Raw genomic sequence first — 72,089 nt, 5'->3', positions numbered from 1 at the left:
CACATTCGTGGGCAGCAGTGCCAATACAGTCCAACATCCCCCCTGCACACAGGGACACTCAGCTGCAAAGTTGTGGGGCAGGATGAAGGAAGGAGGGAACATCATCTTTGTCCCTCTGCTACCTCCTCCAGTCTTTCAACAGGACCAGGCTCTCTCACAGCCCAAAGCACTCTTGGTACCTGACCCATGATATCAGCTCCTCCTCAGACACAAACACCTATCCACAACCTCCTGAAGCCAACGAGGGTCTTCAGCAGGCTTGGATCCAGCACTGAATCCACATGATGGAGCCTTTCTAGGTTATTTCAAAATGCACTGGGCTTTGTTTTCAAGCTCCCTTTAAAACTATGCAGTTACAACCTACACCTGGCACTACCTGATCTCATGGAGCTGGGTGCTGGAGGTGAGGCAGTCACCGGCCTAACAATGGGACACTAAACATAAAATTGAATATAAGATGGAATAACACAATAAAAATTCTGTAAACCCACATTACTGAACTAGTGCAGTCCCCTGTGGAGCACTGCTGGATTCATTGATGTGTAGTACGTGGCTGGGTGACCACACAGTCGCTTTCTTTCATCTGATGCTCCTTTGAGCCTCTCTACTCTCAACTCAGCAACATCCTTAAACAGCACTTACAAAAGCCAAAAACCCCTTAGTCCTGAGCCTCTGAATCAAGTTTTCCAGTGGGTTCAAAAGCTTCAGAATAAGACAGATACACACTGCTAAACCAATGGACAAGCCAAGCAACAAAACATGAGTTTCAATGGCTTGTGCAACTAATGACTACATATATCAGAATTTCCTGTGCAACAAAGGCATTTTGCTATTATTTCTTATAGTTAACAAATCCAAGTACTAAAGGGATACAAAAGAAATTACATCTGACATAATAGTTAATTAAAAACCACCTATGAGACAACTTTAGAAAATTCCAGAGGGGGAATGATGTTTCAAAATGTAATGTCGGATCTGAAGAAGTCAAAAAGAGCTTTATCTTTGGCTTCATCAGGCTCTGGATCAGACCCTTAAAATAGTTCTGGAAATGCTCCAGAAGACTTATTTCAGCTACATTTAAGCTCTGTGCTTTGCAGCTATTCAGTAATTTTCTCTGTTAGTGTTAAACTGTCCAGGGAACTTTTCTGCTCGTAAACAAATCTTCCATCTCCCTTCTGTCGCTTTTACATCGACACTGCATCACTGACTTCAATAAACAGTCTCCTGATTCACCCTGTTATGAGACACTGAGCAGAATTAGGCACCAGAGATGTGTCTAAAAGCCTTGGTTTCAGGTTCTGAACATCACTTAGACTAATTAATAAAAGAAAACCACAGCCCAGAATATTTCAATGTTTTTGGATCACAGCCTCATACACAGGCACTTGCTTTGCTCCCAGGAGTCTACAACCATCATTTTGGGGAGTTTTTTTAGTATTGTTATTATTATTTTGAGGGTCTTTTATGCCATTCTCCATAGCTGTGCAAAAATCAGCGACCTGTGACCCAGTGCAGTGTTCCCAGGTTCTTTCTGGCCTGTCCTAAGAAGCAGCTAAAAAGCTTTACTGGGTTCTGACTATTGAGCACACAACACTCAGAGCAGGACCTGCCAGCCAGCCCTCAAGTTTCACCAGGCAGGGAAAACCCCAAGAAACTTTTAATCAAAAGAACAATTTTCCCCAGAGGTAACAGCACTTGAGGAGCAGAACTGTGTTTCACAACTGGCAGAAAAAGCAAGTTGTTCAAGCCAGGGCATCTGTACACCTTGCAGGTGCTTGCTCAGACACCGTGTGGATGCAACAAAACTTTTGGGAGTTGTCAAGTTGAGCAACTTCATAGAGAAGCAAACTCAGCATCACTCAGGCAAAATTTCCACCGAGCACAAGGGAACCCAAGAAACCAGGGACTTTCTTAGGAAAGTTTCTACCCCAATTTCATCCTCCCATGAAGGATCCAGAGTCTCAATTCAAAGCTGCCTGAATCCAGCAGGAGCATGATGGACCTACAAGAAATTTGTTCTAGAAGCACTCAAGTACTTCTCAGATAAAGTACTACTACAGAAGTGTCATAAAATGGAGGGACAAGGGAAAAAAGCACAGAAAGGATTAATTTTGTCTTTATCTTCCCTTATTCATATGATAATTCCTTTTTTAAAATTATTCCTTGTAGCTATGACGTATGGTTTCATAACAACTATTTACTTTTCTCCCTTTATCTAACAGCTGTCTGCTGAGAAAGATGGAAAAATAAACCAAACATGTTAAAACCAAAAGAAACTATTCATATGCCATGTATAATTGCAGGCTATATTTAAGTCTTTGTACATTATCGTTCAAATTATATTTAGTTTCAACAGGAGGGGGAAAAAAAAAATCCCCCTTACTTTCTAAAATTAGCAACAGAATTTGTATATTGTTTTCCAAATCCAACTGCTTTTCCCCAGAAACTTTTGCCAGGGAATAATTAATATCTGGAGACAGGGAATCTGCCTAGATCAGATGTATTTTGACATTGGCCCACTAACGGTCACCTAGAGCGAAAACCGGGGGAAGTCCTCGGGGAAAGGGCTGTGTAAATCTGGATTAGCTCTGCTGAAGTCGAACAAATCGATCTGGATTTACGCCGGCAGAGCCGAGGAGAGGACTCATCCCTCCGTTTGATGGACGCGGGGAAGGGAAGGGCTGCGAGGAGCTCGGCAAAGCCGGGGAGTTCCGCCGGAGGGGCGATTCCCGAGGGAGCCGGGGCTCTCCGCGGAGCGGCTGAACGGGAACCACGCTCGCACCGAGCCCGATCAGACCTCTCGACGTGAGACGCTGTTGAAAAGAGATACGGGGAGGGGAAAAAAAACCCCAAAATAACTTAAAAATTGTTAAGATACTTGCAGTGCTTTGCAGACCGTCTCGCTGCAGACACGGCTGGCAGAGCCTTTGCCCCGCCGGCAGCTGCGGGACACAGCGCGGTGCCGGAGGCTGGGGATCGGGATGGGGAGCGGGATCGGGATGGGGAGCGGGATCGGGATGGGGAGCGGGATGGGGAGCGGGATGGGCAGAAGGATGGGGATCGGGCTGGGGATGAGGCTGGGGATCGGGATGGGGATCGGGATGGGGAGAGGGATGAGGATCGGGCTGGGGATGGGGATGGGGATCGAGCTGGGGAGCGGGATGGGCAGAGGGATGGGGATCGGGCTGGGGATGAGGCTGGGGATCGAGGTGGGGATCGGGCTGAGGATGAGGCTGGGGATCGGGCTGGGGATCGGGCTGGGGATGAAGCTGGGGATCGAGCTGGGGATCGGGCTGGGGACGCAGAGGCGGCGATGTGCTCGGCCCCGGGGAGGGAGAGAGGGCGGCCGCGTCACGTCGCGCTGGCTGGACTAATATGGGGAGCAGCGACAGCCAGAAATCCGTCCGGAAGGAAAGGACAACCTCTGTAACACGAGAGCGAAACGGGGAACAGGAACACACCCGAGGGGGTTTTGGAGGGTTTAGGGCTTCCGAGAGGATGGCACTGCCGGCTGCATCCGGGGGGACAGGCACAGGAGCAAGTTTAGGGCAGGAGCGTCCCTTCCCCACAGCACTCAGCTCTATTAAACGCGGCATAATTACCCTGTTATAATCAGGCAGGTATTTTAAAGAGGCTTTAGTGTGATTTTATAATTGTGCATTATGTAACGTGCTACCAACGTGTCAGGCCTCAGACAACACCAAGTGCCTGTCTGCAGGTCAGGCTGTAACACTTTAATGATGCTCCTTTCTCCTCTCCCCTAAAGCCTCCTGCTAACACTGCTCTGCCTAAACCTCTGCCCACTTCTGGTGGCTGCCTCACAGGTTAAAACAAAAACCTCATGACAGAGTTGCTCCTCTTTTTGAGCTTTACACCATGGGAAGGGAGCCTTTTTTTTTCTTTTTCATCACTTTAAAGTTCATTTCCCAGGGGGAGTGCCTGACCTTGCAGCAGGGATGCTCCTCAGAGGACCGGAATGGGCTGGCATTGGGGCACAAAATCTGATCTGGCTCCTACAGGGGGAATTTTTACTCACTGGAAATAACCAGAAGTGATCCCTCTGTGCTGTCATGTTTTGGTTTCCCAGGACCAAGGTTCTGATAAACCTGAAACAAAGCTTGTAAGACCCAATGTGCTTCAAGGCAGCTGGGAGCACCAGTGGCGTATTCAGCCTCTAACAGAACTGTTCTTTTTAGGTGGTATAAGTGACCATTTCATTATGATAAGGAAAAGAAACATAGAAAAATCACTTTAGAACTAATGCAGTCTTTAAGAATGGATTTTGGCTTAAAAAGTTAGTCTCTAATCTATCTTCAGCTAATGGGTCTTAAAAAGGAATTGCCCATAGACAAGTATTTCTATGACTTTGTATCACACAGGTTTTGTTTTGTTTTCTCTAAAGACTTAAAATCAACAGGGAAAAAAACTCAGCCACAACTTCCACCTCCCAAAACCCCTTGGAAACCCTAAAATCTGGATTTGTGTTGACAATCAACCTTCAATTGCCATGAATACTGAAAAAGACTCATTTCTTCCAACACACCTTAATTGTGCCCATAGTCTTCATTCAATCACCTAACTTTTATACACTTGCAAATCAAATTAGTTAAACCTTCTTAGATATTCTATACTAGAGTTGGATTATAATTGATAAAGTACAAGTTGCAGATATCTTTCAAACAATTACTTGAAAGCAGAGCAGTTTTAGCACCTTAGGAATCCAGCAAGATTTAAAAAGAATCTACAACCTGTTGGCAGGGCTCTCAGCACTGCAGTGAAAAGCTAAAGTTTAGCAAACTGGGAAAACTCAATTCAAGCTAAGAGATGAAATAAATAATCCAGTAAAGTATGGACTTATTTTTTCCATGACATAAAAGAAAGCATCTGGTTTTATAATTAAATAAAAAAGGATAAAGAGAAAACTTGAAGCTTAATAGAATTTTTAATTTTTTCTACATGTTTTGGTACACCAGTATTATTTGATGTGTCAAATCTCTACATTCAAAAAGCTCTTGCAATATGATGATAAAAATAAAACTCAGGCCATTCTTGTTATGCAGTACAGTGATTAACAAAGGCTTTGTTCAACACAAAGAGCAGTGAGGCATGTTTCTGCCATGGAAGATAAGGGATCTTTTGACACCAATGAAAACTTTGCACTTTAATGATTCACAAGGTGATCTCCTGGTGGGAGGCCAAGCTACACCTCCTCAAAGGTGGGAGTGTGAGAAGAGAGGGAATTTTTGTGGTTCTTTTGCTGACTTTCATGGGAATTTTCCTCTGTGAACTCTGTCTGATTAGAAACCTGAAAAGGAGAGGCACAAACAGTGGTCGTGACAGCTGGTACAGCATGAATTTAACAAAATCACTGTCCTGAGCCAGCTGAGGGACTGGGACAGGGAATAACTTTAATAAATGCGTTCTTATTCTTCTCCCAAGCTGAAATCTGGGATCTCACTCACTACAAATGGACAGCCTGGAGCTGGTAACACCAGCTCCAGAATTATTGGGAAATAGATAAGGAAATACAATTCTAAGGGAAAGAAGATACATTTGCAAAGGTGAAGATATCGCCTGCAGCTGCATGGAAAGGAAGACATTGTGTATATAACAAATCAAAAGGATCCTACACAAAAAAGTTTCTGAACTACCTGGATCTCTTCAGTGACACAAAAACTGCCAGAAGGAGAGAGGAGTTAGGGACATTCCAGTTCTGGAAAAGTTTTCTTTTCCTCATTATTAGTAACTCTAATTACTTTGAAAGAAGAGCAATGAGATAAATCCTGTAGAGCCAGAAATGTGACCTGATTTCCGTCCTGATTTAGAAACTGTCACTCTGCAAGAGAAACCCAAAGAGACTGAGCCAGGTCAAAGTGGGCTCCTCAGTTTGGTCTGCAGAGTAAATAATAAACCAAGATCAATAGAAATATAACCAGGGTTTCCTTTGGGTAGGTGTTCATAAGGATGATCCCATTTAAAGGATAAATAAACACATGTTTATCTGGACTGGTTGCAATCATCCATTGCACCATGGAACAGATATTCACTACAAGCAAGCAGAAATATACCCAACAGACTTCACACATTTTGCTCCAGGTTAGGTGGTGAAACGGAGAAGCAATGACAGAACTCCAGTGATAAATTGCTTTATACCATGTTTAAAGGCCCTACATCAAGACAATGTGTAAACACAAAACTGACATTTAAGTGGATATTTAAGGTGATGCTGCTTCTATGTTACCAAAGTTCTGTTTAAGAGAACTGAGAAATTACTTTTTGTCACCTTTTAACAATCAGGTCTATAATTTTCTAGAGTAAATCTTGAGCACCATCAGAGACAACTTACGAGGTAGAAATTTTCAGGAAGAACTGAGCACCCACCCTCTGAAAACAACAGGTCCCTTCTATGTTTTTCAAGTTGAGCTTTCAAAAACTAAGGCACTAAAGGTGATAATAAGTTGATAATAAGTTCATTCTGAAAAGCAGGACTAGGATTTCTGAATGACCACCAACATGTTTTAATATACAACCCAAAATGTTCTTTATTCCTATACATGCACAAAGGATTCCTTCAAGACACCAAAGAGAGAAAGGTAATGAGAAGTTAAACCAATCCCTATTTAACATCATAAATAGGATATTTAAAGAAACTAAAAGTAGCTGTATTTCATTAATCTCCCAGTCAGGATGACATTTCCTATCAGTAAATTTTTAAACATAATTTTGACAACGCATTTAAATCAAGAACACAGCAACTACTCAACCTTTTCCTGTAACATGTAAAGGTCTTGGCAGGTGGGAGCTGGTGCCACAGGTGTTAGTCCATCACAGCAAGAACCGAGGCCACTTTCTGGTTCAAGCCAGGAATAAAATGCTCTCAACTCTGTTGCAGTTTTAAAGTCTGTACCCATGAGCCGTCATTCAGAGTCACAAAGTCTCGTGGTCTACATACCCCCTTCATGGTCAAGGTATTTAGGCTACATACCCAATGATGCAACTGAATACCTTTGTGACCTCTGACGAATGATTGAGGGCATGAAACAGGATCCGTTCCCTGCCACACTGTACAGAGCCCTGGCATGCTTTAAATCTGCAGGGCTCCTTGCAGCACAAACCACTTCTGTGTGAGAACTCCGGCTTTAGAAGCTGACCCTTGGTGCTTGTAAAACCCTCAGAGCCTCAGACAGAAGAGCAAAGCTGCACTATGGATGATTCAGAGTGAGCGGCAAGAACTGAGAAAAACCATGTTACAACATCCAACTCCAATCATGAGCAAGTTCAGTAAAACATTAATCTGTGATTATTTCTGGCAGTACTGTGATCTGCCCCCTACCAAAGTTACATAAACTCCACTACTCAAGGCTGAGACCTTTTGGCACATTAATCTAAAAATACCACAACTTCCATTGCTTACGTGTTGAGACATTTGCCCCAAAAACACACGACATTTTTTATTGAGGACCCTCTGTCTCTGAAAGTCTCTGTCAACCACATTTTCCACTTAAAAAAAGACTATACCAGAATGAAAAAATATTAACAAAACTGGTGGATCCAGTTGTATCGTTCCCATCCTATCTTGACTCTGGGCTCCCTTCAATGTTTTCGGAACCAGGATTCTCATCAAGACAATGCACCCGAAGCAGCAGAAGCGACACTTCCAAAACCACCACTTCCTTGGTCCATCAGAGCAAGAGGGTTTCACTCCTCACTGCCTCACAGCTCTGACCTTTCCAATTCTCTGCCACCATAAGCTTATAGGATCTGCTGGATCCATCTGCGTCTCCACCTGGTCTGCTTCCCCACGCCAAAAGGACGGATCAAACATACGTGTCTGAAAACACATCCCTGCTTTTTCTTCATACAACCCGGGGGGGAACTCCTTGCTGGTTTAAGATGACAGGAAGTCTCCAAGAACACTTCTGCCAAACCCCAAAATCCTGGGAAATTACAGCAAAATGAACTTCAGCACCTTGGACAGGACACACAGACAGAAAATCGCCAAAATCGGCTCATTGGTCCCGAAAATGCTGTGCCTGGACATGACCCCCTAGGACACATCTGTGGGCCTGCTTATTTTTAGTATTGACAAATCCTCTTTGAATCACTGTGTTTATTCCACCATCCGCCCTGTGTTTTGGGAAGAGCTGCTCGCCAGGCCAGCGGTGGGAGAAATCGGGGCCACCAACTCCAGATCCAAGGCTTGTCTGCAGGAGCAGCCACTGCCCCACTTGTGACTGGAAAAGCTTGGCTCAAGCACTCACAAGGCTCAGCTCACCCTTTGCATGGCAAAATGAGACCTGTTGCCATAGATGTGCCTGGCTTGTGTATTTCTTTGCTTTTTAGAAGCTCGTCTCCACCTCCTCCACCCAAATCTCCAAGAAAAATAAAACGGAAAGGTCTGATTTATTCCCATTGCAGCCACACTTTGATTGCATAAGTTTTGCTTTAATTTAGCTTTCATTCTCTCTCACAGTGCTCCCAGTGTGTCACTGTTCCCCTCAGGGTTGCCTCAATAAAATCATGATCACCTTGCTGAAGCACAGCAGAGCTCTCCCCAATTTGCTTTTATTTACATGAGCCAAGTCAAGTTTTTAATTTGTGCAGGTAAAAACTCCCAATTTTTTAAGCAAAGGTGTTCTACAAACAGCTTTGACATGCTCAGTGCCATTCAGAAACACACTTAAAATATGTCAGATCTTACAACAAGTAATACCAGTAACACCCTTGCCATACAGAAGAACAATTCGTTTCCCCTGCCACCACAGTAATAACCATTCCAGCTCATTTCTTCCCTTCAACACCTGCCACTAGATTTCCACTCCAACACATCTGACACCACATAACATCAACTGAACAACCGCAGAGTATTTTCTGTGTTCTTCCCGGCACTTCTGGGTGCGGGGGCAAGATGGAAACTAAAACGGTTCTCTGCCAGAATTACCTTTAAAGAGCAATACACATCTATATCTATAAGATTTTATATCCTCTGCTTCCACAGCCCAGCGAAAGCTTTGCTGTGCCAACTTCCCTCTGCTCCAGCCCCGCTCCCTCTCTGCTCGGACGGGACGGTCGCGGTGCCGGGGAGGGAAACTTTGGGGAAGGGAAAACCCCGGCACTACTCATTCCTCCTCCGCGACACGCTCTGAACCGGGCATCCTTTCCGCTCCTTTCTTCCCCGTTATTTTTTTTTTTTTTTCTTTTATTACCATTTTATTAACAAGCAAACAAAATAAAAAGAGAAAAACTTACATTGGTTTATTTAATTTTTCCTGCTAAACCAAGAGTCCCAGAGCCACTTCATTGTATCCACAGAGTTTTAGTCCGCGAGCGGTGCCGTCCCGCGGGGAGGAAGGGCCGGGCTGCCGTGCGCGGAGCGCGCTGCCCGCCCGCCGCCGAGCGCGCATGGCTCGGAGCCGCCGCGCCGTCTGTGCGGCTGCCGCGGCAGCGGAGCGGAGCCAGCGCAGCCCCGGCCGGGCGGGCGGGCGGCGGGGGGGAGCGGGGAGGGATGGAGGGAGGGATAGAGGGAGGGATGGAGGGATGGATGGAGGGAGGGATGGAGGCGCCGCCCGCCCCGCCGAGCGCAGGAGGGGCGGCCCCGCAGCGCCCCCTGCCGCCGGTGGGAGCGGGGGAGGAGAGCGGGGAGCGCGGCCCGGGAAATCCGGAGAGGAAGGAGAAATGATGGAAGAGAAATGGTGGGGAGGAAGGGAGGAAGGATGAGAAGGGCTGAGAAGAGGAGGAGGATGAAAAAGGCACCGTGAAACGGGACGATGCACTGCTAAAATCATAGACTTGTTTAGTTTGGCAACAGGAAGCACGGTGAGTGGAGCAGTATTATCATAAACTCGTTTAGTTTGGAAAATACCTCCAAGATGATCAAGTCAAACTCTTAAACCGGAGTAGCCAAGTCCATCGCTAAGCCCCGTCCCCAAGTGCCACGTCTGCCATGCTCTGGGGAGCAAGGTGGGATGGATGTGACTGGGGAGAAAGGTGGGAAAGGGGAAGGAGAGAGGGTGAAGCTGCAGTGGAAGCTGGGGGTTGTCACAGGGGCCTTGGAGAGAGGGTTTAATCAGGGCTGAGGACAGAGGAGAGGCACTGGCAGCAGGACACAGCAAGGGGTTCCTCAGCACACAGAGGGAGGAGGAAGGTGTGAACAGTGCCAAAGCTGGACCCTCTGATCACCCCCAACCAAACCCCACTGCTCCTGCAGCTGCCTGACCCAGAGCCTCTGGCCTTAAGGAACAGATCCCTGGATCGTGGTTACAGGACAGAAATTCTGATGAGTGAGAACAGCAACTTTTACCCAAAACAAGCTACCCAGAAGTGACTGGGAAGATCATAGATGGATAGACATAGGTGAAGAGAGGAGTGGTAAGGATTTCCCAGCCATGTGAAGTATCCAGGGTAGTAAAAGGGAAAGAAACTTCTGAAAAACTGAAAAAAAACCCCTCAAGTTACTGAGATAAAACAGCAAACAGGGGAGGCTGGCATTGCTTTACTGACTCAGTGATGTGTTGGGAAGTGTCTGCTGCCAGTCTGGAAAGAGAGTGTGGAGCTGTAACAAACACTCAGCTGAAAGCAGCTCAGGAAAAGGTGGTGGGAAAAGAGCAGATCATTGAGGAAAAACCTGAGGGGCTGCAGTGGCTCTGGGAAGGAAGCTGTTGACTCAGGAAGAGTGGACAACTGAGGAAGAGCAGGTGTCTGCTCAAGGACAAGCTCATGCTCAAGGGAATTATCAACTGGGTGAATAAAAAGGTGCAAAGATTCTGGAAATGCAGGAAATGATGGAGTGTATCATTGGGAAGAGCTGGGTGAGGAAGGGGGGAGAAGGAGCTGAGAAGAGGACGTCAGGGACTGGAAAAAGATTACAAACAAAGGGAGAGGGAGGGAAATGAAGACCAACAAAGGCAGAAAAAGACAGACCTGGGGAACAGAGCCTGTGAACCCTTAGAGAAGTACAGAGAGATGTGAAAGGCAGAAGACAAATCCTCAAATTTAACCTCTCAACATGAGGCTGAAGAGTGGCTGCTCAAAGGGAAGCAGGTTCTCATGAGGACCTGAAGAGATTATGGAGGGGGCACATCTTTAACCCCATAAATGCAAATGGAAAGTCCTTGGCATCTCAGCCATTGTGCCAACACATCTCTGCAGGACATCTCTAAATTACAAAAGCAACAATCATCTTTTCAGTGATTTTTAGTGGATTTCCAACATCATTTTAAAGTTCAATCAAAAAAAGAATTCACACCAGAGTGAAAAATCTGTGCAAGGATGGCTGCTGGGGTCAGCCTGCTCATCCCAGAAGCTGAGCTCTGCTGGAAATCCTCCTCACTGGGATGATGATCCCACCCTATCAGTGCTCTCTGCACCCAAAAACACCTCCAGTTCTTGGGGAACTGAAACAGCATTCTTGGAGGGGGATACTCAGACTTTCAGAAACTCCTATCATGGAACCATGACATCAAAGAATGGCATTTCTTGCCCCAAACAGCTAAAAAATACTATGATGAGGTAGTTAGGCTTATACAGAGAGAAGACGTGAACCTACTGCTTCTTCCTATGAAGAAGGAATAAATTTAATGGTAGGACTCAATGATCTTGGAGGTCTTTTCTAGCTTCAATGGCTTTATGATCCATAGGCTGCAGCACAGGGCCCTGTGCTGATGCCACAAGAGGTGCTGATGTGTATTTTGGGGCTGAACAAGGGAATTTTTATTTTATATAATGTATACTATTATATATTAAAATATTTTTTTGTATTCACTTCCATCCCATTCTTAATCCAGTCACAGTTTATGAATGAAGGTCCTCTGTCCTTCCTTCAGAACCACAAGAGCAGTGATCTCGAGCTGATGAGCCAGCAGCATCTCAGAGTCACAGATTCAGTAGCACAGCCAGGGAAAGGCCACAAAATTTCACTTAATATCCCATCCACTGGGCCTGAATAATTTCTTCTCTTTCTTTTGCAGTCCATAAGAGTATTCTTCTGTGAATTTTTAAGTCTGCATTTTTTGCAGAGGGAGGAAACACTGTTAAAACCTTGTTGAAGCACCAGGATGACCCATCTGTTTCATGTGTCTTTACAAATACAGAAATTACTCATAATACTAGAAAATCCTCAATCCTGTGATAATGAAGTCAGCTCAGTCTGAACTCAGCTTAGAGAAAAAAACAGCAATATTTACAAAGAAAATAAATCAGATTAATAAAAGGTAGGAAGAAGTACAAGAGAACAAAAACTACTTTTTAAAGTTTTTCCATGCCAGGAGCAGGACTGATATGGTTCTCTCATTTTCTACCTCCCAAAAAAAAAAGAAACTCTTCCCCCACTTTTCAAGCATTTATGTGCTATTTTGGTTCTTTTTTAATTGCCTCTCCTCAGAAGACACAGAAATGTAACCCAGGAGCACACAATGAAAAGCAGCATCTCCAAATCCCACAGCAAGAGGGGAACACCCTTGGCACAGGAGACCTCATAATGCAAACACTAATCATGAAGGAGCCATGCTAATTGGAACCCCATAGACAGGTTGATCAGAGAGAGAAAAATTGATTAAACCTGTGCTGCCAAGCCAAAATCCTCCTCTCTGCAAGAAGCAGTCAGGTAATGCTGGCTTTCTGAATGCCTGAAAAAGTTTGGGGAAGTCAGCTGAAACCTAATAAATGTGTGTGTCAGGTGGGAGTAAGCACCAGCAGTAAAAAACAAATACTATGGGAGATCAGTTGGTGTCGCCTTTATCTTCGCTTCTCTCCAAAAAATAGCTTTTCCTTCACAAAGTGAGCATTCTTAAAGGGGTTGTAGATAGCAGTGCTGGTTGCAAAGATGCATTTGTTCTCCCAAAGATGCTCATAAAGCCTTTCTTTTAGCCCATAGCCCTACACATTTGTCACAGCCTTTTTAAGGAAAAGAGTCTGAAAAATATGCAGTTCTTGAAAGCCTGAGTTTGGGGAAAAGTTTTAGTTTAAAAGAGATTCTGTATTTTTTTTTTCCTTGAAAAAAGCAAGCAAGCAAAAAAAAAAAAGTTTAGAAGTGTTTTTTTTCTTGCACAGCTCAACTTGGCAAAAAAGAAAAGGAAGTATTTTCCTTTGCAATTTGAAAGGTTCCTCCATGCCCTCCCACCTTGCTAGCACTCAGTGGAGTGCTTTTGCTTTCCACAGACCTTGACTTTTTATAAACCCTTTTACTACCTGGGATAAGTGCTGTGAGAAGCTCCTTTAGCTGCAACGGGGCCGTCGCACACAAAATTCAGTTTAGCCAACACTTCCCTCTACTGGGAGAGAAAAATACTGTCATTTGTTTTAATTCCCTTTGAAATAAAGGGAGAGACCAGGGTAACAAGGGGCTTTCCTGCCCAAAGCTGGGAGATTTGGGGGCAAGTGGGACGAAGAACGAGCAATACATTGTTCTTTTATTAACCAGGCAAAAGAGGTTTGGACACCCCGTATTGATTCCCCTTCAAGGAGGACACCCACAAATTCCCTCCACTGATGGTTTTCCCAGCCTCACTGAGAGGGAATAAACAAACCAGCAGGGCTGGGATCCCCCCCAGCCCCACCACACCATGCTAAGGAATAAACAAGGCCAATAATAAGGAATAAACAAGGCCAAGCCGCTATGCCCTGCGTGGATCCCACGCGGAATCACATCAGGGATGATGCTGAAACTTCATTGTATAACACAGCCTGGGATCTGGGCTTGTTCCTCTCTCTGTAATGAGAGCCCTGAGTCCTCCTCATCCCCCCCACTTCAATTCCAATAAGCAAAGAGACCCTGACACAAACCCAGCTGCTGTGTCAGGATACATCTGTATCAGTCTTCAGCTTCTGTCTTTTAATTAAGTGTATCATCCTCACGGAGCAGCTCTCATCAAGCATCCACGGGGAAATCCTGTAACGCCTGGATAAATTGCTACATTTGTTCAATCAGACTCAAAGATATAACCCTAAAGTGAGCTAATCTAATTTAATGGGGGAAAAAATATTACAGTCAGGCAGTGCCTCTGTCAACGACTGTGTCCAAGTGTAAAGAAAGCATTCAGTGCTCTGATAGACATGACAGCTCACATCATTAAAGTAAAATTAATTTCCTCTCACTGAAATGTCTCACCTCTCAAGTCCTCCAAAATTAGGCCACTTTATGTCTAACCAGAAGACAGCTGCATTTTAATTTATAGGGGAAAGAAGGTTATGCTGGGCTGGGCTAAATTATGACCCATTATCATGCTTTTGCCACTTGTGGCCAGCAGAAATACTTGGTGATTAGGCAGTTCAGAGACCAGAGGAACTGAGAGGGGAAAAGCATTTACATGGGGTTTAGTGATTAGCAGAGTCAGGCAGAGCTTGAGAGCTCAGAAAAGCTTTCCATGCTTTTTGGAGGAAGCAAAGATATATATCCAAGCAACCCCTTTCCCTACCTCAGGTAAAGCCTCCTAGAAGGGGATGGTCACACTCAGAGTCTTTGAAAAGTGTGAAGCCAAAATTTATTTCCTCCCTTTTGTGCCAAAACCATGAATTCAAGACACAAATCTTTTTACCCTGCCACCTCTCTAACAGAGCAACAGAACTAAAAACATCTGATGGAGTCAGTGTAAGCTGGTTGATTGATTGGTTTCAAACACTACCTGCAATCTGTAGTTAGAAACAAGCCTTGAGAAGCATATTTGAGGCACAGCTAACAAGAAAATCCCCACTAGGACTGCAGGGAAATTCCAAGTGATAATTTTCTGCATTTAATACCCTGAAACCTTTTTTCACTGCAGTCCATCATGTTCTCCCTGCTCTATTTTAACACTAATTAAAGGCAAACTTGCTTCCACTACATTTACTTAATATTTTACATGAGTCATGAACCATTTCCTTTTTATTCTTTAATCTGAATTTCCTTATTAATTGCAATGCCTATTAGTTTGTATTCAAACTTCACCATTTCAGCTTCTGGGAAGTGCTTGGGGTAGAAAGACCTAAGCAATAATGACCACAATGTTTTTCAGCACAGAAACAGTCCCAGGGACATCCTTGGGACTGTTCTAAGCATGTTGATGCTTACCTAGGTCAGATCTTGGGCAAATTGTGGTCACAAGTGGTTAAGTGACTCAGAATTTCTGATAAAAGCTTGACCAATCTGAGGCAAATTAAACTGAACTCTTCTGTTCCTTTTCTTGTACAATTTCCTGTAAGAGCACTAAAGGACAAAGATGATGTAGAAACCTTTCTCTGGTGCTTCTCATTGATCCTTTCATCCTTAAATTAAGTTTTAAATCCAGGGTTTGTAGTCTACTCAGCTCTGACTATCCAAGTTATTTTATTTGCAAAAATGCCCACGGAGCATAAAGATGTGACAATGCTCTCCTCTGAAAAGAGGACAGCGTGAGGACAGCCAGGGAAATGACCATGCTGGGTTAATAGTTGGGCTCTAATCTTAGAGGGATTTCCAACATTAATGGTTCTGTGATTCTATGACTGAATTCAGGGATTATCATTATTATTTTTTCAGTATCTTCAAGCTGATCAGCCTAAGGAGCCACAGGTGGACGTGAGGCCTGCCCTCAAGCTCCTTTAGCTCTGAAACTCTTAGCCTGGTACTGCAAAGAATCATTTAGGTAGGAAAAGACCTCCAGGATCATCAAGCCCAGCTGTTAACCTAATACTGCCAGGTCCATCACTAAACCCTGTCCCTACATGCCTTATCCACACTTTCCATGCTCCTCCAAATGATGACTTCACCACTTCTCTGGGCAATCTGTTCCAACATCTGAATGCTCCTTTTGTGAAGGAATTTCTCCTAATACCTAATCTAAACCTATCCTGATGCAAGTTGAGGCCATTTCCTCTTGTCCTACTGCTTGTTATCAGGGAGAGGAGGCCAACCCCCACCTGTCTACACCATCCTTCAAGGCACAGCACTGGCAGCAGGTTGGGTAGGGAGTCCTGCCCCTCAACCCAGCCCCAGTGAGGCACATCTGGAGTGCTGTGTCCAGTTCTGGGTTCCTCAGGACAGCAAGAACATGGAGCTCCTGGAGGAGGCCCAGTGGAAGCTACAAGGTTGATTCAGGGGCTGAAGCATCTCTCTCACAAAGCTGAGGGATCTGGGCCTGTTCAGCCTTGAGAAGAGGTGGCTGGGAGGGGATCTCACTTGTGTATCAGTATCTGAAGGGAGGTGTCAAGGATGGACCAGGCTCTTCTTGGTAGTGCCAAGAGACTCAGTCTTGAGCAGAGCTCCACAATAAAAAGTAATTACCTAATATATGCATGTCATGGTTTAACCCCAAACAGTAATTGAGCATCACACAGCCACTTGTTCACTCCCCTATCAGAGGCATTGGGGAGAGAACTGGAAAAACAAAAATGAGAAATTTCATGGGTTGAGATAGAGACACTTTAATAGAAAAATCAAGAGCTACACATACAAGCAAAGCAAAACAAGGAATTAATTCTACACTCCCCATGGGCAGGCAGGTGCTCAGTCATCCCCAGGAAAGCAGGGCTCCATCACACATAATGGTCACGTGGGAAGACAAAAACCATCCTGCTCACAGTCCCCCCCATTATTCTTCATTTCCCCCACGTTATACACTGAGCATGATTCACATGGTCCAGAATCCCTTGGTCAGTTAGGGTCAACTGTCCTGGCTGTGTTACCTCCAGATTTCCATGCACTCCCACTCCCCACACCAGCAAGGCACTGTGAGAAGCAGAAAAGGCCTTGGCTCTGTGCAAACCCTGCTCAGCAATAACAAAAACACCTCCATATTATAAAACCTGTGTCCAGCACAAATCCAAATAGTCCCATACTAGTTACCATGAAGAAAAATTACCCCAGGCAAACACAGCACATTCCACTCCTTGTTCCATATTGTTTACATCATGGTCAGGAGATAAAATACCCAAGACAAATTCATTAGCCATGACTTCCCATCCTTCAAAACAATAAACAGATGAGCTGTCTGAGTGGCCAGAGCCCAAGACCTTCCAATCCTTCACACAAAGGGTATGAAACCTGGTCTAAATGCATGTGAGAGGGGTGTGTAGGGTGCCAAGCAGAGCCCCCATCATCTCACTGGAGCCCTCTGCTGTGAAGAGGCTTCAGTCCCAGCAGTAAAGTCTTCTGGTGGTGGGAATGTGGCCAGAGAGTCCCATCAATGGTCAGAGTAGTTTTCTTAACAAGGTCTGCACCACAAGGTTCTTTGTGTTCATCTAGTCCATGACTTTGGGCTCCATCAGTCACAATGGCCACTCAGGACAGGAGGAGTGGTGGGTTGCACTGAGTTACTGGGCACCAAACCTGTCTCAGGCCAAGTCACTCTGCTCTTTCACTGCTGCTTTCAGTGCTTTTCCTCCACTGGTCCATGTGGCTCCTGGTACAGTGATTCCTGCAACATGCAACCCAAGCTATGGCTTACAGCATTTAAAGGTGCATCCATAACAATCTTGTGATTCTTTGGGACCAGGTTACAGGGTTTGGCACTGCAATGAACTCCTCCCCTCATCCCCAGCCTGGCTGCACAAGGAGTTCTTGCTATGGTCCCCATCCTAATCCTCCATGGCTGCAAGGACATGCTCCTCACCATCACCCTCACCACAGGTTTCAGGGGCATCTCTGCTTCCCCTCCTCCAGAGTTGTGTTCCACCCATGGGAAACAGTTCCACCCAAACTTCTCCAACACAGATCCTTCCCACAGGCTGCAGCTCTTCACAAATGTGACAATCCTCACAGGTTCACAGCCTCCTTCAGGCATTAACCTGCTCCAGGACATGCCTGCTCCAGCACGAGCTGCTCCAGGGGATGCCTGCTGCATCATGGGCTCATCCACACTTCACAGTCCCTTTGACTTGGAGTCCCAGTCCAGTCCAGCAGCACAGACACACCAGTGATGCCCTGACCATCTCACAGCGCAGGCACATCACCAGGGCTGTTATCAACACCTGCCCAGGCACAGCAGAGTACCTTGATCAGCAATTGCAAAAATGAGCCACTAACAAGGCTCTAATGCACAGCCAGGCAACTGAGCCCCATGGCCAGCACAGGAGCCTGCCAATTAGTATCTAAATGGTAGTAACAGCTTTTAAATCAATTAGCACATTTCAATCAAATCTCTCATTTTCTCTAACCCTTCGAGCTGCACATTGAGCATGACAAAAATTCTGTTGTGGTTTAATCCCAGGCAGCCACTCAGTCACTCCCCCATCAGCAGGGTCAGGGAGAGAACCAGAAGAGAAAAAAAAATGAGAAAACTCATGGGTGGAGATAAAGACAGTTTAAAAGGTAAAGCAAAAGCCACACACAAATCAGAGCAAGGAATTCATTCAACACTTCCATAGGCAGATGTTCAGCCATCTTCAGGAGAGCAGGGTCCCATCACACATAGCAGCAGGGAAGACAAACACCATCACCCCAAACATGTCCCCTTTTTATTTAGTGAGCATAATATCATGTGGTATGGAGTTATCTCTTTGTTCAGGTGGGGTCAGATGTCCCAGCTCTGTCTCCTCCCAGCGTCTCAAGCACCCCCAGACCTCTCAGCAGTGTGGCAGTACAAGAAACAGAGAAGGCCTTGGTGCTGTGCAAGTGCTGCTCACCAGTATCCAAATCATCTCCAGATTAGTGCTGAACACAGTATTGGTAATCTAAAATTTAGTCCCATACTAGTTACTGTGAAGAAAATTAACTCTCCCCAGGCAAAAATCAGCACAATTCACCAGCTACATCTGTGTGAGAGGTGAAAATTCAAACATTAACCATCGCATCTTTGGGCTTCCTGCTTCTCTTTGATCTGTTTGCCAGCAGCCTGCAAACTTCTCACCCTCTCCTGCTTACTTCCTGCTCCTATTTTTATATTTGCCTCACATCCCACCACCAATTTCCCCCTCATCTCCATTTATGCAGAAAGTAGTTTTAGACCAGGCTAGATCTGGCAGGTAATGCAAAAGGCCCAGTTACCTCCTGAGAAAAATTACATTGAAATCACCAGGTTCTCCAAGCCTCTAGAAGTTCAACCTCTTAAAAACTCAGGAGTCTTTCAAATATTTCTGGTTTACATCTTTGGAGAAGATTTTATACAAGCCTATAACTACTGAAGGCTTTTAGTATTTCATCTTCAATGCAATATCCTTCCTCTGACAGACAGAGCTCTCAGGAGCCAGATGTCCTTGACTGGAAATGTCCCATTAAAGCCCACATTGAACCACCATATCTTGCTTTTCCAAGCTGATCCCTCTGAGTGCAGGGTCAGACCCCAACTGGGTATTGAATATGCTCCTCAGCATGAAGCAAAGTCGTTTTCCTTTTTTTTCTCCTCTGCAATGTTTGAGTGCTCTCTCAGAGAGTTTGTTTTATTTACTCTTTCATCTATTTTCAAGCATTGATTTGGGAATGGCTGCAAGTGGGATAGGACTGGGGTTTCTGCCAGATTTTTGGAGGGAATTGCTCTACTCCACACAAACACAACCATTCACAGAAAATAACAAAATCCTAGGATGTTACTCTGGTCTCCAAAAGAGTTGAGAGACTGCAACAGCCCCTTCTTTCAGGGCATTATGAAGTCCAACAGCAAGAATAGAAGCTAGAAAAGAACTTCCCATCACATTTTAGTTCTCACACATTGCTTTTTCTAACTGATTTTCACTCCTTCGGCCTTTCTGTAACCATGATCATATAGAAAAAACAAAAATGACAAATAAAAGCTAATTTCTACATTGTTTAAAATAAAAGTTGAAGAGAAAACACAGATAATACACAGTCAAGAGTTTCTGAATGCAGTGACAATGAGCCCCATTTTTCTTTTACATATGGAGTAAGTATATAAGGACTTTTCTTGTAAGAATAGAGACAGGCAAATTCCTGTCAGCCCCACCCAAAAAACATACCACGATTCCAAATGTAGTCTCCTTTCACACCTCAAACATAATACTAAAGACAAAGAAAAGTACAGCAATAAAAACCCATCTCAGAAAACAGACAGGCAAACAAATGTAGTCATTCCTTTAGAAAAAAAAGATAAAAAATTAAGGACAAACTCTCCAAGCCTACACACATAGAAAGCCTGGCTGGAACAACAGTCACAGCAAAAACTGCTCTAAAAAATGGAGAAATATACCTACATCTGCACTACTGTCACATTAGATATGGATGACACTACTGGTTTAGAGCACAAGTACCAACAAACCTTAATCCTTACTCCAACAACATCAACCAAACAAAACACACAAAACTTTCCCCTACAAAAATAAAAAACACAACAAAAACCTACCCCAAACCAGTTCAAAACCAGAACATCAAAAACCTCCAAAAAAACACCCCAAAAATCCCACCAACCCCCCCAAAAAACAAACAAAAATCCCAACAATCCCTCCCCCCCCAAAAAAAAATAAATTAAAAATTAAGAAAAAACCCCAAATAACCACCACCCAACTGCTCCCAACTACCCACTCCCCTCCTGCCTTATAAATAATTTGTTTCCTGATTGTTCATCCCTTTCAGCTGGTGCCTGCTGGATGAACATGTTAACCCTTTCCTTGCCACACCAAATTAAGCTCCCAGCTGTTGGTTCCTGCTCTTCAGCTCCATCCAAGGAGGTGAATACTGGCTGTATAACAACCTGGCTATAACCACCATGCCAAACTCTGCTGTGTTATTGGTTTGTCAGATATAGGAAGGTGTTGACAAGAGCCAAAAAGTTGCTTGATTGTGGAGAAAATGCCTCTGTGAGAGGTTTTAATGGCTTCTTCCACTCACATGAAAATAATAAATACAGAAGTGATAGTAAGTAACATTTTCATTGAAGGTACTAAATAAGATTTTATTGTAGCATTAAAGGTGTATCAAGAAGCAGTGATTTAGCACTAAAGTCAAGCCAATTTAAATGAAAGGTATGTTTATGATTTTAACTGTGAGCCTGATTAACTGGGAAACAAATTACCAGATGGAAAATGTTCTCCTTGGTGTTCTCAGGTCAAGAGCTGTAACCTCAGCAGAACAAATTATTTTAGTCAAATAAAACCAAACCCACCTTTAAAATATTTTTCAGCACTGACCTGACTTTTCAGTTCATTTCAGTTAAAATAAAGGAAAATACCTTTCCACTTTCTGCTGTTACTCTCCCAAAACATATAAATACATAAAGTCTCAGTTAGGAACCATCTCAATCAATTTGATGGGATAAGCAAACACATATTGGAGTATTGGATCTTGTTGTTGTGGAGGAACTTGTGCTTTACAACCAATAGGACACAAATGACAAATTTTCCATGTGCATCTTCCAGATTTCCTGTGTGCAAGAGGCCTGGTCCACAGCCATGGGATCATGGCAAGCTTCCACAGGGAAAACTCACCACAGGAAAACTGCAAACTGCACCCTTTTATAGACCTTGGAGGGAGGGTAGTTGATGCTCAGAATAAACCTTGCTCAATATTCTGGTTTAACACTCATATTAATTCCCCTCTCAGGAACAGACACATTTCTCAACTTCCATTTTGCAGGACTGAAGAAACCAGGATTCCAATTTTCTTTCTAAAGGCTTTCTAATTTCCTGTCCATTGTAGAAACCCTTTGAATTTTGTTTGGTTCATATGAATCTTCCTTGAGCACCTCAGAGCTCATGTGCAGAGGTGCAGCCTCACCAGTGCCTCTTTACCCACCCTGGGCTGTGTCTCAGCTGCCAGATCTCCATTTCCACTTCTCTGTTTCAGGATTGCACCATGTTACACATCCCAACCCTTTTGTTTCAGTAGCTGGTCCAGGTCTCCACAGGGATCTGCTGTTTCCATCCTCTGAAAGCACATCTCCATTTGGCCCCCAGGAGAGCACTTCATGCTCTGCCCCTTTACATTCTCTGTGGATAATACTTTATGTATTTATATGTTTTGGGAGAGTAACAGCAGAAAGTGGAAAGGTATTTTCCATTATTTTAACTGAAGTGAACTGAAAAGTCATGTCAGTGCTGAAAAATATTTTAAAGGTGGGTTTGGTTTTATTTGACTAAAATAATTTGTTCTGCTGGGGTTACAACTCTTGACCAGAGCATAAAATTTGCCACATTCTTATTTCTTAGTAAATATATTTCAAACCTTTATAATTGAATTTTACACTTTCCTTCAAATCTTTGATTATTTCCCCTCCAAAATGTGTCTCACAGCCCTGGAATATACTTAATTCAAATCAGCAAGTCTCAGCTTGAGCTGCTTGTTACCTCCTTTTCTAATGTAAGTATTAAATTTAGGTTGGATTTTGTGGATTTGTTCTCTCCTGCAACCTTTCCTGATTTTACAGGCACTCACAAAATCCTTGGGGAGAGATCAGCAGGTTCTTGTGCCAGCTCTCAACAGGATTTTTGCAAAGGGGTTATTCTGGACCCCAGCTCCATTGTTTTAATTCTCTTCTGTGTCCATCCATGGATTTACTCACATTTCCATTCAAACACTCCTTGTTTGCCAAGCAAAATAAGGCCCCATATTGACTAAAATTTAAGATTTTTTTACCTGGTTATTATAATATATGTAGAGAGATAAGGTTTAAAGCTATCCAAACCCTTATCTCTGCCCCATTTTAAACCAAACTCACATCTTCTTTACTTTTTCTTCTTCTTTCTTATATAGCCAATTATTTACTTATTACTGTTTCAGCTTCCTATTCATGGTCTAACTCTCTTTTACACTGGAAATTCTCACTCATTTTGTTTTCTGAACTTTAAACTGCAGTTTTCTTTTAGAACCACCTTCCTCCCACTCCCTCTAAGCTCTCTGCTTCCTGTTAATACTTCCTGCTAATACTGTAATACTTTTACAGTATTAACAATTATTTATCTGTTCAGGTTTCACTATACTTGAGACACATGCCCCACTATTTTTTAATTTTTTTTGACTTTGAAAATGTCATTTTGATCGAAAACCACTAGGAGGAAGCATTCAACAAGTTTCCCTGTCCAGATGTAGATCCCAGTCTTAATTTTATTAAATTCAAACGGTTTTGAGCAGGAATGGATCACAGATCCCCTCAAAAGTGCTGTGGCACATAACCCCCTGAAAACCTGTGCAAACACTTACCTGCCTGTCAAACTGCCTTCTCTGCTCCTGCTAAAAACAGTTTAGTGAATCCATCCTCCAAAGAACAGAAGCCACCTCTAATTTAAAAGTTAATTTTCCCCTGACTATTCTGTTTTTCTTTTAAACACATTTCTCCCTTCCTCGTGTTTTCCCACCTGCTTTATTTACTGAGGGTTACAATGCATCATCTCAGCTGTTATTTCTAGGCTGAAAACACTAAACTTGGATGTCTTCTCATATCACACATTATTTTTCATCCTAGTACTGTTTCCCAGCACATGATCGAGTTTTAATTCACAGCTGTTGGATTGCAAAGATCTCTGGTGAATGGGAGGAAAAAATGTTGCCTTTCTTTCAAGCATAAATAGAATTTCATGCTGCTCCATCAATTTGCCCAAGAGTTGAGAAACACTGAACTAAATTATTCACGTGATTCAATTAATGAGAGTCTCAATGGTAAAGTCAGTTTAGCTTATGGAACATGTCCTGAAGAAAATATTACTGAAGTAAATAGCTTTTTTTTATTAGTTTCTTTTTTTTTTTTTTTCCCATTCCTGTTAACATTTTTGACTGATTTGTAATTTTTCAAGGATTTTCCATGACTTTGATTTCCTATGAAAAATGTGTATGCTTCAGGTGGTAAAATGAAGCTCACTACAGAGAGGTACAGATGTTCTGGAATTCTTATGTCATTCATTAATATATTCATTGTTCCACATCACTGTCAAAGGAAGAAACTGATACATTATGTTGTTGAGCTCGTGTTTCTCATGGGCTGTCAGAGGGAAAATCTCTCAGGCCTCAATTATTTTTTTTTCCTTTTGACTGTATTAATAATCTCTTTAAAAATGCAACCATTTGGGGTAAAATTTTAAGTGACCTATAGTTTATAGAAGATGTAAGTGTTGAAAAGACCAGACTATTAATGCAGCCAGGATTAAATAATGACTAAAATCACACTAAATATTGCTCTGAATGACCAAAAAAAAGCAAATCAATCCATCTGGAAACAAGGCTGTGTGTTACACAGCCACCACAGGAAAGCACGATATTTGTAAGGACATCAGTAGGATCCAAAATTGAGAGGCTCAGAGGAGAAGCAGAAGGATTTGGAAGATTATTTATTCATAAGAGCACATTTTCTACTGCTGTGCTTATATTCATAATTTTATCTCCCAAATGGTTGGGACTTCCTTGTGGCTTGGAAGATTTTATTGTGGCCTTCCATTACATAAAGAGGGTTAATAAAAAAGATGGAGGGAGACTTTTTATCAGGGTTTTAGACTGAATGAGGGTAGGTTCATCTTTGGCATAAGATATTTTTGCTGTAGGGATAGGCCCTGACAAAGGCTGTCCAGAGAAGCTGTGGCTTTCCCTGGATCCCTGGAAGTGTTCAAGACCAGGTTGGATGGGGCTTGGAGCACCCTGGGGTCGTGGAAGTTGTCCCTGCCCGTGGCAGGGGGGGGAACTGAGTGGTCTTTAAGGTCCCTTCCAGCCCAACCCATTCTTTGATTCTGTGATTAAAGAACATGACAACTGTCTTCCCTTAAAGAGTATCACCTTTACTCAGAGCTTCTGCAGAAGGTAAAATCCAAGGGTTTTTTGAGGGTATTTATAATTTCTTACACCAACCAACAATTCCCTTAGGGTACCAAATGAAATTTAGCATCTGATCTCCTGCACTGGTGGAGCTCTGGCTCTGTTCCAGGGTGGCCTTTCCAGAGAGAACATCAGTAATGCTTGTATAAATCTGACCAACAGTTAACTTCTCTGACAGTAAAAAAATATTCCTCCTGGCACACAAACTGGCAGAGATGTGTGGCATCACATTTAGGCATGGATGTGTTTCACACAATCTCCTGGGAGGATGTGGTACCAGGGCTGTTCTGTGCACCCCCAAATCCATGAGAATGATGCATGTGGCTCATTACTGCTCCTCAATGCATCCTGCACATCTTGGGAAGCTGACACTGAGCAGGCTGGAGCTGGGGAACACCATCCCACCAGTGCCATGTAGTCAGCTCCTCAGCTGTGGTTGTTCATATGCTGTGAAAGTGGTTAAAAAATAATTTTAGCCTCATAAACCCATTTAATTTCATTAATTCTTTTATAGTTGTTAGATATATTTGTTTTATTTGAAGGAATAGAGCCCCTGGGTTCTAAAGGCACAGAGCTGTTGACTTGTCTGGTATAACACAGATTCACTGTACACCTACCTTAAAATCTGAGGGAGTATTAGTCAAAACTAATTAAAGGTGCTACATTTTAGAAATGGCTGGGGAGAAGCTAAAGGAATACCACAGATGAAACTAAAAGGTACTATAAATATTATTTATTTGCATCAGTAGTCAGACAATATTAACTGAAAACAGAGTCTCGTTATCAGGTGTAATCTACCATCCATAGTAAAAGAGAATTTCTGTCCAAAAAGCTCACAATCTGAAGAGATGGAAAACACAGGAGAGGAAAGCAACACAACACATGGGAATATAACTGCTACCAGAGAGAAGGGGCATTCAGGAGAGAAGAAAACTTGCTGCAGGCTGCAAACAAGTGCACAGCAGGTCCCACTCAATCACTGGGTTCTCCTCTGGCTGAAATCAGTGTGGAGGGAAAATCTCACTGGAGCCTTGCCAGAACCTGCCAAACCCAACAGTGATCACAGAGCTGCAGCCTTGAAACTAAGAAAAATAAAAAGCATCTTAAAAATGTTAGTGTATGGAAGAAATTAAAATGTCAGGGGTAATTTGTGACATCTTGTACGAGAGAAAAGGAAAAACACAACAGTCCTTAGACAGCAAGGTGCATCAGCCGGACGTAACTCCAAAGTAAATATACAAAGGACAAAAGATTAAGTAGTGTTTGGACATGTGTTTATCTGAGAAGCCTGAGCTATAAGGATGTGAAGAAAAAGGACTTCATAAGGAAAATGTGGTGAGATGAGAAACCATGAGAGCCCATCTGCACACGTGGTTCCATGAGAAGAAGAATTTGTGATTACATCCTCAGTCTTTCATTAACCCCAGATCCAAGTACTTCAACCCAGATTTCCTGATTGCCTACATTACTCATAATTTGGTTTCTTCTAACCTGTGTAGGAGAGAGAAGGCTGGTTCTCCCATCAGAGAAACACAGGCAGGAGGGAGAAAGGTTCCTACCTCCCAAGGGACACATCCAGGGCCGTAGATGATGTTCATCACTACAGCCACAGACACCTCTGGTGGGTCCCTTGTGGAGCTCCCCAGCCATGGTTTCTGATGTCTAAGGGAGTGTCTGAGGTGATATTACCAATTTCCAGCCAGTGTTATTTGTGTATCTCTTCTCTAACAAATTATCAAGAATGAACTTGAACACAAAACTCAACCATTAGGAGAAGTTTGAGGAAAGTTTGCAATAAACAAATTTTTACAGGGTGACTGAGGGTACAGCTGCCTTCACCTCACTGCCAGAGGAAACCAGGTCAAAAAAAAGAAACAAACCTTCCAGGCAAAACATAAAACAAGGTTTTGCTCTGCTCAGTATGACTTCTGTAATACTTGTATTTATTATTTCATTAAACTTCAGTAACACAACTAGGATAATGTACATGCCATGGTTTATTCTGTAAATTGATCACATGGGAAGAAGTCCACTACACTGTGGAATATCCGTGGATCATGCAGGGTCTCTGTTTGTGGCACATCTGTCCCCAAACATAAAAAAAAATGATTTAAAAAATCAACAGCAATTTGCTAAACAGGTTTATAATGATAGAGTCAGTTAAGAACGGAGTAAACTTTTTCTCCTTTCCATTCCTAAATTTATACACATATTAACATTCATTTCCTGTTCTCCAGTAGATCCACTGGTGCTTGGACTTTGCTTCCTGTACAGGGGAAGTATCAGCTGAGGTTGCCTTTCATTGCTATGAACATGTCACAGCACCCAGGCACTGTGAGACCTGCTTTGCAGTAAGATGCCATTGATCAAACAGATCCAAAACCTTTCTCTGCATAGGTAAATATTGAAGAAAACTGAACACAGCAGAGCCAAAGGCCATGATTCTCAGCTGCCATAATTAACTGATCACCATCAGCAGACCTGGTTTCATAGGGAGGCTGTCTCCACTGACATGTATTTACAATATCTTCTGTGAAAATTTAAAAATATTCTTAACAGCTTTGTCACCAATTAACTACTTAATGTCTGGAGATTGTTGATTGCCCGTTATTTCTCCATTTTCAACCACAAGATTGCCACTGCTCTCTCTTGTGACGCTGTCATACGATGGAGGGATGGACACTGAGGACGAAGTTTCAGACCTGTTAGGACTCCTACCATAATATGCACGCAGCATAGATGCAATGAGTCCTTTGTTTTCTGGAGCAGCATCTCCCAGAGTGTCAGAGCTGCAAGTTCTGCGCTGGCACAGGTGGGAAGCCTGTCTGAGGGAGCGCTGGAGCAGGTGACTCCTGTAGGCACGCTGGATCACTGTGGCCGACGCTTCCTCCTGCCTGTGGCTGAGCGTAGTCGATATTGGCTCGTAGGATTGTTTTGACGGATTGGCAGCCATGAATTTCTCCTCCATTTGTAGTTTCAGAGTATCCAGGTCCTCAGAATCTCCCAACACCCTCTTGGTGAAAGCAAACAAGATATCCAAGCAGTGTATCTTGTCCCCACTGACCACAGGCAGGTCCATTGCTGTGAGCTCAACTTTGTTTGGTTTTGGTACACGCAAAGGCTTAGGGAGAGCATCTGCAAAGTCTGAAAGTGCAGAGAAAGTTATAAACTGGGTTGCTTCAGGATCAAACTTCTCCCAGATTTCATAAAAGATATCAAAGTCATCTTCCCCTAAAGGCTCTGTACTCTCCTCAGTGGCAGCATTGAAGTTCTCCAGAATTACGGCTATATACATGTTTACAACAATGAGAAATGATATAATGATGTAACTTACAAAGTAAATAATACCTATGGCAGGTTTGCCACATTCACCAATGGTACCATTTATGTTTGGATCACAGAATGGTGGCCCAGTGTTTAAAATAGGACTGAGAAGACCATCCCAGCCAGCTGATGTGGTGATTTGGAAGAGACAGAGCATGCTGTTAGCAAAGGTTTGGAAGTTGAACATGTCGTCAATGCCATCTTCCATCTTCACATAGGCAAAGTTAGCCATGCCAAAAATGGCATAAATGAACATGACCAGAAACAGCAAGAGGCCAATGTTGAACAGGGCAGGTAGGGACATCATTAAGGCAAAGAGCAGAGTTCGAATTCCTTTGGCTGCCCGGATGAGTCTCAGGATCCGGCCAATCCGAGCCAAACGAATGACTCTGAAGAGTGTGGGTGGTAAGAAATGTTCAAAGGCTTTGCCAATGCTAGAAAGCAGCAAGGCTGAAAAAGGGAGGATAACAACTTGTTAGAATATCATATTTTTTCTTAACTAGTAAAGAGGCTGTAATGATAACATATTCACAGCTCAAAAATATCTGATCTGTTTGCTAAGCCCTACCAGAACAACTTTTAGGAGAAGCTGAATTGAAATAATAGTTGCTGAAATCAGTAATTATGGTCTACACTCTTCAGCCATCAGAGGACAGTCCCTGTTGCACTGAAGATGACAAGGAATTTTTTGTGTACAACTTCAAATATCTGTATCAGGTGACATTTGAAGACTGATGGTTTTCTTTGACTCTGGTTACATGAATATTTCAGCAGATTCAAGTTGCCTTCTACATTTGTCTTCAAATACTGACACTACAAAGCTAAACTAAGAAAACAAGATATAATGCAATGTCATGGTTATCATTTAGATAATATAGGCAAGATATGTAGAAGCAAACAGAGTGATGAACATAGAAGTTGTGCATGCCACTCTACAATGGCTTTTGGTTCATCCAGGGACAGAGCTACACATGGATGTTATTTTTCCTTTGTTTGAATGAAATAAATGTCATCTAGTAGCACTAGAAGAGGCTTGGCTTTTCTAAGTCTAGCTGATTTGGATACACTTTTTCTGTATTTACAATCCAGAAATTTAATTTCTCAAGAAAGAGCCATAGTCTTACTGGAATCTTACTGACCCAAAACATGAATCATAGTAAAATGAAATATCCTTCTTCCACTAAATGCCTGTTGCTAGGGCAGTACTAGCCCTGGGAATAGTTAAATTGGCAGGAAGCTCAAATTTGCAACAGAGCTCTGTACCCCATTCCTCCACTGCAATCCCTTAAAAACAAACAAACAAACAAACATTTTTGGTGATCTTTTCTATGGTGTTACAAAGTGGGGACCCTTATTTTCAGTTAGCAATGCCTAAGTTTACAGAAACTGGATTCTACAGGCTATAATCTAATTCCAGTCTTCCTATTCTATACATATTCCAGTATTCCTATTTTTCTATACATTTCAGTCATATGTCAAAAACTCCTATGACAAAACCCAATAACTGATTGGATTGAATATTTCTTAGTTGATGCTAAATCTGTGACAATGGAAATTATCATGTAATGTGATACTGCTATGATGGGTTATTCATTCTGTGTTTCAGATGAGACCAAAAAAATCCTAAAGAACCATTGAAAATATAGACACACTTTTACTAAAGGAATTGTTTCAAATCTCATTTAATATTGTTTAATATAATCTTAAGGCTGGTTGCTTATTTTTTCCTTTAGACTTTACAGTATTACAACTTACATTTCAATGACTATTTGCAGTTAAAAAAAATTTAACTACTTTTTTCCTCTCTAAAAAGAATAATAATTGATATAGTAAAGAATTTTCATGACAATTTTACTTACCAACAAGTGACATAATAACAACAACTAAATCAAATATGTTCCAGGCATTTGAGAAATAGTACTGCCTCAGAGCCAGCAATTTCAGCACACATTCTGCAGTAAAGATGGTAACGAAGAGTATATTGATTTTGCTGAGGATGTTTGTCTTCGTTTCACTTTGCTCATAGGTCTCCACCATCATCGTGACCATGTTGAGGCAGATGAGACCCATGATGACAACATCAAACATTTGGGATGTTAAAATGTCGAAAAGAAAACCTTGGTATCTGTTCTAGAGGGGACAAGAAAAATACTTTTGACACCAGTTATGAAAATAAAGAGTGCCCATCCATACATGTTTCCAACATTTCCAATTTTTATGTCTCAAAGTCACTCAGCAACAATGAAATTGGAGAAACTGGAAAAAGGCAGAATACAAAAATGGTATTAAAAATCCCTTTCCATCCTGAAGTTTTATCAGTTCCAAGGTGAATATAAAACCCAGTAATATTTATGAAGAGAACTTAATAAATTTTTAACCTGTAAAATAATTCAGTCAACTTTTTGGTGTGGAACTGACTTTAGAGCATCGTGTATCAATGTAAAGATAACAGGAATAATATATATGCAATATATAAATACATGCATTTTTCAGTGAATTAAATTGTATTTTTGCAGTGCATTTTCTCAGTGAAGAATTCAGTTTACCAAGGGTCTTGGAATGGGTTTTTGAGGTTTCTTGGATCCCAGCTTTTTCATTGCATTGTAGTATTTTTTCTGTTCTTCTGTCATAAAGATATCTTCCCCACCTAAGTATACAAAGAAGTGTCACTGTTATTTGGTGAGAAGAAAAAGCATTATACCTAAAATGTCTAAAATTTCTGGAAATGGGCATTCCTTCGTTTTTTACACCTTCCTGTTACTGGCTCTTTTCATATCATGTGTCCAAAAAGTCAGTGGCACAAACCAGCCATTCACAAGAGTAGAAGTCTTGGTGTGAAACTCAGCTCACTCAAAAGGCATGCAGACAAAAATCATGGAAAGGATCAAATCTTTCCCTGGCTTCCCACGTGCTGGGCTTGCTGAATCTCCAAATCAGTCCTCAGAGGAGCTGTAGCAGACCACTTTTTAAGTAAACTGTTATGTTGAGTACCCCAAAATGAGTAAAATTTTAATTGGCTGTGAAATCTTTGGGGAAGATCTAGGTGTTCAGGTTACAGGGGGAAAGAAAGGAGAAAATTATTTATTGCAATTTAATTATTAATATTCTGGTTAATGCCAATAGAAGTTTTAGATTCCATGTGTAGGACCTTGTTCTCTAAAGCACAACCAATACACTTATCTTTTTCTTTTGCTGGTTGAAGTTGTCAATGATTACGCCAACAAAGAGATTCAGGGTGAAAAAAGATCCAAAGATGATGAAATTCACAAAGTAGAGATACATATACAGATTGTTCTCCATCTTTGGCTGATCATCTTTCTGCAAGAATCAGAAGCAACTTGAGAAATAACACACAGCAACGTGGGCCCAACTGAGAATAATCTTCATACTGAAACTCCTCTCAAAAATTGATTCCAGGAGGAGCTAAGATTTATAGCCTTACTGCTAATTGTGTTAAAAGTGATATAGTTTAAAACTAGCAAGAGTGCATAACACAAAATTTTGTTTGAATATTCTTGACATGATTTTCACAGGCACTGCAGAAACACCAGTTCAGTTCCTTCCAATAAGAACAGGAGCTGTGAACTTTTCAGTAGGTGAAAAATCAACTATGCAGAAGTCAAATTCCAAGCCCTTGTCATTAAAATTCTTGGCCTAGATATGTTGTTCTTTTAAAACCTCTGTGATGGCTATTATGAATAAAAACAAAATTGGAAGAAAAATAACTTTTCAAATTGAAGAAAAAAAAAGAAAAAAATTAAAACACACACACAAAACCACATAAATATATGAAAATACTACTATTAGCATTTTTAATATTTTATATATGATTTATATTTTCATATATAATATTAGTAATATTATAATATTAAAATACTTTAAAAATTCTTTTGTTCCTTTGAACTCCTGATGAAATTAAGACATCCTCTACATCTCAATTTATTTCCTTACTAATTCATACCACTTTGTTCTTTTTAAGCAGGAGGATCAAGAGCTGAAACCCTTTCCCCATTGCAACAGAGGAGCTTTAGGATACTATGAGTCATTTGCAGATTAAATGTTTACATCATCTGACTGAAAATAATTACTGGTAGTGTTTAGCACAGACAAATAGCAGATGTAGAAGTGCAAAACAAATACTACATTTGCAGAAAGCAGTAGCATTCACAAAAAATATGGTTTGAATACAGTGACTGACCTCTCGTGAATCTACTGCAGCATACATGATGTCCATCCAACCCTTAAATGTTGCCTGGAATGAGAATTATGGAAAATGTGTTGAACCTTGACCTTAAAAATCTTCCCATAATTTGCAATATCTGAATAATGATGACTGGAGAAGAGCCTTTGCTGAGTTCATATGCACAGAACACCAAGCTCTGGCTGCTGCTGCTGCGTGTGGCATTCTCAGCCTCATTAGGATATGAAAGCTCTCAAGGAGGAGACAGAACACTTTAACCTAGGATTCTGACAGAGCAAACCTTCATCAGCATGGCATTGAAGGCCATGCAACCCTCATGGCTGAACAAATGCACATTTTGACAGAAAAGGTCGCTATTTGCCCCAGAATTCCTTCTGAGATGGACTCTGGGTCTCAGGATCCTGAAACTGGTGGGAGCTGCAACAGCACTTGACCACCAAATGTTCCTTTATCACCTGGAAAATCACGGCAGGGTCTCCTCTGTCCCACTTTTCCCATTTCTGTGCATGAACAGCCAGCAACAAGGATATTTCCTTGCATGCTGCAGGATATTTCACTGCCTGCATCACCCTCAGAGATGAGTTAGGAACTGGTGAAAGGTCCAGGCCATCTGACAGGGTGCTGGCTACTGAGGACAAGCAGCACTTACCACCTGAAGAAGAGCCAGGTAGCCAGAGCCAACATTATCAAAATTGACTTTAACGTTGACCCAGAATATTTTTCCAGTGTTGTTATACATCCCACAGTCCGTTTTGTTATCGATCTCACTGCTTAATTTGGAATTCTCATCTGTCATATTGACACATTTCCCAAACTTCCCAGCAAAGAGGTTCACTCCCATGATGCTGAAGATGAGCCAGAAGATCAGGCAGACGAGGAGAACATTCATGATGGAAGGGATGGCTCCCAGGAGGGCATTGACCACAACCTTGGATGAAAAGGGAGAGAAAAATACATATCAGAAAAAGGATGAGCTCTGGTATCTGTAGGCAGTCACTTTATCATCTCTACAAACAAAAACCTGATGTTTTCCTTGTAAATACTAGTCACAGCTGAACATATCTTTAGTATCTGTTAGGCATTCAAAGAAATAGTTGATACTTCTTGGTCTTCTGTGAGACTCTACTACTAAAATGTAAGCCCACTCACTTTTTTTTTTACTTTCCCTTATTTTTTGGAACAGGACATAATCCATTTGTTTCTTTGTTTTAGACTTTTTTAACACAAGACTTCTGAAGTATTCATCCATGAGCACTAGTACAGAGGACAATTTTTAAGACTCTCAAAAGTAGTTCTGAAAAGGACACCAGAAATAATTCTCCACGAGTAATTTGCTTCATTTCTTTTTAGGGGATTATGATTGTGTTTGGGTACAGCCATAAGCCAGGTATGTTTTCTGTGCTAGGTGCTGCACAACCAGAGAAAAGTGTCCATGCAGATTTTAAATGTATGCTAAGACATAACAGATTGCTTCAAAAAACTGGGTAAGGGAATGGTGGAACATTTCTTTGGGTTTCACAGTGAAGGCAGTGAACTCATCTGTCAGGCAGCAAAGAAAAACTTGATGGACCAGCAGAAAAATTCAAAGGTTTTGTGGAAGTTTTTTGGAGACTGCCACACACATTCTTCATAGCAAGACAGAAAGTATGACATCCCCTGTTTCAATATCAAAATTTACTCCAGACATGGAAATTTTGATACATTCTGCTAATTAATTTAATGATATTTCTCTCTGTCTTCACAGTGTCAAGCTTACACCCACAGAATTTTCAGTCTCATTTCCAGAGTAAAAAATAGTAAATAAATGTGCTCTTTTGATGGGAAAATAAAAACTAGTGTTCTAGAGACAAACACTTTTGTTTTCTAGAAGAACTCTATTTGAAACAATAATTTGAGTAAAATACTTTTTAAGAGGCTACAGATTTTTGTAAATCCATCCATTACAAACTTTAAAAATTGATGTGACTCCTCTGAGTTAGCATGGTATCAGATTTCAAAAATTATAATTGTGCTCACAGTTCTTATTCTCCACGTTCTTCTTGCCTGTCTCAGTAAGGCAGGAACATGGGAATGAGCAGCAAGGGAACAAAGTTCCTCCTAGGCCATTTTTAGTTTCAACAGCACTTGGATCAATCACTCCAGGAAAGTCTGTAAGGAATGCCCACGTATGGAAGAGTGCAACCATGGGTCTCTTTAAAAATTCATTTTATAGTTCCTAAACTGATCTCTGGGTGAACATGTGAACTTCATAAAGACATAGTGGTGAGTCACAAACCTGCTATGTGCTCATCAGTTCTGACAAGCTTTAGTTTGCAATCAGTCTTACCCTCATCCCCTCAAACCGTGACAGAGCTCTCAAGGGCCTCAGAGCTCGCAGAGTCCTGAGAGATTTCATGGGGTCAAAGGAACTGCCAAAGAGGTTTACCAAAGAGACCTGAGTGGGAAGGAAATGGAAAAGTATTATCAGTGTCCTGTCATCTGCTTCCTTTATTTCTGTTAAAAAAAGCCAAAACCCAACCAACAAACAAAACCATGCTTTCAGTGCCTGGAGTACAGTAAAGGGCACTGTCTGACATTTACATCCAGAAAATAATCAGGGATTCTGCTGCTAAAACTGTGTAGGGACAGCAAAGGCTGAACTCACGCCTACAATGAGGAAGTCCAGCCAGCACCAGGCATTGGTGAAATACTTCTTGAAGCCATAAGCCACCCACTTCAGGAGCATCTCCAGGACAAAGATGAAAGTGAACATTTTGTCAAGAAATAACAATATCGCTTGAATTCTTTCTCTCTTGTGTATATGGATGTCTTCAAATGCCTGAAACCATAATAGATATAGATAGATGGTAAAAATCAGAAATTAACCTAGTACAATTAAAGTCAAGCAACCCCTTCATCATCCAATTTGTTTTAATACAGACCTGAACACCATTTGTTACTCAAATCTATGCCAGCTGATAAAATTCTCCCTGTGCCTTCCCTTTCTTTTTCTCTATATAATACAGCCCTGTGGATGCATCCTTCCTGCACAATGAAATCCCAGGAGGACAGTACATATTTTTAGAAATTTATATCGTAAAGTTTATCTATTGAAGAGAACTAAGTATTTTTTTTCCAAGTATTAAGAGTCATTTGTTTGCTTTAATGGTATAAAATCCCCTTAATGTTTCACAATTGTGACATAACTTCCTGAGAAAAATTCAGTATACAACCAGAAGAGAAACCTTCTGAGATTCATATATTCTTAACTTAGCTTATGCTCTCTAATAATTTTTAATAATATCAATAACAGATTTTCAATAATTAAAATGGTGAATAAACGACTGCTATTTGAAGACTCTTCCCTCATTATAAGTTCAAAGATATTCACTTTATTGCTAAAAACAACTTCTCTGGGTGCAAAGTAAAGCAAAAAATCCTTCATGAATACATGAAACTGTGCTACACCAACCAGGGCTCCACTGCTCAGAAGAATCATGAACACGATAAAGGATTCAAACCAGGAATGTTCAACAATCTGGTAGCAGGTTTTTCTCAGGTTCCACCAGGTTTCTCCTCCAAACTTTTCAGCACTGCCCAGGCAACAATGAATGTACCGAGCACAACCTGAGAGACAGCAAGGAGAGCATGGAAGGAAAGCACATGAATGAGAAGGCATGGCCTGGAAACTTCTGGGAGTGGGACAAAGTCAATGGTCACAGTTACTGCACCATTGTTGTTGGCTTTCTCTGCTTTACCAAAAGAAAAAACATGGGATACATCTAGTTTAATTTGCCTTGTAGCTCCTATTCATAAACACAGTAAGTAGAGCCCCTTTGGACAACTTTCCATTATTTCAAGATATTTCTGAGACACTGGACAAGGTCTCACTTATTTGGTGCTGGGCACACAAACTTCAGGGCCATGGGAAGAGTCTTGGTGTTACAAAAGCCTTTCTCAGTTTCTGCACACTCTTTGGAAAGCAGAGATGAGATTCTGTAACCCCAGTTTAGAAAGCCACCAAATTTGTCAGGATTGATATTATGAAGCCAGTGTTGTTACATATTAGATTAGGAAGAAATCATAAAAGTATTGAACACATCCTAGAACAATTTTCAAAGCTAGATATTGTCTGATGACTTTAAAAGTCCTCAGATTACTGGATGATATTTAAGGCCCTTTCCAACCCAAGTCATTCTATAATTCTCTAATCATCACCCTATAGAAATTAATCTTAGCAGCTTCTATTGCTCCTTTCACTCCTTTGAGATTGTTCATGAAATGTTATTCAAGGAATATTTTACTGCTGCAAAGTATTAATAAATCTGATGTGTAAAGTGACCACTGCCACTTGAGACATGATCCTACACACTTCTCTTATGTTAAAGCCCCAGAGTGATTTGGTTGTTGTCAAACTGAGTGAAATTCATCTCACCTCAAATCCTATTTTATTTAATGGGGTCTGTGCCAATCTCTTGGCCCACTTGGAAGGAACTGGCTTTTAGGGGTTTTATTTTTCATGTATCCCAGTCTCTGTGTTGACTAGATAAAAACTATTTAGTTTTTTTTTCAGATAACTAAAATTAACTGAAAATAATCTGACCCTACTGGCTCAGCATCACCAGATAAGCAAGCTGAGTTTTCAGTCTTCTCCCTTCCCAGCAGTGAAACCATGAGAGTCTTACCTTCTGGAAAACACTGTTCTGGAGTCTTGAAATCTTCAGAAAATTCTGGAATCTGTTTTAAAACATCTTCTGGGTTTGCCAGATCCACTGTGCTGGCTTCAGAAGAGCTGACACTGTCCAACTACCAAGCAAATAATATCAGTTATTGATTCTTTCTAATTCGGGTCCAAATGAATAAATAATCCATGAACAAATAAAACTCAAAATGTATGATGTTTATGTACTAATATTACTAATATTATTGGGTAATGGAGTTTTTTATTTTAAAAGATCTAAGCTTAGAAGTGGATCCAATATGTGCATTGAAATAGAGGCCAAAGCTCTGTAATTCCAATATCTATCTACGTGAACCAGATGTAACTGCCTAATCAGCTGGGAAATTGAAAAGCTTTTAAATTGCATATTAATGAATATGGTTCTCAAAACAGGAGAAATTACTTGGGTTAAAACCATGAAATCATGGAAAGATGCATTCACACAGGAGACCCAAATAAATATATCTGTTATCATGCCAGGAACTGAGCACCCATGATGGTATTTAGGAAGTGGAAATTTGAATCCTACCCTGTATTCTTCAGTTACAAAGCTTTTTTTCCATCCCATTAAATCAAAGACAATTTGTTATGAGTCAGCAGTTTGTTAGCAATTACTCTATGCTTTTGCTCTTTCATGTTTCCATAATGCTGTTTTTTATTTCTTAGAATGTGTTCTACATTCAAAATTATTTTAAAAGTACTGTGAACTGGTAACAATGATCTTTAATGACATAGAGAGAAACTCATTTCAAGCATTATGTTTCTTGAATCCAAGGTACTTAGGATACAGGTAGACTTGGTGGAATTTCCCACATGGAAGGTTATTTATCTCTCTTTAATTCCTTTTTTTAATCCTCCTTTTTTTTGGAGACAGAATTTAATAAATGGAAGGCATCAGAGAGTCTTTTATAACTTATTCAAAATTACTGCCAAAATTACATTGTAGTTTTCCCATTTCTACATGCTCTCTTTCCTATACTTATATTTTTCTTTAAAATAAATACCTAGAAACCCTTTGATTTGGCTCACAGAATTCCAGCTCCAGCATTGGCTCTTGTCCTGCCAGACCAGGTACTGCAAATTCAGAGCTTCTTATGCCCTAAACTTCTCTCTGGTAAATCCCTGAACAGGAATATGCCTGTGTTTGATCAGTATTGGAAAATCAACATCACTGAAAAAAAAAATTAAATTTTTACCTCTTTATCTTCTGGTGATGAGAGTTCACCCTTCCTGTCCTTTTCTAGATAAAGCAAACTGAATTCTTCAGAGGAAAATCCTGATCCTTTACTCCAGCTGCCTGAATTTTTTGCTCTGTCTCCCCTTTGCCTCAGTTGATTTTCATCCTGAAATTAATCTGTGGATTAGAGGGGCTTTCTTTTGCCTTTTTAGGGAGTGTACAAATCAGAGAGAAAAAAAACAATAATCTGTACATTTCATTTAAAGTGGGAATCTCCAGACAAGAGTTATAAGAAAGGATCATTTTGAGTCTCTGATTTTGCCTAAGGATAGAACTTTTTCCTAATAGACATGCAGCAAATGAAGGCATTTTGGTGACCTATTCAAAATTTAAATGAGAATTCTTAATTAAGAGGGAAATTTAAGGTGGGAAATTGTGATACCAGAATGACAACTGTGATTGAAACAGAACTGAAAAATTCATAAAGCACAAAGAAATAGGGTAAAGATGTGATGCAGTATAAAAAATATGTCCTTAGTAGAGCCACTCCATACTTAATCCCATCCACTTCTAATAATTACTACACACACAGCAAGGAAAAATACAAAGGATCAGAAATATAAATTCATGTTCTGAATCCATGATAATGTTCTGCATGCAGAACATGTATTTTTGCTCTTTTGTGCAAATAATACCAAAACAGTTGACATTATTCATAAATATTTACATTTAAAAATTACATGTTTGCCAAGGACTGCCACAATTACCTGTGTGCACCAAGTCAGCTAGAATTCCTGTGTAAATTTTCTTTTTAAACTATGAAAACATCTTGATTTTAAAGGTTTGAGATTCAAGATTAAAAATCAAGTGATGATTTACCCTTGCTGAAAATATTTTTACTTTTGGTTCTAGTTCAGGATTTTGTAACTCTCTGGAAATGGATCAACACACCCCACCCTGCTCTGCTAGAGATCATCTTCTCCTGCACATCCCTGCCTCTCTTCATCTCTCTCCACAATTCTACTGTTCCAACACAAATAAAGAAATCCATTACCTGTTTGCTGCATTCTGTGTCAGTAAATGTGCTCAGTTTATCATCATCTTCAAAACCCTCACTCGTATTCTCTGCCTCAGCAATAGGGACACAAACAAATATGTTGGGATTTCTAACAAAATCTTCAAGACCTGGGCACTTATCCCCGTTTTTCTCAATCCATTCATTATTGTAATTCTCTTTACAACTCTTTGTCTCTTCACTCTTGAACCCAAGTGAGTTTTGTGCAGTCAATTTGATTTTCTTCCTGTGCACTGTCTTTATCTGCCTGAGCTTCCTACAACAGGCATCCCACGTCGCGCTCTTGACAAAGTGGAATCCCTTGCGGATCCGAGCGAAGGCAATCCGAAGATTGTTCATCTCTCCATCATCCTCTGTTGTCTGGAGACTGTCAGCACTAAAAGAACTCAGCAGCAGTGCAATGAAAAGGTTGAGAACCTGAAAGCAATTGAAATAATAATAATAATAATAAAAATTAAAGTCCAGAGACCAGCATTCAGAAATCTGAATTCTAACGTTTGAAGAACACAGATGCTACCAAAGTTCAGTCTGTCCTGAGCAAAGCAAAACAAGGTGAAAAGGAAATGACGATGACTGATCACATTGTGGTTGATGAAATCAACTTCTCTGTCAGAAATTTCAATGTTCCCATTCCTCTCTCCTCAAAAAATGTAAGTCAAACTACAAGAGAAAGCAGGTCTGTATAAACACACATTATTTGTGTGTTTGAAAAAAACTTTTCAAAGGTTAAAGTGGTAACATAGACTCACATCCTGTCTGTTTAATAATTGGCTCTTCATTCTTCAAATTACAATTAAATCAGGCCTCTGTGGAGTTATTTCTGTGAGATCAGCTTCAGGCCCAGAAAATTCCTCAAATCTGCCACACTATCACAAAAATCAAAACCAAGAGAAACTCAAATTTCTCATTTTTAAGGACCTTCAAATAAAGGAATTTTTAAACCTCCATTTGGTTTTTGTTTCTTTGCTTTTAAGGGAACGTGAGAATTTAATTTTTCACTAGTATTTTGGTTTCTAATGAGTTCTGTGTATCTTAACTTTTATCATGTCAGAACTGGGCAGGTTACACCCCTGAGCCATCCAAGAACCACAGGCTGTGGAGAATAGCAGCTCTCCAGAGATCAATTCATCCCATCTGTCTTAGTTACTGACTTTTGGCTGGAATCAATCTCAGTCCCAGATACCTCTCTCTGCTTCCTTGGACCATAAGAAAGCCTGGACAAAAAGTGAGGGCTAAACATTTCATTGTTTTACAGTTTACATTATGTGATATAAATCTCACTCACAACATTTCATCACTGACATCAACCCTTGCAGTGTGAAACAGGCAGAACATTAAATACATATTTATTATCCTTTACATATGTGAATTCATCCACAGAGCAGAGATTCCCTATAAAAGTCTGCTCAGAGTTAAATATGTTCAGAATTTTTTTTTTACAATTAAGAGAAGTTTTCCATATGAAGGAAGGACATGAGGAGCAAAGTTACTAAAAGAAGATATTTATGATTTAGTCATCAAGAAAGGACAGCACAGGACCAAGGAAGGCAGGCTGTCCCTTATGTCCCAGCACAGAGTGTTGAGGCAGTGTAGCTTATGCCATTGCAAGGGTGAGCTCTTGGATATAAATATACTTTGAGATGCCTAAAAATAATCCAAATTTCTGTGGTAGCACTGCAGATTCTGCCATTTGCTGATAAAGAATTCAGTACTTGCATGAGGTCTTAAAAAAAATAAATAGAATTGATTTAGAGAGGGACTTAAGCACTTGGCCTAATTAATTCAAGCAGGTAAGCCATAAGCCTCACTGATTATTTACATCCAAATCCCAAGATAAGAAGAAACATTGCCTGTGGTGTATTTACTGCAAAGGTATTTCTCGTCACACTGCCACATGAAAAGGTCAAGTGATGCTGTGTGCAAAGCTCACAAAATGGGAAAATACAGACAATGGCTCAGAGGTGAAAGGAAAAAGAGGATTTTGCAGACTATAACATGCATAGGTAACTTTTCCACCTGTTTTTAAGGCAGCTGCCTTTTGTTGTCAGAACAGCCATTAACTGCAATCCACCACAGACAGGATGTGGAGAACACATTGAGAAACTTACCACCAAATTTCCTATCACCATCACCAGCAGAAAGACAACCAGACACAGGGATGGTTCAGCAACCACCATGCAGTCCCACATGGTCTCAATCCACTCTCCACACAGAATTCGGAAAATGACGAGGAATGAATGGAAAAAGTCCTTCATGTGCCAGCGTGGCTTGCAGTCTTTGCTTATTTTAGAGCAGTTGAGCACATAATTTCTCCCAAAAAGTTGCACCCCTACTATAGCAAAAATGAAAATGATGATTGCCAGGACGAGGGTCAGATTACTGAGTGCTCCCAGGGAGTTACAAATTATTTTAATTAGAGTGTTTAAAGTTGGCCAGGACTTTGCCAGTTTGAAGACCCTCAGCTGTGTAGCAACATAAAACATAGTGTTAGACATCAGTAGAGATAACTTATCTTTGCACCATGCAAGTCTACAATAACCAAATTACTGATATTCTGAACTATTCCAGCAATGCTACATTTGTGGCACATTAATACTTTAAAAAAGTATTTATTGATATTTTTTCTTTTGACTGGGCAACTCTGCAAACATAAATTAATCAATTAATTTGAGACCCTGATGAATGCTTGGCCCACACAGGCAGGTGTCCATGCAATGCTCTTTTTGTAGATTATGGTGCTTAATTTACATGTAAAGCAAGGGACCAAAAGCTCAGGGTCTGCTGTTGTAGCACTATGAAAAGAGTCTATATTTTGGCAAAGCAATTTAAATCAGTCCCTGGTATATGAAGTGGATGCCTTAACATAATTTCACACTTCTCTTTAAATATGGTTTATTTCTGGTTGTACACTGACACTTTTTTCTCTAATTTCCTGTGCTAGTTTTTAATTATTTGCATCAGTTTTATAACCTGTCCATTCTAGAATATTTTTTCCTTTGAATATTTCTCAGTGAATTCAAAAGAAACATATGTCTTAAACTCTGACTCTAACATCAAAAGGAGTTTGAGTTTGTTTGTTAAAGCCAAGGAAATAAAAATAATTGGGGTTAAAAAAATAGAGAAATAAATTCTTGCCTCCTAACTATAGAAATATTCTCTATTAAACTCACAAAATAAAATTTCATACAACTGAGCATGCGTGAAGCATTACCAGTCTGAAGGATCGTAAAACTGACAGGGTTCCTCCTTTTCGCCTTTCTTTCTTGCTTTTGTGTTTGGGGAAACTCAGTTCAACTAAACTCAGTGTGACAATGACACTGTCAAAAATATTCCAGGGCTGCTGAAAATAGTAATAGGGATCTAGAGCGATGATTTTTAAGATCATTTCTGCAGTGAAGATCCCTGTAAAAACCTGTGTGACAAAGAAACAGTAGCATTAGCCTGAAAGCAGCCATGAATTCATCTCTAGGTTGTGTTGCCTCAACATTCATGGACATGTTAATAAAACCCATGTTTATGCAGTCCTAATGCACTTGTGATTAAAATGGGAGGATTCTTTTCTGCCTTCTTAGGAGCATGCCAAAGCAGATGAAAAAATCTGTGAATCACCTCTAGCAGAAACAAAGTTTATAAATGCAGGGATTGCTAATTTTTAATTTTTACTGTTACTTTTTATGTTTTGAGTGAAAATACACATCAACCAATTAATTAATCCGAAGAAAAGCCACAGAGCTGAGAATTTGCTTACCAGGTTTCCTATGTTAAGCATGAATTTAAAAGTAGGTGACATATTATTGTGCTCCAGTGCCATGAACAAAGTGTTCATCACAATGCAAACTGTGATGGTGAGATCAAAAAAAGGATCCTTTATGAAAGCAGACACTTTTTCCTTGATTCTCAACCAAAATGGGCAACAGTCCCAAATTAGATACTTTAAAGCAAAGTTCTTCAGGCGTGGTGGGCATTTCTGCTGAGCTTCCACACGTTCTAAACGAAAAAGAAAATCCTTCTATCATTAGTTATCACTGAGCAAGATGGTGAAATAACAACTTCAAGAATTCAAAAGAGCAGAGAAGAAAAGAAAAATCTCTCATCTGTCACAGAACTTCCCTGTACTTTCTACCATTCATGTGGCTCTTACATCAGCTGATAAATGTGAAAACAAAAAATTCAGAGAAAATTGGATTCCAAATTCTTTTGTGAGCACTTCCTTCAGAAGCCTTTGGAAAGGGTTTTATTTGTCTCAGACTGGTACTACAATCATCTGACAATGCAGATATTTGTGATGCAGAGGCCTCACCGCAGCTCCTCCTGCTCTTGCAGGACAATAGAGCAGCTACAGCGCTTCCCACCGTGTCCTCACGGTGTCTGGGACAACGGCTGTGGCACACCCAACATCTTTTTGTCTCCCCTGACTCTCGAGGCAGTTTAAAGATTCAATGGGAGACAGGAATTCTGACTCTGGCAAATCCAAATTGCCTGAAATTTGGCCTTTGGCCTTTTCTATGGGAAAGGTCACACCCACCATTTCCCAGCTGATGCAAGCTCAACTCATCTCTATTTTCCACAAGTAGGACTTGGGACAGAAGCTGTTTTGTCTTTGTAATTTTCATCCTTTTAATCAAATCTAAAGCTCATAGCTTTTCTTTCTTTATTATTAATATTAATGAGCCCTTCAAAATACTCTTGACCCAGCTTAAGACCTGTGCAAATTCATTGACCAACTGAAACTAGCTTTAAATACAAGCACAGTAAGAATTACTCATCTGGTTTTCAGGGACCTGGAAGCTTTTCAGAAACAGATGAGCTGGATGTGACTCATATCCTTTTCTTAATTGGACCTGTCCTTGTTTTTTCCCCTCTGTTTAATTTTCATTTCTTCTCTCCCATGCTCAACACCTACACCTGTACCTACAGCACTTATTCCAGAGTGATCACTTTGACTCAGTTCTCACTCCAGGTCTACCTCTTGTCTTCCACTAGAGCTACAAGTCCTGTTCCACCCCAGTTCACAGCTGAAACTGTACAACAAAACCCACATCTTTTATGGATTACACTGCAAGGCAAACTCAACTGGATGTGTTTCAACCATGATTCTCCCAGGAAAAAATATTTTAAAAATTTAAGAAAAGGGACCTAAACAGGTACCCCCCTGTTCAATCCCATACTTGTAGTCCAAGAACTGGTGGTAGAGCTCCTCAAAAGGGCCAAAAGAAAACAAAAGTTCATCATCCTGGATTACTTGGACCGAAATTTTTCAGCAAGATCTGCAACTAAACTATCAGTCATCAAAATCACTGTCGCTGACTAACTCCCACCAAAAATTCACATGGGAAGGTAAATTAAAGTAATAAAACTGTGAAGTTAAGTATTCAATATCCAAGAATTGGCACAACTAATTTCACTTGCATAATCTTGTCAATTGTTGGATTTTGCATGCCTGTGAATACTCTGAATTCTGCCACAGACACAAAAGAAATCAGAGGATCGCGATGAAAAAAGTGTCCCAGACCAGCAGGTCAGATGATCAGAAATATCTTCCACCCACCCTCACCCCAACCCCCTTCACTCTCTCTCCTTCAAAATCAGCTTTTTCAATAGGCAAAGTGTGTGTGTTCCACTACATAGAGACTGTGTAACACCTTTTTTTCTAAAGGAAGACCAAACAATGAAATTCCTAACTACGTGCCTACAAATCTCTGCTAATCTTTAAGAGATTTTTTCTTATTTCATGGTAGCATTACTTTAGGGTTGAAATAAACTTAATAAGGAACCACTTACCCTCCAAGACACTGGTAATTATGCTGACTACACTTGCTGCCCTTTGTCTGTGAAGAGCTTCATTAAAGTGCTCCACTGACAGATGAGGAGGTAAATGCATCATGCTGCTCTCATCATGCACAGCTGGCTGCTCAGAGAAGTAAACACGATTAGGGAGATACCACGGGAGTGAAATGAGCCAGGATGTGATGATGGGTAACTGTGAGAGTTAATAGGAGCAATGACACGCAGCCAAATAAATGTACGCTTTTACAAGGTGTAATTGATGGTGAGATTAAAGGTCCTACTCTGTTCTGGGGCTGCAGTGAATGGATCCTGGAAGTGCATAACATGGGACAAGCACAGCCTTGGAAATGAGTGTATGAGGGGAAATAGGCCTAGGAATTATTCAAGAGAATAATGGAATAGGAGAAGAGTGAAAGATAAATAGGGGAAATTGGGGAACTTACAGGCAAAGCTGCTGCATGATGCTGAAAGGGCTAGGAACAGCAACAACAGGTAAAAAAATAAAAAGAAAAAAAAAATCACAGGTATTCAAAATTACATCCCTGGGTAGCATTATGATAAAGAGACTCTTGGGTGGCTTGTAATTTCAGCACTAGGAACATTTCAAACTATGTTAGTACAATTAATGAATAACAGAAATGCAAGGTTTACAACAGGAAGGCTAAAAATCTAATTTTCAGGAAGTGTCAGACTGTTGAAAACCAGTTTCTACAGACAGCTGAAAAACTGCCGTATCAGTATGCTTGAGTTGGCATCACTGTGCGCCATTAAGGTGAAACTCTTAAAACAACAAAAACACCCCAACCTTGCCACTGATTGATAAACCACATTATAAAGCAAATATTTAAAATATTCTATTTTTCCTTACCAGACCCCTTTTTCCCAAGTCTTCCATGACTGGTGGAAGCATGGCTCCATCAGAGGACACCGGATCTTGGCTGTGCACCCTGCTGCTCCCTCCTCCCATGCCCATCCCCACCCCAAGGAGGCCATCCACGTTGTCCCCCTTGCTGCTGCGCGCACAGTTCGGGGTGGCGGGGTGGGAGCTGTGGCCCCGTTGGCTTTGCAGGCTGGGGCGTCTTCCCATCTGCGCCCCCGACAGCGACTGGCAGCGGGGTTTGTGTCCCCTGGGACTGCGGGGGTCCTCGTCACCCAAACCCGCTCCGGGATCCACCTCCACGGAGGGGATTTGGAAGTTGAAGACGCTCCCGTGGCTCAGCCGGCGCTTGGCCTCGCTGGCGTTGGGGCCGTACACCAGGCCCAGGAGAGACTGGAAGCCCAAGGAAAGCAAAACAGAGAAGAACAGCATAATATCATCAAATACATCTGGGGAAGCTGTAATTATTAACATTTGCTATCTACCACTGTGAGTCCAAAACTCTTATTTGATTTAGATTTTTCAGCAAGGATTATGTTTAGATTCTCAACAGCAGATAATAAAACTTTATGAGCTATACCAGCTATTTTTGAGATAAGCTTTATACTTATATTTTAAGAATTAAATTTTTTGCAGAGAATGATGGTATAAAAGCTAAGTTCTGATAGTCATTGACTTCTTTTTATTTCTCATTGTTATAGAAAATTTATTTAACTATTTTAACTTTGCTTTCATCCTCCATTTATGATACTTTTTCAAATTAATTTTTACATCTAATTCTTTTTTATCCCACATTTTGTTTATTTTAAAGACTTAAGAGTGATACGTGTTTGTAATGGGATTTTGTTTATGCTTTCAAGCCATTAAATTTAAAATAAAATTAGAAAAGCTGTAAGGATCTCAGATTCAAATAATAGATTACCAACTTTCGTTGACTATCTGGGAGCTGTGACTTGGGGAGTTCTTCTTCTTCTTCATTATCTTCTCTCCCCAAAGATTTATTTCTCTTTTTCCTATTGCTCCTTTCTTTGATTTCTTTGGATGACAGAGAAGAGGCTTCAAAGGAGCTGAGTGATAGGATATCAATCCCTTTAATACCCAGCGACTGAAATTCAAAGAAAAACATAGGTGATATTTTTCTGGGTGCTTTGAATAAAAGCAGAAAGAAAGCACTTCTTTGCTCTAAATTATTATTTCCTGTTAACAATTTGTGTTTCACAAAACTCATTAAAAATCTTCAAATATATGATAATGCTGAAAGAAAGAGGAGATTCCCCCACATATGGAGCACTGAACAATTTTCTATTTGCAGTGTGTTCTATGATCACATGTTCTGGGCCTGCCAGAGGCAAGATAATCACATTATAGCTCCCACTCCTCCATATGGCAAATTTGCTTACAATAAAAATGCTCAGTTTGAAAATAATGCAGTAGAATATATCATTTCTCCAAAATAAATCTTCAAATCATAATAAAATTATTTCTTTGTATTGGGGATCCTTGGGACTATATCCACAGTGTGGATGATTTTCCTTCCCATGCTGAATTCAGGGTGATATTTTAAAAATACAGGAGTATTCTGTTCCAGAAGTTTCTGTGCTATTTAAGTTACCAAGAGATTTTTCATTCAACTACAATAGGTTTTGGCTCAGATGTTGATGCAGCAGAATTACTGTATGTTTCTTTTCTCAGCAGCCCAAATGACAAAATAGAATAAAAAAAGAACTAAAAAACAACTACATTTTCTTTTGGAAGCTGCTGGTTGACGGAATTTTATGTTTTCCAGATTTAAAAATACTGCTTTTCTTTAAGTAACATTGATCTTTAATGTTTTTTATCCAGAATAAAAGTCATTGTTTCACAGGAAACATACACAGTTGAACAAGGAGTTGTTGTGCAGCTCCAGGAATCACTAATTTCAGTAAGTCATCACTTGCTCCTGCTTCCATGGGTGGTTTTTATATACAGGTGTACACAGGGGATGAAGCTTTTTTTTATGTCTTGATGGGGCTTTGAGGAACCTGGTCTAGTGGAAGGTGTCTCTGGCCATGGCAGGGGCTTGGAATGAGATGATCTTTATGGTCCCTTCCAACCTAAACCAGGCTACGTGACCAGAAATAGAATGAGACAAACACTTGCAAGAGAATAATTCACGTACCTCTTGCTCCTTCTGCAGTAATTCCATAGCTTCCCGAAATTTCCTTTCCTTTGCCTCAGTTTCAGCAATGGTGGCCTTGTTCTGGTCCTCGTATGCCATTGTTACTACAGCCAGAATCAAGTTGACTAGATAAAATGAGCCCAGAAAGATGACCATCATGAAGAAGACTACATACACCTTCCCAGAAGCTCTGAGGGTCTGCAAGCAACACACCCCAGAGATAAAACATTACCACAAAAAATACCAAGTAGGCTTTCAATGTGTCTCTGAAAGTCTTTAAAAGCACTGAGCTTCCTAGACACAGTGTTTCAGGAAGCTTAAATGGAATTAGAAATTTCTTCGCTATTCTTCCCTGTCTTCCTCCCTCCTCCTACACCCTCACATGTGTATCATTGATCGTACATCCCATGAAGACAATCAAGGAGGCACTTCTACATTTTTGAAGGACAGTACAGAACCCTTTTAGGATTTTTCTCCAGGAGCAGGATGAAAGGGCTGGGAAGCATTTCAGCATCTCTTTCCTAGGAGTCACAGGCAGGAGGGAAGATGTGGGCTCAAAGCCTTGCAGCTACTGCTTTTATTTGAGGTTTCTTGTCCTCCCTACACATTTTCTGCTTCAACTGATGAAGATCAGTTCTGAACCATGCACAAAGCTGGTACCTGTTGGTACAGACGCTCCCAGTAGTCCTGAGTCATCAGGCGGAATAAGGAAAGAAAAGCCCAGCCAAATGTATCAAAACTGGTGAAACCATAATCGGGGTTTGGCCCAATTTTACAGCATTTATATCCAGGAGGACAGACCCTAGAATTCATAACAAAAAATGGAGCAGATAAATGTGCAGATTTCAAGGAAAACTTCAGCTTTATGTAAGAGTTCTGATTATCTTTAAGCTCTGCAGTTCATTAGATTGCAAAACAATTTTCTACTCCAGGTAATATTGGCTGGAAGAAGGGATGGAAAGAGCAGCACCCACAATCCAGAAACAAAGGAAGAAGACAGGCTGGAGCAGATCACCATCCCAGGACAGTCCCCTCATTACCAATCCTCATCCCCTTCCCCTCACTGAAAAGCAGCCACATCTCCCTCCTTCCCCAAACCTGCCCTCCAAAATTCATGTTTTGTTTTTCCACTTTAATGCTCATGAGCCTTCACAGAGAGGAATGTCTGTCCTGTGTTATATCTCAGATATTTCACATTTTCAGTTCTCTCATACATGGGAAAGAGGAAGACAATACTTCAAGAAAGTCTAAAAGACTAATTAGATCTGAATAAGCCAATTGCAAGTTCATATTTCATTCCCTACGAGACTTGAATTATCTGACTGTTTGTTATACTTTTTTTCTGTGTGCCTGTTTCTGCATTCAAGGAAAGCTTGGAATTTCTGCTTTTGTCTCACATGACTGAGCCAATAGAGGAGCACTGAGGCAGAGAAAACTTCCAAGGAAGAAATAATCTTAAGTGCACTCACCCAGCACCAGGACCACACAGCAAAATATCCACAGTACCATTTTTTATAGCAAAGTCATCTACTGAAAAACAGAAAAGAAAAATTAAACACAGAACACTTTCTAGCCTGAATCCTCTATCATTTGAGTAGTGATGAGTAACCAGTGACCTGTAAGAGCACAGGTTTCCTGTACTCACATTTAACTACAGCAGATTGCAGGATACCCTGGCCTCCCTTATAAACACTCATATGTGTATGCACAAATTTCACACTGAAGGCATTCCTTCAACTCAGAATTTTTAAAGATATTATTGCTTTGGCTACGTCTGCATAAAGGAAATGAAGAATTGGAAGACATAGGCTCAAACACAGTCCCAGAATCCCAGAGTGGTTTGGGTTGGAAGGGACTGTAAAAAACCCATCTCATCCCACCCCCTGCCATGGCCAGGGACACCTCCCACTATCCCAGGTTGCTCCAAGCCCTGTCCAGCCTGGCCTGGGGCACTTCCAGGGATCCAGGGGCAGCCACAGCTTCCCTGGGCACCCTGTGCTAGGGCCTCACTACTCTCTGAATAAAAAATTTCTCCCTAATATCTAATCTAAATGTTAAACCAATAAAATACTTGGTAACTATTGGTATGAACTATCAGAGATCTGTCCCGTAGCTATTGCCCCTCTCCAAGAATGTGTACAAACATTCCAGGAGTAGAACAGACCAGTTCTGTTTCCAATGAACAACAAAAAACAAATCCAGTTCTGAGAGGGAAGAAAGAATATTTGATTGTGTGAATATCCACCACTGCAGAGCCAAACATCAGCTCCTAACCCTGCTCAGCTGAGAAATGCAGATTTATCCATTAGGATGCTGGAGCTGTGCCCTTTTTGAACTCTTCCCCTATTTATCTTAGCATTAGTTACTCTGTTATCAGCAGAATCAAAGTAAAAGCTTTAGCTAATAGCTAATTATCTCCATTAAGATGTGGGCTTATTATCCCAGATGTAAGGGAGGTCTCATGTCCCCCTGGTGCTTCTCAAACCTCTCCTGTGCTCATCAGATAAGTCAGCATGACTCAGAGCCACCAGGAACCTTTGATATCAGCTCTGCCATACCCTGGAAATGCCCCATAAAGGAATAAATCCCTATTCCCTATAAATCCCTATATAAAGCCCTATATATAATCCCTGGGCTACTTTCCACTGAAATTTCCCTCAGCTCTGCTCTTGCAAACTGAAAAAAAAAGGTTTTTTAAGAAGCTTCAGTGACTGAATTTCAGAGAATCATAATAATATCTGTGGGAGATGGGAACTTCCCACAAAATTAGGAGGAAAGCAGTCTATATATATATATAAATATATGTATATAAATACAAATAAAATAAATATAGAATAAATATAAATATGAATATAAATATCTAAAGTAAATAAATATTAATATATATAAAAATAGCTTTAAAGGAAATTTGGTTTATAAGGCTGTACATCCTCAAACCTGTAAGAAAGTAATCTACCATGCATTAAACCTCTCTGGGCTCTCCTAGTCCTTTTGGCAAAGAATTTGAACAACACAAAGGTTGTGAAGCAACACAGATTTTATATTTCTTGAGTTCTGTTTTCTCCACACCATTTCATTTATACAGCTTCAATGTTCTGCATATACTAAAATATAGATCCTTTTACTTCTTGTTCTTCAGCACAGAAAACCAGCATTTTTAACACAACTTTGTCACATCCATGGTCTCTGCTACAGTGTTCTAGTAATTGATCTTTTCTTTTTTCAGGTTTTCTTTCAATTATGATTTTTACAGCATTCTGTACATGTAAATTTCTTGTTTCTTTTGTGTGGTCTTTTGGTAGGAATAAGAAAAAAAAAAGGTTTTTCTCAGAAAATTTTTCTACCCTTTTTTCCACTGGATTTTGAAGTTATTAAAGAAATCCTGTCTGAACAAATCTCCCACACAGAGTTTGGACAAACAGCAATTCTAGGTGACTTTTTATGTATTTTGAGAGTTCTTCTGGGAAAATTCTCTTCCTGTGCAACTGCTGCTGTGTCTGAACTCACTGGGAGAGATTTTCTTCAGTGATGAAGCTTTCTTCATATTCCTGGCACAGACATTGATTATTTTGTTTTTCCAGTTCTGGGGTTCTTTTCATGTATATTGAGGCTTCTCTTTTAACACAAGGCTTTGCTTTGCTATTCTGAATTGCATGTTATAGTTGTTCCTCCGAGAATGTTTTGATGAATTTTCAGATCTCTGCTCCATGGTTCCATCACCAGTATCAGCCAAAGTGTAAACATGAAACATATGTACTGTATATATCTTATATAAGACATAAAATAAGACACATTTGATGCCAGAAAGTAAGTAATTTGATTTTTCAACAAATTCTTCTGTTTTAAGTTCTCACTGAGCAGGAAAATGAAGATGCATGGGCTCTTCAGCCTGTAGTAAAAGGTGAACTTTGGGGAATTACAACAGAGAACGAGCTAATGCGTGTTTCTGTTATTGTCATGTCATTTGGGGAAACAGATCTGGATCTTACTGGAAAATTTGGGAGTGCTTTTTCTTATAATGAAGGGAAGGAGTGCATTCCTGGATGCCTGCAAGCTGCTCTGGCAATCAGAAGGCCATTATCAGGTAGTTACTCATCAAAATATCAATCAAAACATCAACATAATTCACAGCAGTGGTTATACATGTGTGCATAGGTGTCTGTAGCATCATCTAAAGAAGAGTGAAGGAGAAAAAGTTACCTGAATCATTAGCAAACTTTTCATAACTTTCCCATGTTTTATTACAAAACTCTGTAGTGTTCCTGATGCACTTTTGCCTGAGATTGCCCTTAAAAATCTGGAGGCCTATGAGGGCAAAAACACTCAGGCAGAAAACGGTCAGGATCATCACATCAGCAAGTTTCTTCACAGACTGGATAAGTGCCCCTACAATGATCTTGAGCCCTAAAAAGACAATGTGAAAAGGAAAAACAGGTTGAAAAACTGAGATTCAAATGCCATACTTGATTAGAGTTAAAGCAATATATAAAAGCCAAAGTATAAGAATTACAGGATAATATGTGGTAAATATATTTGCAATACTAATATATCTAGGATGTGAGATAAATATTTTTTTCCTACTTTCATTGATCCAACAGTTTTTAGGTGTTCTTTATACCCTGAAAAATATTCACTCAAAAATGATGAACCAGAGATAGTCTAGTTTTCTTTATCCATTAAATTAATAGGCATAATTCAAGTGATACTTCCAACACTGGTAATTTGTGAAGATAATATCCAGTCTGAACTCTCCTGGCATGGATTGATAATATAAGATCATTAGGGGTAAAGTTCCTTCAATACCCAGAATTATTTCTGTGGAACCATAACACTCACATCAGGCAAAAGAACATTCTGTAAAACTGAGATCATAAACTCTGGACAGTATCTTTAAAAGCATAATGAAAACAAACTATATTCAGTATTCTTTCTAACACTTGATTCATTCTGGCTGGGACAGATGAATTGAGACACTTTTTGTGTACACAAATTCAGATGTATCTGCTACTTGTGAAAGATACAGAGGAAAAAAAAAGGCAAAAAGAAACATTTTGAATGAAGAAAATAATGAGTTATAAGTAGCAGAAAATACTCAGCACATAAGATTTCTTACCTGGGACTACTGAAATGGTTTTTAAAGCTCTGAGAACCCTGAAAGTCCGGAGGGCTGACACACTCCCCAGGTCACTAAATGCTCCCACATACCTGTAAAGACCAGATGTGAAATACCAAGTGGTTGAGCAGAGTTAACAGGGCAGTTTTATACAGTGATCATTCTTGGATATCAATCTTTCCAAGTGCATTTTAAATATTAAAAAACTACACATCAAGGCTTTTTTCTGAAAGCTCATAAAATAAAAATTGATTTCTTAATTATTAGTTTCCATCTGAGGTGGCTCCTGGCTTGTGTACAGCTGCTTTTGTGTGAGCATCTTTAAACATAATTCATTTAAAATACAAAGGTACCACTCAAAATTATGAATTTACAAATGCTGGATGAGCTGGTTTGATCTCCTTTCTGTAGCTGCATTTAACCAGTACACAGAAGCTTGCTAATTAACAGAAAATTAGACTTTAGCTATGATTTTTGGGGATATAACCGTAATTTAATCTACTATCCTGGTGTCTATACCCATCACCCTAACTGCAAATTAATACTTTCATTCATGGGGTCACAAAGTCTGTTTTTATGCCCAGCTTTTACATTTCACCAGTATAAACACATCCATTCACATATATCCACCACTGGGAATATCTCGTCCTGCACATCCCTATTCCTTTCTTGAAAGATTAAAACATCATTGCAAAACAGTGAGTGCTAAACAAGGGGAAAACTCAATGTTCTAGACAGTTTCAGGTGCAATTAGGAGCCATGGGTTGGTTTTTAAACCACAGACAGCCTTTTGCACCACAGCAATGAGAAGTTCCAGGACAGAGTCGAGGCAGATAATCCACATTTCGTTTGTTCTCACTTACGCCATGACGATAACGGTGAAATCCAACCAGTTCCAGGGATCCCGAAGGAAAGTGAATTCATTTAGACAGAATCCTGTCGCCAATATTTTTATCAATGATTCAAAAGTGTAAATGCCAGTGAAAGTAAATCTAAGGAGGGGAGAAAAGAGTCAAAGGGAAAGAATGGTGTTAGCACCCAACTCAAGAGGCACAGACTATTTAATGTCTGGGCAGAAAGCTGAGACAATGCTGGACAGAACAGATTTCTGCTGGATTTCTGTGCATTCCAACAGTATCTGGTTCACACAGAGCTGGAGACAATAGCTGACTGCAATCTGGACGTGGCTATTAATGTGCAACCCATGAGACACTTTTTGGCGTTTGACATTTTGAATTTTTTTCCAAATTCTTTCATGTGAGTGCCCATAATCTCAGAAACACCAAATTCCCAGTTACTAGCTAAAATAAAGGTCCAAATTTCTATCTTCCTCCAGTTTCAAGCAGCCAAGTGAATGTGTGATGTTCTCTGTTATTTCCTTTGGGCACACGGCAACCATTTCTGTGCAGAATATTTAAAACACTTAGAGGAATACAAGAGTGGAGGGTTTTCAATTTAAGATGGCAATTATTCTTATTAATGGAAAATTATCAGTAAAAGCTCTTCTGGACTTAACTGAGTGCACTTATAATTTCAAGAAGGCAGCGACATCCCTACAGAATTCAAAAGGCTTTCATTTGGTAGTCAGCAAATGCACTAAGAAATTATATGGATGCAGTGCTTCCCTTTTTATTTGGAAAGAAGTATTCTGAAATTATTCTTGAAATGCATTTGAGTGGTAGTTGATGCCAACAGTAGATACAACTCTGTTACAGCCTTTAATTCTCTCATAGGTGGAGAAGAACCACAGCATCTTGTGGAGATGTGTATTTTAATACCATGCAGAGCTTTGTTCCTGCTTTTTTGGAAAGAGTTTGCCATTCCAAGTTGTTTCAGTGTCATTTAATGTGATATAATAATAATAAAAAAATTTGGAACTGTTTTTAATATTAAGTATTTGGGAATCTTCTCCTTTGTGTTAGGTGTCAGAATTATCAATATTCATATTCTAGCATTTTTGCCAAAGTGAAAAAGTGACAGCTGAAATAGTCTCTAAAAAAAAAACCAAAACAAACCAACAACCCATGGCATTATACATTTCAAGAATGACTACAAAATATGGATTTATTGTGATTTAACATTGCAGCACTGAGGATAAAATATTTACATTCTAACAGCACTCTGCAGGCCAAGTGCTTCTGACAGAACATTTTATTAGAGCAAAACTCATCATTTCAGTATAATTAACCAGAATTTTGAAAGACAGCAATTAACTCCCATGTGCTCAATCAGCATCAGTAACAACAGGAAATGCATCCTGATACAGAGCAAATAATTGAGTAACTTCAGAAAGTTGGAAAACTGGAGCAACAGAACAGACATGAAGCCAGTTCAACAGTGGAATTTAATCTACACTTACTCTCTCCTATAACACCAAAATTATTGTATATATTGTGTTTCAAGACAAAACTATTTCCTCAAATAAAAACTAAATTAAAAAAACTCCCTTAAGACAAGCAACTTTCCTTTTAAATCTCCCACAAACGATCTCAAGTGAAAGTGTCAAGTCTCAATAACTCAATAAAACTACATAAATAAAAAATATACATACCCACAGATACTTACTCAACATAGGTGTTCCACGAAGATGAAGATTTAGATGACTCAGACAGAGCCATGAATACACAATTAGTTATAATGGTGCACATGATAAACCAGGTGAACAATGTAAGTCATGGGAGTGAAGGCAAAGAATACAACATGGATTCAGAAATGTAACTAAATATTGCATCAGTCACTGGCATATTTTCTGGCTTTTTGTTTAAAGCACATGTATGAAGAGCATGCACAGGTATTTACTGATTTTGAGCCATGTTGGATGACAACACACTACTGCTGTTATTCACAGACTTCTGTATTGATTACAGATCTGCTTCTCTAAGCATTTCCAGCCTGGAAAAAGGACCCTCAACCTCTCTAGGATTGCATGGAAGGATGCAATTGCAGTTTCATTTTAAGGCATACAAGTTAAACACTTGCTTAGATCACACAGGTGGAGCCCAAACCTGCCTCTGACCTGGCAAAGCTCTTCTCTTCCAAAGGACAGCACGAAATCTGACAGGGTGATTGCAGCAGTCTCAAACAACTCTAGGTCATAGAACCATAAGATATACTGAGTTTGAAGGGACCCACCAGGATCATCAAGGCCATCTCCTGGCCCTTTTCAGGACACCCCAAGAGTCACACCTTGTGTTTGAGAGCATTGTTTCAGTGCTTCTTGAACTCTGTCAGGCTGGTGCTGTGAGTCTGTTCAGTGGGAGTCTGTTCAGTGCCCAACCACCCCTGGGTGAAGAACCTTTTCCTGATATCCAGCCTAAACCTCCCCTGGCTTGGCTTCAGCTGTTTCCTTGAGTCCTGTCACTGGTCACTACAGCAAAGAGATCAGGGCTGCCCCTCCACTGCTCCTCACAAGGAAGATGGAGACCACAATGAGTCTCCCCTGTCTCCTCCAGGCTGAACACACCAGGTGCCCTCAGCTGCTCCTCATCTTGCTTCCCCTCCAGACCACCCACCATCCTCATAGCCCTGCTTTGGATGCTCTCTAATAGATTAATGGGGTTTTTATAATGTGATGCCTACGTTTAATCAGCCCCAGGGGTTTTCCAGGTGCCATCTGCTGGCCCAGAGAACAGGAGCTAGAGCAGCTACCTCATACTTTAACACCCAAGCTCAAGCACATGATTCTGGAGCTGGATCTCATACCTTGTTGTACCACACGTGGGTAATCCATAGGGTAGAAGACTATGGGAAGACATCTATCTTTGCCACTGTCCATCCTCTCCATCCCCACAAAAAATATAATTCCTGGCTTTAACTCTAGGCCTGGTCCAGCTGTCGAAGGAGCTGGGCCACTCACGTGGACATGCCAATGTCAGCCAACTTCTGCCCAAAGAAAGCCCCAGATGAGAGGCATGGCTCTTCCAGGGATGTCTGCACACTGCTGTGATGACAACCTCGAGTCACTGAAGTTACCTCACACCACAGAGCCAGCAGATGGCTGGAAATCTGAAATCCACACAGGGACATCACAGACTCCACTCTGGGTCTGATTGCCCAAGCTCAGGTGTCCTTCTCCAGTGCCAAACTGGAACAATACACTTGTGATTCCCAGCCACTAAATTTGATATATGAGGTGGGATATTACCTTTATATTCCCAAGGCATTCCCTGCAACAACATTTCCGGAAATATTTCCTTTCATATACCACATGTACACTTTTTGAATCTTATTTCCCAAAGAAACTGTTTGCATGGGTTTTTTCTATGTGTTTTCCTGTGTGTGCTTGCCTATTTCAGTCTTTTCTCTCAAAACTGGCCAATGGTTGATTAGATTTGGCATGTGAGTTGAATTTAATTCCCACATTTGGGTAAGCAGAAGATGAAAAAGAGGATGGAGAACTTATCAATCCTCTCCCTGGGAGAGGCTTCAGAATGAGATACTTGTTTATGGCACGTGAGGAAATCAATATCAGAGCTCAAAACAAAAAATCTGTATAAAATGGGGCTAAATAAGCCAAATACTCACAAAATTTATTTCTAAATTTCACAAAAGCACCAAAACACTAATAATATCTAAAGCGATTCACAACTAGAATCTGTAGTGAGGAAAAGACCAGATTAACTCAATGCTCTAAAATACAAAAACACAGGATTTTTCAGGGTTTTATAATCAAAAAGAGTGAATAAAGCTGATAAAAGGATATGAATGCACTAAAATTTTAATTGCTTTTCTTCGTATTGGATGGAAGGGACTGAAGATCCACAGGGCACGTGTAGCAGTAAATCTGTAGATTGTTTTCTGCTTGTTTAGCACTATGAAAACCTTTTAAAAATAAATAAACAAGAATTTGTCAGAAAATGAACAGAGAACATATTTTTGTGCTATATCCTGTGGTGTCAGTCATGAGCAAGAGCTAGAATTTCACTTTAGTCTGTATAAATTTGTTATCCATCAGAAGCTTTAACTGTCAGGCAGCAAAATATTCCTTAGCACAAACTTCTTTTTTCAGCCTTGTGATTTGCAAGGAGCTGTGCACAGGTCTAATCTTTCTTCTGAACATTCTCTTAAAATAGAATGAGCCCCTTAATGAGTCAAGATATACAAGAGGTGCAAGGAAGAATTGCAGCCTTCTCATTATTTGCTATTTTTGACAGTGATCTTCTAGCTCTTGGATAGTAGGAATTAGTTCAGTGTTTAACCTGCTCTCAAGTGAAAAGTTTATTTCCCAATGGATTCGCTTCCATTTCTCTGTTTGTTATTGAAAATCATATTCTTCAATATGTCACAACTGGAATATGGAGATTGAGTCAGGAGGTTGTAAGGATTCATCAGCATTGTTTTAAAATAATTTTTATTTTAAGTATCATTTATTTTGTGTGTAAGTGGAACAAAAGCATTGAGATGGAGTGAAACACATTGTTCAAAACTATGGAATTTATGAAAATATACAAAATTATGTACAAAATGTACAAAATTACTATAACTTCTAATTATTATAATTTCTCTCAACCCCCTCCCTTTTCTCCCTTTATCCAGTTTATTTTTTCTGCTTCTATTCTGATTCAAATGTTATTTGATTTCATATTATTTCATTCTTAAAAATGAAAGTTAAGCTTTTTCTAAAAAATATTACAGTGCATCATTCAGCTGTTTAACCTAGAAAGGGACGAGGGTTTTATAAAGAAATGTAAGCAAAACTCTGATAGATTGCCCATGGAAAATTTTGGTGATACAATAAATTAAATTAAATTAATTAAAAATAATATCCAAGTATCTTGGTTGGCTCTGACCTTATGATCTTTGTAGTACGGGTCGAGATCCTCCAGTGGTTCCCCAATGAGCTCTGGAGGAGGATTTCCATATAGAGCTGGCAACTTCTGGAAAGCTTTTAGGTCAAGCTGAGGACGTGATTTCTCCTTAGGTTTCTGCTCTGTAGCATTTCTTTTACAAATCTTTTTGGCAGCAATTCTCTTTTTGATGGCTGCCAAGGATTCCTGAGTGAACCTACGGAAGTTGTTGGTACCAGGTAGCAAGAATTCAGCCATTTTTCATCCTTCTCTTCCTGTCACTAATTCTGTCCAAACAATAGAAACAAGTAGAAAGGAAGTCAAGTAACTGCAAAACAGGGAGGTTATGGAAATGAAATAACTATTTGTCCATGCATGGCTAACAACATCAACTTTCTAAACCATCAGCTTCTACAAAGAAGAAAAAAAATAAGAAAATATAATATGATATATATGATAAATACCCTTTTCACTGAGTCTTCTCAGTATTTTTTCTAATTATGTGTGCAGATAGGATGTGAGCAAACCTCTATAAACTTAAGAGTGTATTTGGAGCACCTCACTTAAGATAAACATTATCCTAAATGCTCTTGAGCTACTCAGAAAAAAAGCCCAACTCTTCTGGTTGAGTCCAATATTTGGAAAAGGGACAGTAAAATCCATCAAACTGCACCATCAAACGTGTGGAAGCTGTCAGCAACAGGAGGATAGTAAATTCAGGTATTGAATTTACTAATGTAGATGGGGATACTCAGATGGAAAGTCCATCCTGGTGGAGCCAGCACAGGAATGAGCAGCATCCAGGAGGATTTAATTTGTCACCCACAGAGTCAGTACTGACTGACATGGAGCACAGAAATGCTTGATCTGACAAAGTTTATCTTTTATGCCTTCCTCTCTGAACAAAAACGAGAGAATAGACTAGAAAAAAAAACCACTTTGCTTTTTTGATTAAGAAATCTGGCCAGGTTTTGGATAGAAGCCATTCACTAAACACAACCTGAGTGCTGGCTCTGCAAGGAAATTTCTCTAAAATATTTTCTTTGATTATGACCTCTGGGAAGACACTGTTAATTCAGTAAAGGTTCAGGGATTAGCCCCACCTGCACACTGTGCAATGATCCCACCTGGCTGAGGGCTCTCCCTGGGGTGGGTCAGTGCTGAGCAGGCGCAGGTGAAGATCACTTTAGAGATACAGTCAGGTTTCTTTCATTCAGTTTTTTCATTTAGAAGCTCCCACCACCCCTTCAAGTATGCTTCAAATTTGACTCCAAAACTGCAATGAGAGCTTAATCTTGGCATTTCAATCCTCCTGCCTGAACATCTGTTCTTCCACCTTTCCTTTCCTGTTGTTCAGGAAAACACAGCCTGAACCAAGCAGCTTTGTTTTACTTTGTAAACAATTTTTTCTGCCTGTATCTTCCCCAGCCACGCAATGCCTTTTCATTTCTCCCCAGACACAACATGATTTCAGCTGACCTCACATTGCTGAGCTGTAGGAAACCACTGCTGTGAGAACAACAGCTGGAGGCCAGTGACAAACTAACTGCAGTGAAATTGTTCCATTTTTGCAGTCTGCCTGCCTCTCCCATTAAAGCAGCACACGAAATTATGCATATGAGAAATAACCCTTCCTCCCAGCACAAATTAGCATCATTTCTGGAAGAGAAATAGGACAGTCAGGCAAGAATACTCATTATTCTCTACTTTTCAGTATCAGGTTAATCTGGAAGCTGTGTGTGATATTACAGCAAAAACAAAAAATACAACATCACCTTGCAAGATTTCAAGCCTTCATTTGGACATGAAGGTGGTGTTTGTTTTGTTGATGTTCAGTGTAATTTAGATGTTGGGGTATCAGTAGGAGCTGTGAATGATGCATGAAAAGATGCAATTTCTGTGCAATGCGTGGAGGGAATACAATAATTACTTCATTAGGCTTTGTGCCAAGTTTTCCAAACATACCCATCCCTCCACTTCTATATAAGTTTACCTGACCTCAAAAGTTCCCCATTAAAATTCTGTGTTGCAGATTTCATTGTGGTTTTATGTCTTCCCTTCCATGAAACCATCTTGTGACCTTCCAGAAAAGAAACTTTGATTCTCACACCATTTTCACTCAAGACTATTCCAGGACAGAGAAGATTCCAGGAAAACAAGAGGTTTCTGGCTAAAGCCAAGGATGTGGAATTAGAAGGAATCACAAGGGCACAAAAAGCCTGGAGTCCTTTGCCAGAGCTGGAGAGCAGGCAGGGATATCTTTCCTGGTGGTTTTATAAATTGCTTCAAACAATTATGGAAAAATTAATTTTTCAAACATGAAGGGAAGGAAATCAAGCCCTGAGCTGGTTGTCTCACATGAGCAGCAAAATTTCCATGAGAACAGCTGCGAGCCATGGAGAAAAGGCTAAAACTACACTTTTCATCCATGGGCAATTCTGAGCTAATCAGCCTAATGCTGAATAAAATCCAACAATTATTAGAAATTGAGGAATTGGGGAAAAAATGTCCCTGATTCATTCAAGTGTCTAAAAAGATCCCCAAAATAATTTCTGTTACTCATAGTCTCAGGGAGGGTAGCACACAAAAGACAGTTGAGATGTATTTAGTTTTTATGTGACCAGGTATCAATGGAGCAATTTGACCTAAAGAAGAAAAAAAATGTTAATGGAAAACCATTTTCCCCCATTTATGTCACAGAAGAAACAAAGTGCCATTTTGGCCTTTTCTCAAGACTACCTACAAAACAGTGTGATATTTAATACCTCTTGAAAATTTAAATTTTTCTTATCATTGGGATTCCTGAAGACCAAACACCGACAATGAACTCACTGTGACCAAAGAATAATTATTTAAATTAAAAACCACAAATAAATGGACAAAAAAGCATTTATTATTTGTTCTATCAGCTGTCAACATACTTTCTATGAATTATTTCTCAAATTCCAAAATGTGCAGCTGGATATATTTCCAAAGTAAGGATACCTTCTTCCAAATGTGTTTTCCTCTTTAGGAATATTCATTGTGAAGAGACCAAGAAACAAGGTTATTGTCAAAGATATTTTTCTCCTCTTATTGCTATAACAATTACCCCAATTCAATCCCAGTTAATGAATGAAATTGCTCTCAATTATTTGTTTTTATGTCTTTGTCATCTGTAATAAAAAAAGGTGAAAAAGTTGACTATTCCTGTGTTCAGCATGACCAAAGTAATTGGTGTCATCAGAATGGCCAGGATTACCTTGTTTATTTTTCTTTCTTTCTTTCTTTAGCTTGGAAGATTGTTACTGTGCTTCACTTGGGCTGTGTTGCATCTTTCTACACCTGAATTTCCAGAGGAGAAGTCAATTTTTTCTAGAAGTGAATAAAAAAAGATGTAATAGCAGATCAAAGTTTCTGTAGAACTGTTCTACTCTTTCCCCAAAAACGTTTCTGTGTTTTGAGGCAGATGATTTAATCAAACCAAACTGACATTTTCTCAATGGTTCATAAGTTACATATTAAAACAACACTTGTGTATAACACATGTAACTTTTTAATCAGAGAATAATTTGTGTTGAAAGAGGACATAAAAGGTTCCTCAAAATGGATAAGTCATGAGGTCAGGGCTTTACTCAGACAAATCTCCAGGAACAGACCCAGCACAACCTCTCTGAGTAACCTGATCCAACATTTGACTGTCTCAACCCATTTGGATCCCCCTTGTTTTAATTTATGCCTCTTGCCTTCCCACTATACAAAACTGTCACAATTAAAAAAAAAAAAAAAAGAAAGAAAATATTGCATTCATAAAATAATTGAATGGTTTGGGTTGGAAGGGATCCTTAAGATCATCCAGTTCCAATCTGCCTGTCTTGGGGAGATGCCCTTCCACTATTCCGGGCTGCTCTAAGCCTTGTCCAACCCGGCCTGGGACACTCCCAGGATCCAGGGGCAGCCACAGCTTCTCTGGGCACCCTGCCAGGGCCTCCCCACTCTCTGAATAAAGAATTTCTCCTTAATATCCAGTTTAAATTTCCCCTCTTTCAGTTTAAATTCAAATCCATTGTCCTATGACTTGATTCCCTTGTCTAATGTCCTTCTCCAGCTCTCCTGGAGCCCCTTTAGACACTGGAAGGGGCTCACTAAGTTCTCCCTGGAGCTTTTACTCCTCCAGGCTGAACAGCCTCAGCTCCATTAGTCTGTCTTTTATTTGAAAGGTAAAAGGCACCCCCAAAATGCCTCTCCATAAGGAGAGCACATATTACCCCTTCTGCAGCCCATTCAGCTCCTTCCTCTATTGCAGCCTACAAGGAACATCTCCAGGTCTGATTATCACCACCCTGTGCAGCTCTACTGAGATTGCCAAGGAAGGCAGACCCCTCCTTGCAATCAACAAGATTGTGAATTGAGAGCAGCTAATGATGACTTAACACAGAGATTAACACAGACACATGAAGAGTATAAAAAAAAAAACAGCAATAGATTTTTATCACTAGTGTGAGATAAATCCCCACTCTTCAAACTGGGATTTACAGTTTACTGTTCTCAGGGCTGGAGAATGAAGGTAGCAAACAGTGTGGAGATTCACAAAATAATTCACCTGATAAAGCCATTTAGCATTCTTCCAGAAAGCCCCTCTGGGTGGGACTCATTTCACCTCAGTGAAGACATCTTGGAGTTACAAGGCTACACCTCCACAAGCTCCTGCTGCCTGCTGACACCCCTTTTCACATTTGTTTCAGAAAAGAAATGTCAGTTGACTACAACTGACGACCTGAGATGTCTCAAGTGAGATAAATTCAACTCTTTGCATCCATTACACCTACTCCTGTCACTGCCCCTACTAATGGACAGCTGCTAAACTTCCAAAGATTGGTGATTGTACAGTCAGTGGTGGAACTGGGAAACATCATTAGTCACCAGCAGACTGTGAACACATAAAAATTCTATGATTGCTTAATATTGAATTGTCTCATTAATGACTACTTCCAGCACAAGCCTTCTCAGCAATTAGTGAAGCGTTAAGTCACATTTTCTTTTGCCTGGTAAGGGGGCACTAATTTTCAGCTACTTTGCAATCATAAATAATTTAAATCTGTGCAGAGATCACTTTCTGTAAGTGCTTGAGCAGTCAATTGACAAGTTGTCAAATGGCCAGTTGTGAGCACTGAGGAAGCACAAGAGTCCCTGTGGCAGCACAGGAGTGAACCTGAGAGAAAAGAGCTGAAATGCTGTTAATGACCACAGATGAGTCCTTTGCTGCAGGAGTTGGGATGAGTTAGGTGTAATCACCTGGTTATTAACATCAGCCCATGAACTTTAACTGGTAGCTTTGGTGTCCCCAAGGAAATAGCCAAGGCATGGAAACAACCTGTTGGTCATCAAGAAGCACAAAACCCTCCAAAAGTGACTAGAACAAGATTGTAAAAGCCAACAGCAAATGTGACTGTGTCATTTCAACTGAGTCATCATCATCCAGGCATTCCCTGCCCATCCCTGTCTCTAAGGATAATGGGTGTAACCAGAAGACAAGGAAAGCTTGGTTGGAAAGTCCATGATCCAACAACAGGATCCAGAATTGTCTCTTCAACCTCTGAGGAGCCCAGGGAGTGGAGAAGACTCCAAGAAACCCCCACAGATCAGGACTTTGGTTGGTTATAAGTTAACTTATAAAATTGCATATATTTGTAGTTAAAATGTGGTAATATCTCAATCCACTGATGCTCCACACTGTGGCTTTTTATGGTGGCAATTTCACAAAGAATTGAAATAATATTCTCTTTCCTCTGCTGTTATCAAGGAAACTGGTCAGATGCTGGTGAGATGACAGGGAAATTAACCTCAGGTATGAGGTTTCACAAAACAAACAAAACAGGTCAGGACCCAGCCCTCTCCTAACCCGAATAAGAAATTGAATTTATCTTGATTTAGAAGTGCCATACCAAGAAATATCAGCAGGTCTGAGGGCAGATTTAAGACTTGTGGCCAGACAATGTGAATCACTCATTTTCATCACTCTGAAGTGGGGAAGGGGAGGAGGAAAAGGAGAAGGGGAAAGGGAAATTCATTCATTTCACCAAACTTGGCAGGCAGCGTCCTGCCCGAGGGCGACAGTGGAAGGAAGGAGAACGTGCTGCAGGTTACACTTGGCTGCCAGGAAAGGGACAAGCTGTGATTTTTAACCATATATTTTCTACAGTGCTGTTCTGAAAATCTTCAGATTTTATGTATATTCAAGCTTTGAAGCAAACAGGGGGAATCAGAGTTGTCTTTGCCACTAAGGAATGAGAGCTGTGCTCTCGCTGCCTCTAATATCCGAGAACTTAAGGACATCTATGTAGGAATTGCTGCAGTTGTTAACTTGGGGGTTTTTGCATTTGAGATTTAGGTTTTTAAAGGTCAGGCTGGCAATATGTCAGATTTTTTTACTGTCCACATGTAAGTAGTGTTTCAAAATTGTTTATAGTGATTAAGGGTTCTATAAATTTATAACTCATATTAACTTGATTACAACAAACAAAAGCTGTAGAAAATCATGGTTTGGATTTTGGACTGTTATCATTAAGAGAAAGTACTAAATGCACCAAAAGTATCACAGACTTGACATTTTGTCATTCTGAAGATTCATTGTGTACATTTTGATGCAGAAAGGTCTTTCAGAAGCTAAATATAAGGAGAATAAAACTTATAACAAAATGCAAGAGAAATAGTTCTCCCAAGACCATAACAAAATTCAGCTGGCCCGTGAAAGAAAACCTGAAAGAAAACCCCTCATTTGTCACTAAAACAGTGAAAAAAACCTCTAATAACTATACATTTTGAAAGAAAAAAAAATTAACTTGATTGTACAAATTAATTTAACTTGGATTGCCAGAGGTTTACAATTCCATAATTTAAGGAAATTTTCAAATTACATGGTCTTTTGTCTGACACAGTTTTCCAAATATGTTAGAGTGTATCTAATCAGAACTTAGTTCTGAACAGACCATTTGCATTGGGTATGTCATTTAATAGTGTCACTTAAAAAGAACATACATAATGCCATTAGGCTCCTCACTTTTCTTTATTAAGTTCACTATTTGCCCTTTTCAAAATTGGAAAACTCAAATATCAAAAAACTTTTTTGTGGATATGGAGAATAATCTCAGATCAATTCAAGTAATTATACAGAAACCCAAAATGTAGTAAAACAAAAAAATTACAACCTTTGAGACATGCAAAAGGAGCAGCACCTGTACCACAGGAGGATTCACCCAAGCATCTAGTTTTCTCAGGTTTCAGTTTTTAGTTTATTTTTCCCCACAGTTTATCATGATAAAAGCATCCACCAGGGACAGTACAGCATATTCCACAAATTAAGCAGATGTAATTCTGCCTTATTCACACACACACCAAAAAAATCTATTTAAAATAAGATCCATTCTTAAGTCTAAAAACCCAAATGTTAGTCTGTACCAGAACAATATTACCAAGCATAAAGCAATGTAAGAAAGACTAATGTCATAAAACTTAAGGTTATTGATTTTTTTCTGTCTTTGCTTTGAAATAAATATAATAACTAGAAAATCTGAAGTTTGTAGATAAAGTAGATATATCTGCAATTTTCATGCTTGGAAAAAAAACTTCCTTATATGTCTATTCACTTCTCTAGGATTCTATTTTTTGACCCTAGTTAACTTCAGCAAAATAACAAGTCAAAAACACTGGGGAAGCTCTTGTGCAAAGGAATAAATAAATACTCACTCCTCCCCACTTCCACTTTTTTCATGCCATTCAGGAAGAAAAATTTGCTGCTCAGGTTTTTTAATGATTTCTAGGCAAATAAAAGGTCACTGAATCCTATAGAAGACTCTACCACAAACCACCTTTTTTTTTTTTTTTCTAAGAAGAGAAAGTGCAGTAAACCACAGGACTTACGTTATTTTCCATCCCTCTAAGTGAAGGTTCAAGGAGTCACTTCTTTCTGTGCAAGAGAAGCATTATCTCAGCCCAGTTGTCCCCCAAGAAATAGTTGGAAAAACCTCCTCACTGCCTTTATCATCTCTGTGTCCCCTTCCAGCGATCCCTCAGCACTCTGGAGATGCTGTTCCTCCAGGAACTGTGCTATTTGTACAGGGGGGTGTTGAGGGAGGTGTCTGTGTGAGCCATGGAAGGAGCTGAAGTGATTACACAGGATCTCCTGGGAAAGGCAGAAACCTCAGCTGGGGAGGCTCCAAGCTGAGCATTTCTCCGTGATCTTGTTTCATCCCTGGATTTCCGAGAGTCTTTCGCAGAAAATCGGGAGTGAAGCTGCGCCATGCGGATGGGGAACACGGAGGAAAATGTGTCTGTCAGCCTCACAGTGGGAGATGGCTGCACTCTAACAATTATCTATAAAAGGCCTTGGCCTTTATATTTTCTTTGATTATCTCAGTTTCAATTCTCTGCTAAAGTACAGTCCAAAAAAAGCCAAGGATGGATTTATAAAGTGAACTAAAAAACTAAGGCTGGAGCTGAGTGGAAGGATAGAAAACTGGTGGCTGTTACCTCTCTGTGTCTCTGTGTGTAAATTTATGTGTGTGTGCATGAACAGGCATGTAAATATAAGTTAAATGTCAGTGTATATGTAAGATTCATATAAATGGGCTGTTCAGGGTATATATGGCTGTTCATCCTGGGAAAAGCAGGCTCCAGGGAGATTCAGAGCCTCTCCCAGTGCCCAAAGGGAGCTGGAGAGGGACTTGGGGCAAGGGGAAATGGCTTCACACCGAGAAGGGGCAGGGTTCTGTGAGACATTAGGATGAAATTCTTTACTGTGAGGATGAAAAGGAGCAGATTATCCAGAGAAGCTGTGGCTGCCCCATCCCTGGAAGTGTTTGAGGCCAGCTGGATGGAGCTCTGAGCAGCCTGGACTAGTGCAAGGCATCCCTCCCTGCCCATGGCAGGGGCTTGGAACTGAGTAATGTCTAAGGTCCCTTCCAACCCAAACCATTCCATCATTCTGAGATTCATATTAATTTTATACAGATGATGATATAAACAAGCAGTAGCTCAGCAGCCTGGGAGAATTCACTCACTCCTGAGACCTGCAGCTCCTCCCTGGCTGAAACCACTGTTGGGGAGTGTTATAGATACATATCATATTATTGGCTTTTTGCAAATATTATAATGGATGTTATATGTATAAGATTAGAAAATTTAGCTGTATTAATATTGTTTCCTTTATTTCTGTTATTAATGAAACAGAAATCGTGGTGTAATACATATATGTTAAGCTATGGTATAGCATTAAAACAAAAAGTACTTTTGTTTGTATAACCCAAAAACTAAATAAGATAGCTAGAGACTCCCTGCATTTGTAAACTTATCCAGATGAAGACAGCAGTGACCAGAATTCTGGGGGAAGAATTTATTTCATTTCTGTTATCAGAGAATGTAAATCTCAGTGGCACCAAGAAGAATGATCTGTTGGGAAGGGGGCAAGAGAAAACTAAACAGAAGAACACCAAAGATCCTAAGAAGAATGTATGAATATGTATGAGAATTTATGGATATGTAGTAGGGTTCTGTTTTTAAGGTACAATTCTTTGTTAGTAAGGTGTGCTCTCTTGGTTGAATGCAGAGACACCCTGCTGTAGCTGTATACTTTACTTCATTTTTATCTCATAATTGTCTTTTTATTAAACTTTTAAATTTATTCTATAAAAAATATGTGAACCTCGTTTTTCACAGTAGGATGGGAGAAATCTTTGTCTTTTCTGCTGTGTCTGCACTCCTAGAAAAATGGGACAGGGCTCATTCCCTGCCCTGAAACTAAACTGCATATTGAAACTAAATAGCATAGTAAACTTCTGCCCATGAAACTATGTTTTCTTATCCTTGAAAAACAGAGAAGGAAAGAAGAGCCCACCTAAGGAGGAACTCTTGCAATTTCAGAGGATCCTTCCTCCCCTGCAGGGGAACCAGGCTTTCTCTTGTTTCTCCAATTCGTATAATCTCTTGTTCCCTCCAAGCTATCTGTCTGTCATAGGTTCAAAACAGCTTTTAAACCACCTGACATTAATTTTATTGAGTGTGAGCTTTTTGAAGCTTAGGTATCAATGAAGGTGGGTAAAGTTCACCTCCTTTGTACAAATATCTGCACCTTCCATTCATAGGAAAGGACAATAATAAGGGTAGATTTTAAGATATATTTATACCCCCCAAAGAAATATATACATGTGCCATGGGGTGGCTTTACTTTTAAGATAGCTTTGGGAGCTAGGGAAGTTGAAACTGCTGGTGGTTGATGGGAGTCTTTCCTCCTGACCAATTATCAGTCATTTCTAAGAATTGACAGCAGTTTTAACCATTAAAAAGTGAAGTTAACTTGTAAACACCTCCTTAAGATGTAAAGTCCGAGCTCTCTTGTCCTCTTTGTTTCCTGGCTGTGAAAGGTAACAATGCTCCGGCTGGCCTCCCATGCGGCCTGGCCAGGGGCCGGGCTGGGCCTGCCGCGGCTCCCGGCCGGGAGATGGGGCCTGCGGGGCTTGCCCTGGGCTCTGGCCGGGCCAGGCCGGTCCCTGGCTTCGCTGCAGTTTTTGCCGTGACTGAATTCACCACAGACTGCCGAGGAAAGAAAGGAAAAAGCTCTGGACCTGCGGTGTGCTGAGACAGCGACCACACTCTCCAGAACAGCCATGAAGAATCTTCCATCGCAGACAACTCCAGCTGCTGCTTTGGCAGAGATCACAGAACCATCTACAAAAGCCTGGGCAAGATTTTAACCCTTCCATTACCCAGATGAGACTTGCAGATTAATCCTTTTATCCAGAGAGAGAAAAAGAGAGTGATCAACATGTAAAGAGACTTTATAAACTACCAGTGACAGTAAAGAAAAGAAGCTTCAGAAAAGGTAGAGAATAAGGAGATGCTTTATAAACTGAAAGTACTTTTCTGTTAAAGCTATAGAAATAGACAATAAGTTCCTGGAAAAACTCCTTTAATTCATAATAGAGTATATAGGGAGGAATGGAGTGTTCAAAGTGTAGATTTTGAATAAAAAGTAGAGTAATTGTGATACAATGAAGTGCTGGAAGAGTGAAGCGAAGATTTAAAGCCTTGGGGGGCAATGAGAAAACTGTTTACTAGTGAAGCTCACAGAGACAGATGAAGAAGACTTTTGCCTTTGAATAACTCATCCTTAAAATGACATCCCTAAACTCATGGCCCATACACACCTCAGAGTGATGTGAAATGGGAGTGATCTCTGATGACAGCAGTTCTGGGCAGCTGACATCAAGGCAATAGAAAACTATAACAGAAGTAGTTTTCTTGTGAGAAATTCCATAAATTAGCAGAAGGAGACTTCTGTTTCTCTACAAAGACTGACGAAAAGACTCTAGCAGGAATTGAGACTGTTTTAAACACCAAAGTTCCAAAGTTTTTGTCTCTATGTTGTCATGTGAACAAAAAAATGGTGGATAGTGGGGGATAAAAAGGGTTTTCTGGAAGTTTATTCTGGTGTTTTTATTCTTGTAGTTTTGTTAATAAACTGTCTTTATTCCTTTCAAGTTTTAAGCCTGTTTTGCTGTTGTTCTAATCCATATCTCACAGCAAGAAATAAGTAATTTTTGTTTAGTTACTGGTTTAAAACCACGATAACATGCCAAATGGGATTTTCAGTGAGAATGGCATTGCAATCCATGTGATTTAAGCTCCAAAACACTCTTAAGAATGACACCATGAAGGGTCTCCAACACCAGTTACACAGACAGCTTTCCTATCCATCTCCACTGCTAATATCAAATTACATTTAACCTAAATTTAGCAATTTCACCCAAAGTTCCTTACATTTCATCCAAAGTTAGAGGTGAATAGCAGACCTGAAGCAGCAGCTGGTCTTGGCCTCTTCCCTGTGAGTTACTCCCCTGTAGTTAAGGGGGAAATAGAACCTGCACTTTCCAGAGGCAAGAAATAATTATTGTCACCCATGGATGAATAAAGCAGGAGGGTGTCTCATGTTTGTCTCAGGCTTCCCCAGGTCCTTGTGCTCACCTAGAGCTGGCCCAGATTGAATCAGAGATAAGATTAGCTCTCAGGAATTAAAAACTTCCCAGGGTGTTTCCAAAGGGAACTTTCTTTTTCAGGTTCCTTTCCAGGTACACCCTTGTGTGCACTGAGCTGTCCAAGCCCACTGCTCGTGCTGAGGAGGTCACTAAATCCTTTCTAGCAGTCAGCCTGGTTTATCCCAGTGGCTGATGAAAAAGCAGGTGTTTCTTATTCCTTGTGAGGCAAAGCAGCTTTGGGTCACAGCTCTGTGCAAAAGGCAGCAAACACATGAAAAATGCAGAATTGTTGAATTGGAGTAGCTGAAAAATATTTAGTTGAAGGTGAGAGAAGCAGCATTCTGGGCTCCCCTGGCTGTGCTGGTGAAATCTCCCTTGGGAATAAACTGGGATTTAGATGTGTCCCATCTCCTTTTAAATGTGTGGGGAGAAAATAGACAATCCCTGCTGGACAGGGAAGGGTGAGGAGCCTTTGGCATTGACTTTTCCTTCCCTGTCCAAAATGAAATACTTAATTTTTCCCAGCAGACTCACAGCAAAGCTGTTTGAGTCCCCTCTACCCCATCAGCAGAAAAAGTGAAGAATCTCCACCCCCAGCAAATTCAAGTCTAGAGAGCAGCTGGAGGGAAATAAACCTCAAGTTAAAAGAAACTTTAAAAAGTAGAAATGTAAATGCTGCCATCACAAAATCTAAACCTTGCTAAATGAAGAAGAAAACCAAAATTATAAATTAACCAAAAATTATAAATTCCCCATTTATAAAGAATAAATATGGAAATAGTCCATGAAAAATTAAGATGCTTAGAGGGAAAATATGGAGAGAAAATATTTAAAGTACTGAGAGATATCTGAATTCATAAATATTACAGAAATGGCTTAATGGAAGAAAGCAAATATTTAATAGTAATGGATATTTGAACTTAAGAAAAATTAGTACTTAAAGACAAGTGAAACATTCACGTGATGTATGCTTGCTATTAGAAAATAAGAATATTCATTAAGTATAAAGCAGTTTAATCTAAAATAAAGCTGGTCAGCTTTAAGTGAGTGTAAAATTACCCTTCAGTTTTACCCTCCACAGCTTAGCAAGAACTTTGAGGTAAGGAATGGTTACTTTAAACCAAATACAAAATAATTTCATTTATTGGTTCTTTTAAAAATAACTACCAACTTTCTGTGTGACTCCTGGTGATGCTGTAATTGATGTGTGTGTACACACCCATCTGTTATGATAATTGGTGCTATTTTAT

At 40.3% G+C, this 72,089-nt stretch overlaps 2 protein-coding genes across 2 annotated transcripts in view; both read right to left on the bottom strand.

The window, feature by feature from the left end:
• The window catches only part of LOC107200857 (sodium channel protein type 5 subunit alpha-like), a 213,502-nt gene extending 204,089 nt beyond the window's left edge, over window positions 1-9,413 (bottom strand). Inside the window, exon 1 of the mRNA XM_033520158.1 lies at window positions 9,250-9,413. The gene's annotated coding sequence lies outside the window, so the exon portion shown is untranslated. The remainder of the gene's footprint in view (window positions 1-9,249) is intronic.
• Window positions 9,414-25,389: 15,976 nt separating this feature from the next.
• Window positions 25,390-59,107, bottom strand: LOC107201059 (sodium channel protein type 5 subunit alpha-like). Its single transcript, XM_033520148.1, has 27 exons — window positions 58,835-59,107; window positions 57,748-57,866; window positions 55,611-55,712; window positions 53,909-54,037; window positions 53,046-53,137; window positions 52,133-52,336; window positions 49,402-49,459; window positions 48,593-48,734; window positions 47,933-48,130; window positions 46,697-46,879; window positions 45,766-46,167; window positions 44,892-45,021; window positions 42,859-43,097; window positions 42,322-42,522; window positions 41,219-41,572; window positions 39,090-39,527; window positions 38,055-38,201; window positions 36,824-36,944; window positions 35,611-35,765; window positions 34,804-34,977; window positions 34,486-34,593; window positions 32,809-33,087; window positions 32,157-32,210; window positions 31,135-31,276; window positions 30,505-30,605; window positions 29,818-30,088; window positions 25,390-28,408 (listed from the first exon to the last, which is right to left on the bottom strand). The coding sequence occupies exons 1-27, from the start codon at window positions 59,087-59,089 to the stop codon at window positions 27,210-27,212; spliced, it is 5,997 nt and encodes a 1,998-aa protein (XP_033376039.1). The 5' UTR covers window positions 59,090-59,107; the 3' UTR covers window positions 25,390-27,209.
• Between the last annotated feature and the right edge of the window lie 12,982 nt (window positions 59,108-72,089).

Source organism: Parus major, chromosome 2, assembly GCF_001522545.3.
Source record: "Parus major isolate Abel chromosome 2, Parus_major1.1, whole genome shotgun sequence".
Classification (NCBI taxonomy): Eukaryota; Metazoa; Chordata; class Aves; order Passeriformes; family Paridae; genus Parus; species Parus major.
Note: the sequence above shows the minus strand (reverse complement) of the source record. Positions and strands in the feature narration are given on the sequence as shown.

Bases quoted from the DNA above. Each gene is read 5' to 3' on its own strand.
- LOC107201059 (XM_033520148.1), bottom strand. From the start codon at position 59,089: ATGGCTGAATTCTTGCTACCTGGTACCAACAACTTCCGTAGGTTCACT. The intron at 49,460-52,132 runs GTAACTTTTTCT...GTTTTTCAGTAG, and splicing joins AAAGTTTGCTAATGATTCAG to ATGACTTTGCTATAAAAAAT. The intron at 33,088-34,485 runs GTAAGACTGATT...TTTTCATCCAAG, and splicing joins CACGGTTTGAGGGGATGAGG to GTTGTGGTCAATGCCCTCCT.